The sequence below is a fragment of the Cibotium barometz genome, chromosome 23, assembly GCF_041138505.1.
Source record: "Cibotium barometz isolate CiBa-2024 chromosome 23, ASM4113850v1, whole genome shotgun sequence".
Lineage (NCBI taxonomy): Eukaryota > Viridiplantae > Streptophyta > Polypodiopsida > Cyatheales > Cibotiaceae > Cibotium > Cibotium barometz.
The window spans coordinates 52,619,543-52,691,631 of NC_141068.1; the positions used below are offsets into that span (position 1 = coordinate 52,619,543).

At 42.4% G+C, this 72,089-nt stretch overlaps 1 protein-coding gene across 2 annotated transcripts; it reads left to right on the forward strand.

Annotated features, from left to right (window-relative positions):
* Window positions 1-9,700: 9,700 nt before the first annotated feature.
* On the forward strand, window positions 9,701-50,644 carry LOC147626083 (uncharacterized). 2 transcript variants are annotated; one of them, XM_086817647.1, is made up of 8 exons: window positions 9,703-10,515; window positions 10,601-10,849; window positions 10,937-11,389; window positions 11,598-11,672; window positions 36,690-36,768; window positions 49,774-49,838; window positions 50,226-50,261; window positions 50,334-50,644. In XM_086817647.1, the coding sequence occupies exons 1-8, from the start codon at window positions 9,757-9,759 to the stop codon at window positions 50,448-50,450; spliced, it is 1,833 nt and encodes a 610-aa protein (XP_086673773.1). In that variant the 5' UTR covers window positions 9,703-9,756; the 3' UTR covers window positions 50,451-50,644. The 2 variants fall into 2 exon arrangements, with proteins under 2 accessions (XP_086673774.1, XP_086673773.1); XM_086817648.1 differs by lacking the exon at window positions 50,226-50,261 and having other exon boundaries at window positions 9,701-10,515.
* The last annotated feature ends 21,445 nt before the right edge of the window (window positions 50,645-72,089 follow it).

The window sequence follows — 72,089 nt, forward strand, 5'->3', positions numbered from 1 at the left end:
ATCAAGATAAACATAAAACTCTGATAACATCACAGACCACCTGCGCAAGAACCCATAACACGAGAGATTCACAAAGACACTTCAGAATTATATGTTCTCTCTTGATACAACTTTTCACACACGATGTGCTTCTATAAAAAATACCACAAAGTGGTGCTCCATGGGCAATCGCCACCTCATCCATGAACACAATAAATTTTCCATAACTAGGGTAGTTTCTATTTTCACTAAGAAGCTTACTCACAAAGGTTTAATCACTAAGGTATAGGATCACAAAGATATAAGATTTCTAACATATGTGTGTGTGTGTGTGTGTGTGTATACATATGGTTGCGGAGATGTGTGTGTGTGTGTGTACATTTATGTGTGTATATATATGTGGGTGTGTATAAACATTAATAAGGTCGATCTGTTTGTGTTCAATCAGGATTGGGTGATCATGACGAGACAATCTGAACTTGAACAAACTTGATGTTGATGATTTGAAGGATATATGTGGGTGTGTATATACATTAAAAATGTCGATCTGTTTGTGTTCAATCGGGATTGGGTGATCATGATGAGACAATCGGAACTTGAACAAACTTGATGTTGATGATTTGAAGGATGAATGATTGGAATGTGACAAATGGGACTTCGACGACTTAACCTGCCGCATCCCACATTGGCGACTTGGACTTGATCCTTATGCCTCTATCATGTCCCGCATAGGTGACTTGACTTGACCACTATGCTTGCCTCTCCAACACAAGTAACTCGAGAGGAAAATACCTTGTGAACATGTGTGTGCATGTTGAGCGTAGGATTTACACTGGAAACATTTTGGCATTTTATGCTTGCCACTTTGGCAAAAGCAACTCAAGAGGAAAAGACGTTGTGAACATGTGTGAACGTGCTATGCTTGGGATTTACACGGGCACATTTTGGCGTTTTATAACCTAACTCTTGACTCTAATGCCCCATGGTCTTTTCTTTTTGCAATGCCTTGCTCAGTATTTCCCTTGAGTTTCTTTATTCATTGATTTGGAAAGAGGGTGACATTATTCTCCTTTTACAAACACTATTTTTCTTCCCATGTCAGGATTAAAGACTTTAAGGTCTTTGTCCCTTTTTGTGGTTTTGATTGACACTTATGTTAGACTTATAGGAACTTTCTTCATGCTGGAGGTTAAGGGGAGGCCTTGAATTTGCCTTTGGAGTTGTTTCCACTTTTCCATGGTCAATTGTTTCTCGACTTTGTCCTTGCCCTTATTGGTTCTTTTGGTAACCATACCTGGTTTGACTCGGTTAGCTTATGGCTTTGAGCACAATGATGATTTTTGATGTCTTTTGGCTCTCGTGCTTTCGATGGGCCCCCCTTCTTGTTGAATTTTTAACACACTAGACTTGTTGAATTTTTAACACCTGTAGTACCACCACATGACACATCAAAATTCCTAACATCCTACATGACCAAGGTCTCATAATAGACCCATTTCTTATTGAGGACTCTCCTAGTCAACTAAGTGCCTGTGATTGTTGCTCCAATATTTAGGGAACGCATCTAATTCTTTACTTTAGCCTATATAATATCCTTCACATGCATATATTAGCTACTTATCTCATCAAAGTCAACATCCCTATTGTAACCCAATTTTTGGTAGTTAACTAGGTGAATGACTTTGGTGTGTCCATCAAAAAATATTTTTATACTAGAGTTGCGGACAAAGTGTCTAAGTTTCAAGAGAGACACATTTTTGGTACTTTGTAATAATGTATAGCTAAGGATACTAGCCCCCACTGAATGGTGGTTATTAAGGTAGACAACTTAGATGGGTTTCTTTAACACATTTTTAACGAAGTCACATTTATTACGTAATTAGTATCAAGAAATCTATATATTTTTCTCAGTTTGTAATTTTGCCCGCCAAGCAATTTTTTAGCACTTCATGCAAATTCATTAATTTTTTTACTGTAATGCACTCATAATGATGTAAATGAAGGATGACCAAGCTAATTGTAATCTCATCATAAAAGGGACATACATTAGTTAGCCTAGGACACACATATGTGTAATTTAGACTAAACTCATCCCAGTCTAGCTGCCCAATATAAAATATAACTTCTCTAATGAGAATGGACACTTTCCTTGTATGAGATTAAGAGCACGAGCCTCTCTACTCTACCTTACCTCTTGAGTGTGTGTGTGCGCGTTGAGAGTGTGAAAGCTTGCAGGTTATTGTCTCATACCTCCATAGCTTCTTGTGAGGGGTTTATTCCTAGAGAGCTACAACAATAAACAACGCAAGTTTAACCTTGGAGAGCTACAACAATAAACCATGCGGGTGACAAAATGGTGAAATCTGTAGCACAAGCTAGCTACTTCAACAATTGGTTGAAGAGTCTCCCTTGGGAAAATCTAAGTGGGTAGGCACTCTCATATCCATGACAAACAAGTAAGTACTCTCACTAGTTTTAGTTGATAGGTTTCTCTGTGTGTATAATGGTTCAGTTTATCCCTTAGTCCTATAAGTTTGGCTTAACATTGGCACCATTGTCAAGGAATACAATGACCTCCTTAGCATGTGTGGTAGCTTATATACTTTCTAACTCCTTTTTTCTACCATTTCTTGCTCTCTACACTTTTTGTGTGAGGAAAAGAGAAGGTGTGGATAAGGTGAAAGAAAAGGGATTTTTAGTCATGCATTTGATTGGTTTTTTACTAGTATTTCAATTAATTTTGATTTCGAGTGTTGTTTGTGTGCTGTATTAAACTTGTATGGATAGATTAGAGGTTGAATTAAATTTTTAGTGAGTGTTGCTTGTGTTTTCTTTTTAATTTAATAAATTTTGAGTGACAGTGTTGCTTGTGTGTGTTGGATTAAACTTGTACGGATTAGAGGTTGGATTAAGCATTTGGTTAACATTTAGCTCATAAGAATGTATTTTAGTTCATTTTTTGCTCTTTGTTAAAAACTTGTACAATAAAGTTTAGATTAATTAGTTATTAACCAATTAATTAATTAAAAATTAAATATGAGTTATAGTTTAATTAATATTAATTAGTTATACCATTTAATTCCTTCACACATCCGTTCATCTTGGCACTCTCTGGCTGTCCACAACCATATTGATCTCTTCCCAGAATGTGGATTCTTCACTACTATCCAAAATTATTGTGCATTCTTCTATCCTCTGAGCTACTCCAAAACCAGCAGTGAAAAAATTACTTCTCAGACTGTATTCCTATATCTACGGAGTCAGACCATTCACAACCTCTTTAGCCTAGGAAGGAACCTGCTGATTGTTTTGAATCGCCCTCTATTTCTGACACTCTTCTCATTATAAATATTTGTTCTTTCTCAGGTTTCATCCATGGAATATTTATCACAACCTCCCATAATCCAAGAACAAATCGACTCTCTTCGCACTTTCTTATATAAAGAACGAGAACTTTGAGAGAAATTTTAGAAAGATTTAAAATGATTGAGCAAAAGAAATAAGAATCAAATAAGAACCCCTGAATGATATCATGATGCTCCGCGATTTGATAAAAATGGATGTCATGATTGAAAACTTTGGTGTTGCCTCGATAGGTATTATGACGAAACACTCTTCGTGATCTCACGTCCATATTTTTGACCATTCATCATCTAGTTTATTATTAAAGATTCATAGCAACTGTGGAATAAATTGGCCTTTCATTCTGATAAACAAGCTAGTCAGGTACACTTTGACATAAGTCGTATAAGTTTTGAGAGTGGATAAGGGTTATGGGGAGATGTTTAAGTCATAGTGCTTCAGTCAAAAGATTTTTGATAATTAAAAACTTCCAGAATTTTAGGATCAAGTATCAAACATGAGTTTGCTCTCAATAAGAAGCTTAATAGAAAGCTCCTTTAATTTTGCTCTCTTAAAAAAATAGAATAGAACTGAGAGTTATATACAATCCATGGGATGTGATTTTGTTACTAATTAGTCAACTAATCTAATTCTAAACATGGTCTCCTACTGATGGGTAATTATTTTACTAAAAGTTATTCAAAAATTCTCTAAATTTGTAGAAATTTTTATGAACCCTAAAATATCTATTTAAGAAATCAATGAAAATTTAGATTTTTTAAGGATTTTGGGTATTTTTGGGCTATTTTCGGTTGTTTTATGCCCAAAATAGGCCAACAATTAAGTTTTAGGTCTTGAAAATTTATTTAAAAACCACCAAAAATTCTAAAAATTGTGTGATGGGGCTAGCTAAACCCCGGAAATACAAAAAAATATTTCAACAATCAATTTGCCAAGAAAAGCCTTAAAAATGAAGTTTCAAAGCATTTTTTTATAGCTTTTTTAGCTTAGTAAGCTTAACCTTTTAAACTTTTTAGCATTAGTTTCATGAAATTGGCACAAACCAACTTGTAACGTAGGTAAAAAAGTTGCCATGAACCGTTGGTGAGTGAAGAGCTTGATCTTAATGATTTTGATAAAATCTAGGTAGTTTCAAAGCCTTCAATGTGTACTAATCACATTCCTATGCTACGATGATTGAGAAGAGAATTAAGCATGAGAAAGATGGTTTTGAGATTTTGGGTGGTTTTGAGTAGATAACTTTTGGTTTTCCACCCACTTTGGACCTTTAAACGATCTCCAAGGGGTAAAATTACCTCTACTTCTCAAACCTTTGATTTTTCCTTAATTCATAAATTTATGTGAACGCTTTTACTCTTTTTTTCTTTTTCCAAGAGTCCACAACCCTTGAGAAAGATGTTGTACTCTTTACGGATGGGTTTGCAAGCTTTGCAAGTTTTTAAACATCCTAAATAAATTAAACCAACTAGAGTCAAGAGTTTTAGGCTTACCTTGTTCTTTTGTTTTGAACTTCAAAAATAATTTGAATTCAAGCTTTCAAGAATGTGTCCTCTTGCACTTAGCCGATACTCTAATACCACTGAAATAGGATCTTATCTCCAAGTAACTATGTGAGCTTGCAATTCAAATAAACGGCAATTCAAATAAACAAGAATTGCACACCTTAAAATCAACACACCATGACATAGAAGAAGAAAATAATCAAAATAGTCAACAACACAAGAACAAGAGCATGGGTGCCATCTCCCCCCCCCCCCAACGTGTGGCTCCTTCTTCCACGTGCGGTATTTATGTCATATTTATATTTTTAGCACTTGGAGCTAATAATGCCACCTTTTTTACTTTTGGGCTTTTTCTTTACATATAAATAGCATTGTCTCCCAAGTTTCTAAGGTTTACACATGATAAAACCTTTGTCCAATAATCAATCAAATGGGCCTATACATAAGCAACTACTTGTGCATACATGCTCCTAAAATAACCTTGTGCTCATATGCACATAAACTCTAGCCACATGATAGACTACAAATGATCAATTAAATGCTAATGCAATAATATCATAATTAGCACATACATCACCACTCAGTGCACCATCTGTACGACACCTCAATTGGTACCCTCGCGCACAATGAGACTCCTCGATCGATGCCCTCACATATCTTACTACCTATGCTCATAGATATAATCCATTGTATTTAATAGTAAATTAAAATCACATTAAAATCAATCCCAACATTGTCATGAGAAATAGGCAACCATAATATCCAATCACACATACCCACTGGCACAGCACACACGAGCATCCCCGATATAAAATAAAAAATATAATTTCCAATAACATAAGAGTGATTCTCATAACAATAATGGCTTGATCTAGATTATATTAATTGCTAGGGCCTTCAAGGTAGTCCCCTTTTACTCCAGATGATGCAGCTTATCTAGCACTTATGAGGACGTCTTATCTTTTCAAAAACGATGAAGGAAGGCATCTCATAAGTCCTCAAAAGTGAAAAAATGATTAGGGCTATATTGAGCGTGCCAATTGGTTGCTTGGCCATTAAAGGTACCACTGAAGGCATTCTGCTTTGTGACATTGGAGACAGTGCACAACATGCCATTAGCGCACTAGTTATTCTCAAAGTTGGTGACATGGATATCCGGATCCTCCTTCTTTTCAATGAACTTTGGATACTCCCAATGGGCCATAAGAGTAAGTTGTTAGGGTAATGTCATAGTGCCGAGGCCAAGAGGAACCCAAGGTCTGACATTCGTACCAAGACTAACAAAAAGAAGGCCGGAAATCAACAAATTTTATTCTTGAATAACCTCATCTAGGGTCCCTGATTGACTGTCACAAATCCTCCTCAGTGAAGGTCTCCTCCCACATGTCCTATGCATCCCCATCTGGGTGAACGTCAGCTTCCCTTGGATGATCTTCGTTAGCTAGCTCACTGAGTTAGGCACGCTCCAAACAAGCTTTGTAGCATTGCGTGCAGCTAGTTATGTGCTCCACTGCCTCTACTGGTCATAACTTTATCCATTCCAAAGGGTTTCCATATCAAGATCGTGCTTGGTACATAAATAAAAATTTACAGGCATTCCACTCAACAACAGAAGAAACGAACGAAAATCCTCAAACCACATGGGACAGGGAATGGTACCGACATGAAACTGTTGATAATAACTTGACCCATTAGAAAAATGGATAGTATTGAAATTGATATGGTTGATAATACCCCAATGAATAGCTAAGTGAATGGTGGATAAGTTAGCCAGATAAGAATGCATATATGATGAAGTGTAGGCATGAATAGACAGAACCCACAAATGTAAACTAGAGGGGTATCAATAGGCCACATTGTGGTGAATTAATTCAACGTTTTTGATCTCCAAAAGACCTTTGACAATTGCGTGCTTGGCTAGAAGAGGTAATCCCCCAACCAATGACAAGTCTATGATAACATAACATGAGAGAATCACAAGAGAATTAAACACAATAGGATCGCCCAAAGTATATATACAAAGCGACACGTACTATTTCAGTATGCTAGTTGATATATCTAAATACAAAAATAATGAGTAAGGTAACTTAAGTTTTAATACTGTATGGGCAATACTATAGAGTAATACATTTGTAAGCTTGGAATATGGGCTTTTTTGGGATGCTTTGACCTTTTGACCATGGTTTTTGGAGAAGTCGAGCATGCAGTTGTTGTGTTCAATAAGGCTTCTGGTACCCACACTTGTCGTATTTTACCCGTGGGGATCTTTTGTGAAGTGAAGGTAACATAGATTAGAGTGTCCTTTTAGTAGTTCTTTGGTTCCTCCTTAGGTTTCACCTTCTAGGGTTTAGCATTTGGCTTATTGGTCTTAGCTTCAGATAAGCTTGGGAAAGGGTTGTTTTTTATGAGGCTTGGAACTTACAAATAATTAAACTTGCCAGCTTGATAGGACTTGTTTATAATAGAGTGAGTAATTTTTGGATCTTTGAGGATACTTTCTTGTTTTTTCCTTTGAGGAGATTTTCCTGGTTTTTCTTCTACGAGAAGAACATTCATGGTCTATTGCTCAAATTTGATGGTCACAGTCCTCCAGTCAATGCTACATCATGTTTGGCAATCCATCCTCTTCCAAGGATGATTTCTTCTTGCATAGTTCCTATAGTTATGACAAAGGAACTACCTTCTACAGGATACGATTTTTTTTTGGAAATCAAGCTTCACAAATCCTTCACATTGTACAGTTCTAAAACGGTTTGCACTAATGCCTTTGTAGGCTCAAGAACTAGTTTTGCCAAAATGAGATCCAAGTGTCATAGAATATCAAGTTTTTACTTGCTCCTATATCTAATAAAGCAAGTTTGGCTATACTCTTTTCTTTTGTTTCGAAGTCCAAGCAAAGCCTTGAGGACTTCACTTCTTCTTCTCCCTTATCATTGTTTATTATGGCCATGTAGACATGCAACATTAGAAGGAAAACGGACTACAAAAAGGGCCATATAGGGATTAGCTTAAGTTACTAAATTTTTAAGGGTTTAGAATGCTAAAATTGGCTTCATTTTGGGAGACAAGGCTAATGAATTAGTATACCCTACTTTTGGGTCCCATTTAAGGCTAGTAAATACTTTAGATCTCTCCTTATTTTTATTGTAGAGTCCACTTACCTTTTTTAAAAAGTTACTACTATTTCTAGAGTCCACTTGCACTTTTAAGATTTATATGTGTGAGATCCCTTGGGCCACTTGCCTTTTTGTAATTACTTTTCTCTCTAACATATATGGTCCCACAACTCTCTCCCCCCCAAATTTGAAAAACGAGTGTATAAGGCCCTAAAATTTGGATTTTTTTAAATTTTTATTTTTCAAGATAAATATTTAATCTTTAGAGACTTTACACCACACCCACATTTGTACTCAAGCTTCTCCACCTCTACCATTACATCCTCCATTTGTACTTAAGCTTCTCCACCTTTACCCATTACATCCTCTATTACCTAACCAAATATAGGATTTAGAAACAATTCTCAATTGGTAATTGGAGGCTCTGATGATTGTTTCAAAAAACCAATCATAATTTCTAAAAGCAATCCTTAATTTGTCGCCTAGATGCTTCAAGAATTGTAATTAAAGTTTTAAGAAACAATTCTCAAAGTAATCCGTAATTAGTCTCATGAGAGGTTTTTACCTCTTACACACAACATAATGTAGGAGTGACTAGCCCAACACTAGTTTGGTAAACATGACAAATTTGAGTGCTGATGTGTTGTATTTCTTCATGTTGATTTTGTTTGAACTTTCATCAATGATATGTCGAAATATGGTTTTGTGGAGTGTTGATTCGCAATGTAATTTTCATCATTGGAATTGAAAATTTGTTGTATTATATAAAGGAAGAGTTTCACGAAGCTGCGATGTGGCAATAATTTGAAGTCGGGAAACAATTTGGAGATTAGAGGAGGGGTAGGCTCCTACTACTCTAGGCAATAAGGATTCGGATGAGGTAGCCCCGGAAGTCGGCAAACAAATTATAAGTGGGAACCGACTAGTTCTAATATGATCCAAAATGTTGTTTTTATCATTAATTAATTATTTCGAGCTTGTGAACCATAGGAGGAATTTTTTTTTCTAAGGTGCGTTAAGGCGCACGCTAGTACAGTCTTGGAAAGTTTTTTCGAAGGCATGCTGGCCATGTGGACTGCAACTATCTTTCCATCTGGCTTTCTAATCTAATCATGATCTACTCGAAGTCATGCAGTTGATTCCCTGCAAGAGGGCTCATAGCCAAGCAAGTGGCGACTGCGGACAAGTGTGTGCGTAGGCGAGGGGTCTCTGAGCGATTCACAGACCTTCTTGTGAACAGGGTTGGATTTCACGAGGAGGGGGCTCTTGTTGTTAGCCCAAGCTCTTGGGGGAGGGTGGTGTAGGGTGTAGACGATGCCCTTGGCAGCCAGAGCCACATGAACACGGATCACTTAGGGGTTGGAGATACAAGGAGACGGAGGGGGTGGCAGTGGAGGAGATGGTGAGGAGGAGGACGACCAAGCACATGGCGAGAGAAGGAGGAGGAGACGGAGGTGGTGGCTGTTGAACAGATGGCGAGGATGTGCCGTTGCAATAAAGGCAGGACTAAGGTTCGCCTTTATTGTATTAAATATTGCCACGTGGCACTATTTAATGCAATACAAACGTTTTATCTCAATACAAACGTTTTATTATACATTTTATCTCAATACAAACGTTTTATTATACAAACGTTTGATCTCAATACAAACGTTTTATTATACATTTTGTTAAAATCGCAGATTCTCTCTAATTTTACTACTAATTCCCGGCTATGCAGCGAGCGGTCAAAGTTCAGCTAGTAATAACGTCTTATACAAGAAACACGCCTTTACCTTGGAGCGCCAGGCTACGCCATGGCTAGCGAGAACGTCGCTTCCCCTTCTTCGATCAACGCGGCCCTTCAAACGGCGGCGGCTACTCTCTCCGCCGCATCAACGCAGTCAGTGCCCGCCGCATCTCCAACCGCAGGAGCGATTACCACGGTGCAGGTTCCAGGAACAGCTGGGCCGGGGCAGCAGCAACATGCGGTGAACCTAAGCCAAGGACAGGCGTTTGCCCAAAATCAGCAGACTTTGAATCAGATGAGCTTTCAACAGCAGCAGCAGCAGCAGAAGCAGAGCGCAGGAGCACGGTCCCATCACGCCCCGTACGTACAGAATCCGTCTCAGCAGCAGGCTGCGTCGCCTGCGATGGTGGTCCAGTCGCCTCCTCCTCCGACGGTGTCCATTCCCCGCACTTCGTCTGCGTCGCGAATCATGCAGCTCTCACAGAGCACGGGCCTCAGGGCAGCCCCCGGTTTGGGTTCCCAATTCGGGTCAATGCCTGGCACGGCTTCGCTTCAGCAGCAGCAGCAGATGATGTTGGCGGCTCAGAGGGCGTCTCAGGGTCAAGCCGTGGGGACTCCCCAGCAGAGACCGACTCAAAGTGGCCAGACAGCTTATATGCAAAGTGGGCAGCTAACTTCACCCGGTCTCATGGGGGGGTCATCGGCTATTCGTCCAAACTACCCACCCCAATACATGCAGCAGCAACAGATCTCTAGACAGGCAATGGGTGGGCAAGTGACAGGTCATCCTTCTATGAGCTCTCAACAGTTATCGGCCATTCAACAGGCAAGTGTCTACTAAGAACCAATCCCCTTTGTTTCTGATTATTTCTCACTTCGTTTTCACTTACCTTGGACTTTCATCTGAGAAGACGCAAGCACGGCAAAAGCAGGCACAAGTTCCAGCATCCCAGTTTCCAGCAGCCGCAACAGCTGGGCCACAGGTACACCTTGGAGGGGTTGGTTCTATCTCATCAGCTGTGGGGAGCCAGCTGATGAGGCCATCAGGCTCGGCCGCCCAGCAGCAGCCACGACTACAGCAGATGCAGAGTAGGCAACCCCAGCAGCAGCAACAATCCCAGCAATCCCAGCAGCTGTCCCAACAGCAGCCTTCTCCGCAGGTTCATAATGTTCACATCTCTTTTCTATGCAGGGTATGCGTTTCAACTTTAACAAGTTGCTTAATTGGTAGGTCATGCTTTTAACAGAAGTTGCAAGCGCAACAACTTCAGAAGCTGCCATCTGTAAGTTCACTTGGCTCGGGTTTACAGCCATCTGCTCAGTCATCTGGTGGTGCAGGCAACCTGCAAAACCAGCCACATCAGCCCTGGATGCAGAAGCAAATGCACCAAGTGTCAGCAGCTCAAGCAGCTTACCAGGTAAGTCAGCAACAAGGCGCTGTGCAGAAACAAGCACAACCACAGTACTCTCAGCAGTTGCAGGGACATCCACAACAGGCCCAGCTGTCTCAAATAAACCAACAACAGCAGCTTGGGAGGGTTCAGCCTTCCTCTATTCAGCGGCCTCCCACCCCAACTGGCATTCAACCAGGCACACCTGCAACAGGAACACCAACAGCTTCAGGGGGTGCAACGAATCAGCCTTCAGAATCTGGGAATCACATTTTGGGGAAAAGGAGCATTCGGGACCTTGTTGCACAGGTATGAAAACTTTGCTGTATTTCTAAACGCTGCGTCATCATTCATAGGCATGCCTTCTAAAGTACATTCTAGGCATATATGCAATTTGACAGGTTAATGGGGGAAAGAGTGCATCTTTTTCGACATCTCCAAGCATTGATTTTGAATTATTTTTGTCAATAATGAATTTGTGACACTTTTTTGAGAGAGTGTTATTTTGGTGTCACAGGTAGATCCTAGTGAGCGACTTGATCCTGAGGTGGAGGATATGCTGTTGGAGATTGCAGACGATTTTATAGAATCGGTGAGCAAAAGTAGCTTATCAACATTCTCTCTAGGCGAATTCTGTATTTGCTTTTTTCTTTGAGAAAATGCAAAATCTGGTGATATCCAAAGCTTTCACAGGCCTAAATTAGATGAGGGTTTCCTTTGCAGACTTTTTGGGAAGCTTAGATGGTTGATGGGAAGCTAATTTCTGAGCTGCTGCTATTATGCTAGACACATTTTTAAGGGGTGAAAAGGAAATGCTGGAGGGGACACTTGTACAAACAAATACATGCATGCACAGTGTACAAACAAATACATGCATGCACAGTGCAAACTTCCAAGGGTGGGGGGTGGGATCTGGTTCCATGCCTGACCAGTTGGCCTTAACCTGTCAGAATCTTTCAAGCCAAACTAGTGCTACACTGGCCAGCTGTGTGCTGTGCTCCTATTTTGCTTGTTCAGCTCAAGACACCCCATGCGCATCATTGTGTGTCTTCTCTGCTGCTGTTTGACCATCTGATTTTCTGTTTAACACTTTACTTGCACTCAGGCACTCTTTCCTTGCTTTCATTCTTCTCTCCTTTTTTTTTTGGGAACTTGAGGTATGTCGACCCTCTTTATTTTTGCCCACACACTTGTGAGCAGATCCTCCCCCCTGAGCAGATCTCCCCCCCACCCCCTTGCGTAGCACAATGCAACCGGCAAGGATCGAACCCAGCACCTCCCTTGGGACTCCGAAGCCTTAACCAACTGGGCTACATGCTTTGAACTCTCCTCCTTCTAGCCTCTCCCTTGTGTTATTCAGCTATGCCCTCTGCTTCTGCTCAGTCTACACCTACGGTCAATGCCTCTCCTTGTGTTGTCTCTTCTCCCTTTCAATCCTCTTCTTATGTTCAGCCTCTTTGCCTCGTGAGTGCATGCTGCCAGTTCTTTGCTTTTTGGCTCCCAGCCTGCTCATTTTTTTTAGGTCAGTGTCTCTTGACATTGCTTGACCCCTCATAGGCCTACAACTACCCTATTAACATGTCTATTGATGGGATTCCCCTAGGGACGGGTGCATAATTTGGGATTCTAGAGGGCTTGACCAATGCTTGAGGTGGCCAATGTGAAGTAAAATGGCCTAAGGGGATGTTGAAAGCCATTAATTGAATAATTAAGGTGATAAGGTGCAAGGGACTTATACCTTAGAGAAGGAATTGGCCACATGACAAACGGCCATACTATGGTTGGGTAGTGTGCCAAGAGTGCGAAAGCGAATGATGATCAACAAACAAGACACAATAGAGAAGACCACAGACCTAAATTATTGATTATCGCGTCCACATATCTCAACTAAGATTTGCCCGAGTAGAATCGTGAGTGACTAGTGATGCATTTGTAAAGGGTTACCAACTGCTCTCCATGTAAAAATGCACATGAGAACTGCCATCTTCTTTGATACAGAGGGTTGCTTCCAGGGGGTTGCTTCCTGGAAGATGTGCCTCAAGACAATACCTTTGAATGACTTCTACTATGACCCTTGAGTGCTCTTATATAGTGGCTAAAGGCTGTTCAGCTGCTAGGGTTGGTTAGTTGGCCAATGGGGCCGAGTGCGCCAACTTTGCACGAGTAGTTACAATGTATCTAAAAGTTGTCCATATTGCCTGTCCTGCTGTCCAATATCCGATTGCCCAAGATCCTTCTTCATGAGTCCATACGCGGCCCCTGATCTTGCCCAAAAGCTAGTTGATTCTGAGATTAATGTCCATGTGACACTCCCATATGTGATGCACATGACAAATGTTACATACACTCATTTTCGTGCTATATTTTTGGCATCGAAAGTGGGTAAAGAATGTAAATTCTTTTTATAGAGTATTTACACTGATATAAGGCTACAAATATCTACATACATACAATCAAGATGATGTGCTTATACATGTTGGATTGCATGGGTATGCACAATCAATATCTTGAACAAGGTTACCTTCAAAGTACCATGAATGGAATGCCTGAGCAAGATTCTACGTCAATAGAAACAAGGTTTAAACACCTTCAGTCCCCACAGCAGATTTCAGCATCCATATTCATCATCGTTTTCCCCATCCTCCCGGGTGACGGTAAACATAGCATATTCAGTCATTGCCCTTGCATGTTCATAGCCTAGAACAGTCCCAATTCAGCCCCTTTCTCAGCCACAGTTTGCAGCCTTCCTACAGCCCCTTGGAAGAGTGCTTGGCTTTGAGATTGGACATCATTGGTCCTTCTACAGAGGTGTACAGTCAGCCCAACTCTTGGTCTTCCGAAGGTCTTGCGTTTGCCTTCAGTGGGTAATTTGGGACCCAACAAGGTGTACAAATCTCTCTCTCTCTCTCTCTCTCATCTCTTAAAGTGTGAAGTGATAAAGTGGATTGCTAAAGACTCACGAAACTCAGGATATAGAAGGCAGTGTGAGACTTTGTGTGACAGGATTCTACATCTATGCATAATCTCGTTGGATGTTACAAAGATGCTTCTTGCCTTCAGGGTTTACTCGTAATTAGCTTATTTGCTAATTCGATAGTGTTAGGGTTTAGTTGGCTGCATATTTGTGTTGAGAAGATGCATAATGTTTCACATGTGAACCTGATTTTCTATGATTTCTTTCTCTTTAGCCTTATAAAGCAAATTGTTAGTTGATAACCTGGGAGTAGCTTAAGCAGGCAATTGGGTGAGTCATTGGGAAATATGTCGTGAAATGCACACATTCTTTGTTGCTCCTCAGGTGCATTATTACATGAAAAAGAAAAACATTCACATGTAGATGTTTTTAAAGAACTTTCACATTTGAAAGGATCGTGAAAACAACACAACAAATCAAATTCCAGATCAGATAGAGTTTCATATATTTCCTTGGAGACGAAGCCAGAGTATCATGCACATTTAAAAACTGGTGATGGTGGTGTATCATCTCAGATTACAAAAAACTCGCCTGTAATCTAACATCAAAGTCTTGCTCTTTTCAAAAAAATCAGGACATCCCTTAAATCATGTTTATTCCATCTAGGTTCATGGCATGCAAATCGAAGGCCTCTCGGTAGTCCTAAATCTGGACTTCAGCTACCTTGGTACCATCCAGCCCCACACTTTTGCATCTACTTCCGTGGCAAGTCTGACCCCATATCTATGGTCACTTGCCACTATGGGTGTTACATTCTGAAGCGTGAGGGTAGTTGACAGGTCTAATGTAACATGCGCAAGCTTTGGGGGGAGATCGGTAACTTCAATGCTCAGAAAAACAGCACACTTGTCGCGACGAAATTAATGCACAAAATTGAATATAGATGTGCAGAAAAATAGAGAGAGAGAGAGAGAGGGAGAAGAGGACACAATATTGGGTCCCGAATACCCTCTGTAGGGCCCCCACCACGAATGGTGTATTTGCTTTTATTAGAATGATGTAAAATACTGAAATAAAAGACTGACTGAACTTTCTTGGTTGAGATGGATCTCTGTCCCTGACCTTCAATCCTTCACCCCTTCTGCGTTAGCTTGTTCTAGGCTGTCCTGGCCCTTGCTTCAGGTTCAACACTTGGTAAATGATGAGATGATTGAAATGATCTGTGGGTTGGGGTATTTATACCCATCTGGACAACGGTCAGCTGGCTCAAAAGCAGTCGGCTGTCTCAATATTGCTCCACGACTGAATAAATACAGCAAAAAGACTAAATAATGCTGCGCATGACTGAATATTGAACTGGGCACTTAGGCGCATGTTAAATTGGAGGCTGGGCACTGTGGGCATGATATCCTGGAGGCTGGGCAGCCTACACTTGCCCTACAGCCCCTTTAGGGCTGGATAACCAGTTAGCTACCCTTGCAAAGGCCCTAGGGCTGTCCTACAGCCCTCCTATGACCCTCCCATGACTGGTGGGTACAGGTAGGGCCGTCCTGGCCCTAATGGGGGTGGTCTTACACTTTCCCCATGCCCACAAGAGTCCTTGGGGTAGCCCTATGGGCTGGCCCCCTTTCCTATATGCAACCCTAATTGTCTACACAGTGTTATGGCATCCAATATCATACCAGATACAAGTGACATCATTCTAGAGGGAGACTCACAACGTGGATTGGCACTGTTTCATGTGTAGGACAATGCACACCTGACCTCGGACGACCAGGATGGAACCCTGGCTGACTCGTCCCCGGACTGGGCTCACATGGGACCAGTTTTCCATCCCAAGTCCTGCACCTTCTGTACAGATATGTCTACGTGGCATCCAAGTGCGGGAGGCACGTGACATCCCCTTCTGCTTAACTTGACGGAAGTTGCATAGCCTCCAAATAATTCGTCGATAATGTCGGATAGTCGTTGAAAAACTCTTTGTCAAGCCATACCGCTTCGTGGGTCCCTTGGTCTTGAAACTTCGTGAGGAGCTGTCTTTGCCTTCGGCCTGAGCCATGCTTGAAACGGTGCAAAAGGATCTGTTCTGGAACCATATCTTCTGCTTCATGAGTAATATCTGGTTTCGCCTTGTCTTTAACTTTTGAAGGGATCGGACTTGCATATGGCTCTAACCAACTGACGTGGAACACATCGTGCATAGTCCAACTCGGAGGTAGCTTGAACTTCATTGAAACCTTGTTAATCTTTCTCTGGATGGGAAAAGATCCAAAGCTCCTGAAAGACAACTTTGGGCATCGCTTATCCATCGGCTTCAACCTTTGCTTCATAATCCAAAGATAAACCCAATCCCCTTCCGAAAACTTCATATCCCTTCGGTCTTTATTAGCGTGTTGAGTGTAGGCCTCTTGCGCTTTAGCCAACCTGCCTTTGACTGACTCTAAAATCTCCTGGTAAGACTCCGTTACTCTGTTCGCTTTAGGTACTGAAGACAAGGTCTTGGTCAAAAATGACTGGAATGGTCTTCCAAACGCTGCCTCATATCCATGGAGTCCTAATAGCTGAAGAAAAAGAATCATTCAAAACAGCTTGAACTAAAGGCAAAAATGATTCCCACTCACCTTGCTGATCGCGGACATAACACTTCAGCACATCAAAGGCCAATTGGTTGTAGATCTCTGTCTGGCCATTTGTCTGTGGGTGAAATGCACTGGAAAAATTCAATTTAGTACCAAAGTTATCAAACAATGCCCTCCAAAAATGACTGGTAAACTTGGCATCTCGGTTTGACACTATGGTCCTAGGAGTCCTGCCAATCGGGTACTAATGCCGAATGAACAACTGGGCAACATCCTCGGCGGTCACTGCGCCTGATGCCCAGCCAGCCATGAAATGATGTGCAGCTTTTATGTGATTTATTTAGCATTTAATGCTGATTTTGCAGTCGTGGGCAAAAACTGTGCTGGCCGAGTGCTGTTGGAAGGGAGTATAAATAGCCAAGGCCCATAATCATTGTGTTATCTCATATTTCACCAAGAGCCAAGGCAAACAAGGGCCAGACAAGCCAGGAGTTGCTAAAGCAAAGGGGTGAAGGACTGTAGGTCAAGGGCAGCAAGAAAGATCAAGATTTTTGTATTTTCTTTTCAAATTTACATCATTCTAATAAAGCAAATACACCATCCGTGGTGGGGGCCCTACAGAGGGTATTTGGGACCCAATACTGTGTCCTCTCTTCTCTCCCCCTCTCTCTCTATTTTCTGCACATCTTCATTCAGTTTTGTGCGTTAATTCCGTCATGAAAAGAGTGTTGGTTTCTGAGCATTGAAGTTACCGATCTTCTCCGAAGCTTCCGCATGTTACATTGGTATCAGAGCATCAGGCTCAGCAAAGCTAAACATTGATTCAGTCCCATATGATGGTGTACATCCAAGGTACAGGAAAGTACATGGATACGAAGCTCAAGGCAAGGAACACAAGATCGGGAAGAGATCCCAAGAGGTTTGTTGGTGGTGTTCTACAAAGCCAGAGGGGATGGCAGTCTTGTGAGCCAAATAGGTTCTCGGGCAACGGTCCCAAGGGAGGATTATCCTCCAAGGGGTGATGTGAGAGTGCTAGACTCATTTCTTAGGAATGAAGACCAAGACAGTGTGCAGAGTCAGGGCAGAAATGGATTGGGAACTAGATGGAACATATGCATAGATCTTATTCAGAGTCAGAGTGGTTTTGGAGACCGGGCCGGGTTTTCAATGAAAAGGATTGCCAAAGTTGGATGGATGACAGAGACTCTGGGAATAGAGTGGGATGATGACAATCATGCAAGGAACAAGTTGGAAGCCCGTCATCAAGTTTAGCAGAGGGGGATGTCATGTGCAAGCATTACCATGAACATTTCCAGAGCTAATCGAGAAGGGGGCAGCCAAAAAGATCATAAGAGCTAGGACTTGGAGCATGGGGAGCGGTTTGGCAAGGTGGACTAGGAGAAGAGCAGGAAAAGGATGTTGTCAGCCCCTTGAAGGGGTCTGTGGGCTGAACCAAGAGAGTCCGCTGTACCAAGGCAAGGCGGCTGGAAAAATGCAGCATTGATGGATTTTAATGACCAGTCAGTTGGCGACTGCTGGTCGGCCAGCACTCCAAGGAGTCCCAAAGGCTATAAAAGGGGCGCATATGCTCATAGGTAGAGTCATTCATTCCTTTTAAGGAATGGGTCCAAGTTGGGGACAGATTTTGGTGATGTTCACCTTTTGTATGAAGGCAGCCTAGGGCTATAGAAGGAGGTACCTTTTTGTACTATATGAAATATACTGATTTTTCAGCCATTCTCCTAGTAGTAGAGCTCCATCCCCTGCACACCCAGATTCAGCTTTTTTTTTTGTTCAGTACTTTTTCATTTTGTTGGGATGACAGAGGATACCCCATACAGGTACTCCGATTTGTCTCATAGGCCAAGTTCGGTCTTTTGGAAGACGTTAATAAAATCTTTCTTTCTTTCTTTCTTTCTCTCCCTCTCTCTCTACTCTCCCTTTATGTTTGCGTTTTGTATCGCATGTTTCCAGTAGTGTTTAGGACTGAAAGAAGACTCCCAGAGCTTCCCGTGTTGCACATTGGCCCTGCATGGAATAAGCATAACAAATTTGCTAAATCTATCAACAATAGTTAAGCACTGAGTATTCCGCTTACTTGGGCTGGGCTGGGAAGGCAGATTTGTGACAAAGTCCATCGAAATATCTTGGAAAGGTCCCTCAGGAATTGGCAAGGGCTGTAATAACCCTATCTTCTTTCCACGAGGAGCTTTCACCTTTTGACAAATATCACAGCGTTGTACATATGAAAACACATCTCGCCTCATCTTTGGTCAATAATATTGCCGTTCCAATTTCTCCAAAGTTGAATTCATGCCCCTATGACCACCAGTAATGGCGTCATGAGCGTCATGGAGAAGAGCTGCCTTGAACAACTTCATGACACATAGTCGGCCTTTGTAGAAAAGCCAACCATCGCGTATCAAAAAGTGCCATGGTCCTGTGGCATCCAATGCCTGTTCCCACTATGTACCGAATTCCTCGGAATCTGCGTACGTGTGCTTCATGTCGTCTAGTCTTGTACCAACAAGGTTGAGGCTAGTGGTGTGAATCGAAGTCACTTGTCCCTTTCTGCTCAAAGCATCGGCCACTGGATTGGCCTTTCTTGGAAGGTACTCAATCATACCACCGAATTGCTGGAATATCTGGCTCCAACGGTGTTGTCGGGGTAAAGGGCAGGTATATACTGAAGCAAAACAGTCCCAAGCAAGAGACACTAGAAGTCTCATAAGTGAGGGAGCAAATGTACAAGACTGAATGAGAAATGAGAGCAAGTGTGGACGCCCGATGACTGGCCGAGAGCCTATAAAAGGGTGGCCAAGGTTAGTTATTGTATTATAGAGAGTCTCGCGAGTTTGTGAGAGCTCTATGGTCTTGGAGCCTGGATCTAGTGCAGACGTGCACTTGCTTTGTGCAGCCGAGGAGGCCGGCAGCAGTCTCGAGGCCCGCGAGGGCAGCTTCGTGGCGGTATGGGACGTGGCGAGGGGGAGATTGGTCGGTACGTCAACCTAGTTAGCTCAGCTCGTGGCTCGGTGGGGACAGCCAAGACTGTGGGCTTGCCCACGGCTGTCATGGTTGGGAGGTGAGTCAGGCCTGCACCCCCTTGCTTGTTTGTTTGTTCGTTTGTTTGCAGGATTCGAGTTTCGAACCAAGATCGATCACGAGGGGATCCGTGGGGAATTGACACGAGAGGTCTCCCTCAGCTATGTCACGTGGAAAGGTAGCTCGATGGCGGTGGAGCATGTCTTGGATCTGGAGCTGATGAGGTGATCGTGGCTGACGGGGGGGTCGAGGGCGTCGGGCACGCTGGAGTGCAGAGGCTCGGTCCGAGGTAACTCCTCTCGGGCGAGGTAGGTCCAGAGCAGCAGGTGGAGGGTCCACAAGATCCATTACGTCGGTGTCCTCCACCTCCTGGGTCTGGAAGAAACTGGTGATGGTTGGCTGCCGAGGGAGGGGGCGGGGTGGCTGGGGCCTGTGTCTCAAGAAGGTGTCCCTGTGTCTGCGGAGCTCAAGCAGGAAGAGGCCTAACACTGGTCTTGGAAGTCAATGATCCTGGAGAGTGGACCGAATCCCTCACGAAATATACAGTGAAACCTCCCGCGGATCTCATAGTATACTTGGCAGCAGCATACAAAACTGAATATAGATGTGTAGAAAAATAGAGAGAGAGAGAGAGGGAGAAGAGGACACAGTATTGGGTCCCGAATACCCTTTGTAGGGCCCCCACCACGAATGGTGTATTTGCTTTTATTAGAATGATGTAAAATACTGAAATAAAAGACTGTGACTCAACCTTCTTGGTTGAGATGGATCTCTGCCCTTGACCTTCAATCCTTCACCCCTTCTGCGTTAGCTTGTTCTAGGCTGTCCTGGCCCTTGCTTCAGCTTCAGCACTTGGTAAATGATGAGATGATTGAAATGATCTGTGGGCTGGGGTATTAATACCTATCTGGACAGCGGTCGGCTGGCTCAAAAGCCGTCGGCTGTCTCAATATTGCTCCACGACTGAATAAATACAGCAAAAAGACTAAATAATGCTGCGCATGACTGAATATTGGACTAGGCACGTAGGCGTATGGTAAACTGGAGGCTGGGCACTGTGCGCATGATATCCTGGAGGCTGGGCAGCCTGTATGGGCTGCCCCACACTTGCCCTACAGCCCCTTTAGGGTTGGATAACCTGTCGGCTACCCTTGCAAAGGCCCTAGGGCTGTCCTACAGCCCTCCTATGGCCCTCCCATGACTGGTGGGTACAGCCAGGGCCTTCTTGGCCCTTATGGGGGTGGTCTTACACTTTCCCCATGCCCACAAGAGTCCGTGTGGTAGCCCTATGGGCTGGCCCCCTTTCCTATATGCAAACCCTAACTGTCTACATAGTGTTCTGGCATCCAGTATCATACCAGATACACAGAACCACTGACATCATTCTAGAGGGAGACTCCAAGCGCGGATTGGCATTGTTTCATGTGCAGGACAATGCACACTTGACCTCGGACGATTGAGATGGAACCTTGGCTGACTCGTCCCGAACTCGGCTCACATGGGACCAATTTTCCATCCCAGGTCCTGCACCTTCTCTACAGATATGTCTACGTGGCATCCAAGTGTGGGATGCATGTGACATCTAACTTGGGTTAGGTTAATCTTGCCACTGGGATAGGGTGTCTAAGGGGGAGGTCTAGATGTGAAAAAAAGAGACATTAGGCTAATGATAGCTCTTGGTTTATAAGAGGGCTATATAAGTCAGTTATTTGGCTCAATTCAAGGGGATTGATCATTCTAGTCTTGGACACGTGGGCCGTGGCCTAGCAAAAATTACTGTGTGTGACGACACTTTCTTGTGGTATGGGACGTTAAGGCTTACTATGGGTGTGAGATTTGTCTCTAGTCACGTCCAGATTTGAGCTTGGTGTTGAGCATGTTAAGCTCTATGGTTGGGTGGTGAGCTAGATGCTAGATTCATTGTGTTCCTTTGAAGCCAACCGTAGGTGGTTTTTAGGACATGGTCCTTACATTGGTATCGGAGCTAAACTTGGTGGTAGAGAGCATCTAAGGCAACTTCTGAGGCATGGTAGGTAGCGTGGAAATGCTCTTTCTATCTTGTTGAAGGATCACCCCCATAAACTTCCCCAAGAACTGAATCAAGCAAGAGTGTCGATTAAGGTGGAAGGGAGGAGATCATGACCTTCAGGGTGGTTTGCTCGTTTTTTTCAAAAGATCAAGCTATTGAGCTGTTTTTTTGTGGCTTAACTAGGAGCTCCGGGGCTGAAAGTAGAGCCCGGATCCGATGGGCTGCTGGCTTTGAGTGACGGTGTTGGTGGAGTTTGGGAACCATGTGCTACGTGCACACCTTAATCCGTGTTGGTGTTGGATCAGGCAAAGTTAAGGTGGATGGAAGATAAGTCTCCTAAAGACCCAATGGGTCTATGAGACCGAAGTGATACAATGCTATACATGGTACGTCTCATCATGGAAAAGAGAAAACAAGTACAAATAACATAACTCTTTGAAAGTAGAGGCTGATACAATGATCGTCACGGGGAAGTACATGGGGTATAAGCACTAGTACAAGAGACTCTCATCATGGAGTACATAAGAATGTGAAGCATGGGGGGCACATCCTCCTCCAGTAGAGGGTACACCTCTCTCGAGTATGTCAAGCATGGGGTTACTGAGTATGGCCGAGAGGTCCTGTTTTGTCAGCACGGTGCGAAGGTGGTTGAGCATATCTTGGATGTGGAGTTGATGGGAGGATCGTGGTTGGTGTCCTGTGGGCTGGGGAGGCTGGGTACGTCAAAGCGTGCAACCACTTCTGACGTGACTCCCCGGGGATGGGGCGGAGATGAGGTATCCTGTGGTGGACCACCCGTGGGGTCCACTATGCCGATATCTTCTCCGTGGGCCCGAAAGAAACTGGTGATGGTCGACACTCTCTTAGTTTGTATTTGTGAAGCTCCAGTAGGAAGAGTCCTAGGCAATGCTGGTCTAGGGAGTCCATGATCCTGGATAATGGGCCAAAACCCTCGTGAAAGAGGTAGTAGTACCTCCAACGGATCTCATAGTATGTAGGCAGGGATAGCTATAGTGCTCTACATACTATGAGATCCTTTGCCTCACATTGACACGAGCCTTCGTCATCGATCGTGCTTTAACTTCGACATCGTCGTTGCTTCTGCACCAGTCTTCGACTTAGAGTCTCCTCACATCAGAGGGTCTCTTGTACATGTTTTCACTCACCATCATATATACACTCACTCACCCATTTCATGCTATGTTGTTTTGCTTTGATCACTCGTACATCTGGTCCTTTCGTCCTTTTTCCCTCACATGGTATCAGAGCTATCGTGAGCAAAGGGATTGAAGACCTCAAGAGCACACAACATGGATCGTCTACCCGCACTCCCGGAGGACCAATTTTTCTCACCAGACATTGATTCTCCTACCTCTGATCTGGAGCACATAGGGAATGGGACTTCTTATTCAAAGGAGAGCCCCGTTCAAGATCTTACTTTGGGAGACGATCAATCCATGCACATCCACTCACCTTCACTACCTTTGCCATCACGATCTCCCTCTTTGACTTTATCAAACTTTGCTTCCAAAGGGGGATACATTCCTTTTGCCAGTGTGTTAGTGTGGGACCCTAGTGTCCATCTTCTTCTCTCATGGTCCCCTTTTTTGGCCTGAGGGGGTGTGTGAAAATGGCATTTTGTCCAGCCCTAAAAAGGAGAATTTACTGGATTTATTTAGATTTTATTCTTGTTTTTTTGGTCTTGCTGTTGGCCGACTGCCCCTTGCACTGGGCTGACCAACAACCCACATACTATATATAGATTCGCTTGACCGTTTAGCACTTGTACCACTTCATAGACCACAGCAGGTACCACATCTGATGCTGTTGCTGTTGCCGGGGCCTGCACTACATCTGTTTCATCATCATCGGCTCTCTGCTCACCATCTCACATCATCGGCTCTCTGCTCACCATCTCACATCATCGGGACGGCAGCCCTCTGTGCTTATCTTCACCATCGACACCACTTGGGATGGCAGCTCCTCTCTCTCACTTAGATTGTAACATGCAAAAGCTCTGGGAGTCTTCTTTCAGCCCTAAACACCACTGAGAACATGTTGATGCAAAAATGCAGACAGAAGGGAGAGTAGAGAGAGAGAGAGATATGGCTGGAAAATCAGTATATTTCATATGGTACAAAAGGTACTTTTCTACAGCCCTAGGCTGCCTTCATACAAAAGGTGAACATCACCAAAATATACTCCTGTACTAGGGACCCATTCCATAAAGGAATAAATGAATCCTACAATGAGCATGTGCCCCTTTTATAGGCCCTTTGGACATCTTGGAGTGCTGGCCGACCAACAGTCGGGGCCGACCAGCAGTCTGCCAGCCGACTGGTCACATAAATCCATAAAGCTACGCCGCTTGGTCTTCTTGCTATATCTTGATGCGCTTTCAGCCGCCTTGCTATCTGGTACAATTGACACCTTCTGTAAGCAGCCGATAGCAAATCCCATGCCTTCCATGCCCTTGCTCCAAGTCCACACTGCCAAACAACACTCTGTGCTCCATATCCTAGCTCTACTGCTCTTTTTCTGGCTGCCCCCTTCTGGACTAGCTCCAGAGAATGTCCATGGCATTTCATGCACATGACATCCCCCTTTGCTAAACTTGATGACGGGATTCCAACTTGTTCTTGGATGACTGTCATCATCCCATTCTTTTCCCGAAGTCCCTCTGTCATCCATCCAACTCTGGCAATCCTTTTCACTGAAAACCTGGCCCGATCTCCAAAACCACTGTGACTATGAATAATATCTATGCATTTGTTCCATGTAGTCCTCCCCAATCCATTCTTGCCCTGACTCTGAACACTGTCTTGGTCTTCATTCCTGAGAAATGAGTCTGGCACTCTCACATCACCCCTTGGAGGATAATCCTCCCTTGGGACCATTGCCCGAGAACCTATCTGGCTCATAGGACTGCCATCCCCGCTTTGTGGAACACCACCAACAAACCTCTTGGGAGCTCTTCCCGTTCTTGTGTTCCTTGCCTTGGGCTTCGTACCCGTGTACTTTCCTGTACCTTGGACCTGTACACCATCATATGGGACTGAATCAATGTTTAGCTTTGCTGAGCCTGATGCTGTGATACCAATGTAACACGCGGAAGCTCTGGGAGTCTTCTTTCAGCCCTTAACACCACTGAGAACATGCTGAAGCAAAAATGCAGACAGAAGGGAGAGTAGAGAGAGAGAGATATGGCTGGAAAATCAGGATATTTCATATGGTACAAAAGGTACTTTTCTACAGCCCTAGGCTGCCTTCATACAAAAGGTGAACATCACCAAAATCTACTCCTATACTAGGGACCCATTCCATAAAGGAATGAATGAATGCTACAATGAGCACGTGCCCCTTTTATAGCCCCTTTGGACATCTTGGAGTGTGGCCGACCAGCAGTCGGCCAGCCGGCTGGTCACATAAATCCATAAAGCTACGCCGCGTGGTCTTCTTGCTATATCTTGATGTGTGGGAGAAGGAAGAATTAGGGTTAGGTTAATTCATGTGTGGGAGACATACACAGAGAAACAACAAGGGAGAGAGAGAGAGAGTTGTGGGGATAAGTCAACTCATGAAGATATGAGTGTGTGACTCCCCTATCACACATGTATATTGCACTAGTACACATAGTGCACTTAGTACATTAAAAGTACTAAGTGTACTATGTACTATAACTTATGGGCTTGTACACACTATAAGGGTGGGCATTATGCCTTTACCCCAACAACCTCCCACTTAAAGGCAAAGTGCCCTTAAGTAAAGGAAAAGAAAAATCAGCATGTACATGATAATATACAAGGCCAAATCAAGGCTGAAACTGGCCTCATCCAAGTGTCTGCAATGAGCAAACCGCTCCGGAGGCAAACTCTTCGTCAACAGATCAGCCGGGTTGTCATCCGTATGAATCTTAACAAGCTGAATTTGCTTGTTCTCTATCACCTCTCTGATGAAGTGATACTTCACATCCACATGCTTCGTCTTTGCATGAAAGACAGGGTTCTTTGCCAACTGGATGGCACTCTGACTGTCACAATGCAACAATGGAATATCCCCTGTATAACCCAAATCAACCACTAACCGAGATAGCCATAATGCCTCCTTGCAAGCCTCTGTGGCTGCAATATACTCGGCCTCTGTAGTAGATAAGGCTGTGCACTTCTGCATCCTGGATATCCATGACACAGCACCTCCTGTGAATGTAAAGACATAACCGGTAGTAGACTTCCGGTTATCTGGATGACCGGCATAATCCGAATCCGTGTAACCATGCACTAATGCATCCTGTTTGCCAAAACAAATGCACATATCCTGTGTGCCCTTCAGGTATCTCATGACACCTTTCACTGCTTCCCAATGCTTCTTGCCAGGGTTGGCCATGTATCTAGAAACCACTCCCACTGCAAATGCAATGTCCGGCCTAGTAGCAACCATGGCATACATGAGACTGCCACAAGCTGAAGCATACGGAATCTTGGCCATATTAGCCCTGTCTCTATCTGACTGTGGGCTGTCCATAGCACTGAGTTTCACATATGGAGGCAAAGGAGTACTAGTCTTCTTCCCCCCGTCCATATTGAACCTCTGCAAGACTTTGCCAATGTATTCCTTCTGAGACAAATACAACACATGCTGATTTCTGTCCCGAAGTATCCGCATACCCAAGATGTGATTTGCATCACCCAAATCCTTCATATCAAAGGTTTGATGCAGCCTCTGCTTCAAGGTATCCATCTCCTTACGAGATTTCCCGGCAATCAACATATCATCAACATACAAGATGAGAATCAATAGACTGCCATCCAAAGCTTTCTTGGTGTACAAGCAGTGATCTATGTCACTTCTCCTGAATTTCTGAGATTTCATGAATGTATCAAATTTATGATACCATTCTCTTGGTGCTTGTTTGAGCCCATAAAGACTCTTTTTCAGCTTGCATACAAGCTTCTCCTTTCCACTCACTGCATAACCCTCTGGCTGCTGCATATATATCTCCTCATGGAGATCACCGTGAAGAAAAGCAGTCTTCACATCCATCTGAATCAAGTCCAGATCATCATGTGCAACCAAAGCTAACACAGCTCTAAGTGTGGTCATTTTGACCACTGGAGAGAAGATCTCATCAAAGTCCACACCATATTCCTGCTTGAAGCCCTTAGCCACTAACCTGGCTTTGTATCTTGGCTTTGCATCTGGTGCAACTTTGAGCCTGTAAACCCATTGCATGGCAAAACCTTCTTGCCTGCAGGCAAATGCACCAACTTCCAAGTTCCATTTTTATGCAGAGCATCCATCTCTGACTTCATGGCACGCTCCCAAAGAGCCTTGTCTGCCCTCTGTAAAGCCTCCTTATAACATGAGGGCTCCCCACAGTCAGTAAGCATCAAGTAGTCAACCCCTGGAACAAACCTGTCAGGGGCTCTGGAGGGTCTAGTGGACCTCTGTACCCAATGACCATCATTTGCAGGTTGCTGTCCAGCCTGCATATCACCCATTGGTGGCTCCTGTTCCATGCCATAAGGTTGAAAAATCATGCCCGGTATCTCCTCTAACTGTGGTATATCCATAGGGATATCTTCTGCCATCTCTGGCTGTCCATTTGGACCATTTTCAGCACCATTTAAGGGCTGGTTTTCCTGCTGTGATGGCTGATTTACAGCCCTTTGTTGTTGTCCATGATGTCCATCATCATCAAAGATGACTCTGCTAGGCTCCTGTTGCCTTGCAGGCTCCTTATACATGCATGTTTCATCAAAAATGACATCATTGCTGCGTATAATCTTTCTATTCACGGGATCCCAAAGTCTATACCCCATTTCACCTCACCATATCCTAGGAATATGCATTTGTGAGACTTAGGATCAAGTTTGGTGCGCATTTCCCTGCGTATGTGCACGTACGCAACGCAACCAAACACTCTCAAGTGCTTGTATGACGGAGGCTTCCCTGTCCATACTTCCTCTGGCACTTTCCCACCAAGCCTCGTGTTAGGTGACCTATTTATAAGGTGAACGGCTGTCATAACAGCTTCAGCCCAAAAACCATGAGGTAATGCAGCATGTGACAACATAGAACGGACCTTCTCCTGTATGGTCCTGTTCATCCTCTCTGCTGTCCCGTTTTGTGGAGGATCATAAGGAGTAGAGAGCTCCCTCTTGATGCCTTTAGCATCACAAAAGTCCTGAAACTGTTTGGACATATACTCTCCACCATTGTCGGAACGCAGCTTTCAGTGTTTTGCCAGTTTGATTCTCAACAAGAGCAACAAACTTCTCAAACACTGAGAATGTATCACTCTTCAAACGAAGAGGATAAACCCACACCTTGCGTGTGGCATCATCTATAAAAGACACACAATATTTTGCCCCTCCCAAAGAAAGCTGAGGCATCTCACATACATCTGTATGCACAAGCTCTAAGTGAGCATCTTTCTGTCCAAGAGCTTTCTTGTGGGGGCACTGTAGTTGCCTACCATATATACAATGCTCACAAAACTGAAAACTTGAAAACTTTAGAGAAGGCAAGTAACCCAAACGAGATAATTTCTCCATTCCCTTGACACTCATGTGTCCCAACCGGCTATGCCACATAGAAATTTCCGGCAGTTCGGTATGCGAATTGCTAGTGGCTGTCCTGAATGTGTCCCAACTCTTTGGCAAAGTGCATAACAGAAAAGTGGCTTTGAACTCATCGTCCATTGCCAACTTTTGATTAATGACCTGGCTGACAATACCATTAAACTCATTTAGATGGGCTGTCATAGACGCCCCTTCCTTCATCTGAAGACCTATGAGTTTCTTCAACCAATACACTTTGCTTGAGGCACTTTGTTGGGCATACAAGTCCTGCAATCTCTGCCACATTCCCCAAGCTGTCTGCTCTTCACGAATGCTGAAAAGTAATGAGTCTGACACAGACAACATGATAGTAGATCTTGCCAGCTCATCCATATCTTCCCACTCTTCAGCAGTAAGAGAAGCGGGCATTACACCCCTTTCTTTGATAGGCTTGTGCTGCTTCTTCCGGAGCAACACATTGTAGCACTGGGTTTGCCAAATATCATAGTTATGTGAGCCTTCAAGCTTCTTGATGTGAAGCAATGAAGAGCTCTCACCTGTGGTTGCCATAGCAATATGCAACTTGTCAATGCCTGACTCCCTGCAAAATGTGCAAACACTGCACCAAAAAGCACGCAAAGTGCTCACAGTTGTTCTCCCAAGCTTTATCTCCCACTGCGGAAGCAAGAATGCAACTTTTCTCCCACTTTATGTGATGAAATCACCAAAATCTGGTTGCTGCAGATTTTGGACAGCACCTTAAATGTGCTTTGTTGCCCTTCCAAAGTACTGTACAACAGTATCAAGTGCTTACAAATGATGTACCAAACCTGTACCGGCAAGTTCAGCAGCTGAAATTGAACCTTTTGGTCACTCAAAACAGTGTACAGCCATGCCAAAACTTGCACAAAGCTGTGCCAAATCTGTACCAGCAGGTACAATAGCAATAAATGCTCTCCTGGCTGTCCAAATGAGTGAAAATCAAACTTTTACAGTCCTGTACACTGCATACAACAGTCCCGAACAGAAATTGGGCAAAAGCCCCTTGACTGCAAGCTGATTTTTGAGGATTCAAGGCATAAATGTCTTGCATGCTGCTTTGCCAAGCTCAATAAGCATACGAACTTGAAAAGCCCCTTGATTTAAGATCAATTTTTGATCATACATGGTACATTGACGCACATGAAGGCATCCAGAGTGTTCACGATGCTTCCCCCTGGCCACATATACATCCAATACATGAAACCCCCTTGATTTACAGGCACATTGAGTGCTTGACAGGCATCAACACATTGCCCAAAGCATCAATTGCGAGTGCCTGCATGCAAATCAACCAAATCGGCACAAAAGCCCCTTGATTTGCACTGCAATTTGCTGCAATTTTGCCCAAATGTGCGATTTCTCACATCAGAGGGTTGCTGCTGCTGTTGTAGGCGCCTGGCTGCTCAGCGCTGACACGCTGCCCTTCGCCTAAGTGGCCAGCGCTTCTACACGCTTCCACACGTTCACACAGCCTTACGCTCACACAGACAGCCCAGCGTTCAACACTCACACACAGAGAGAAAAAATCAGCGCTTGCACCTTCTTCTCCTCTACAGCAAATTCGACACCACCATTGTTGGAAGTTCAGGCTCTGATACCAGTTGTGTGGGAGAAGGAAGAATTAGGGTTAGGTTAATTCATGTGTGGGAGACATACACAGAGAAACAACAAGGGAGAGAGAGAGAGAGTTGTGGGGATAAGTCAACTCATGAAGATATGAGTGTGTGACTCCCCTATCACACATGTATATTGCACTAGTACACATAGTGCACTTAGTACATTAAAAGTACTAAGTGTACTATGTACTATAACTTATGGGCTTGTACACACTATAAGGGTGGGCATTATGCCTTTACCCCAACACTTGATGCGCTTTCAGCCGCCTTGCTATCTGGTACAACCAACGCCTTCTGTAAGCAGCCGACAGCAGCTCCCATGCCTTCCATGCCCTTGCTCCAAGTCCACACTGCCAAACAGCACTTTGTGCTCCATGTCCTAGCTCTACTGTTCTTTTTCTGGCTGCCCCCTTCTGGACTAGCTCCAGAGAATGTCCATGGCATTTCATGCACATGACACAGGTATTGCAGTGTAACATGCGGAAGCTTCGTGGTTGAATTAGTAACTTCAATGCTCAGAATTCAGCAATCTTTCACGACGAATATAACGCACAAAACTGAAGTAGATGTGCAGAAGAGAGAGAGAGAGAGAGAGAGAGAGAGAGAGGAGGACACAGTATTGGGTCCCAAATACCCTTTGTAGGGCCCCCACCACGAATGGTGTATTTGCTTTATTAGAATGATGAAAATCTGAAAATAAAGTCTGAAATCTTGTCCTGCAATGTTCACCTTGGTAGGAGCACTCCCTTGGTTGTCTTGGCTGTTGGAACACGTCCACCCGTTGTGAAATATTAGATGAATCATATGTTTTCTTTGGATTGAGTATTTATACCGCCTCAGCCCTCTAGTGGGCAGCCTCTTCTGGAGTCGACCAGCAGAAATTCCTCACGACTTGAATAAAATAGCATTAAATGCTAGTTACTCCAGCCGTTTTTGCACCCATGCAATGCTGGCCACCAAGCTGGACTGCTGGACTGCTGGACTGCTGGACAGTCCATGTGCTGGCTGTGTGGGCTGCCCCACACCTGGCCGACAGGCTGTCCAGGGCCTGGGGCCCTGTCGGCTGCATGTCCAGAGGCCCTAGGGCTGGCCAACAGCCCTTCCAGCCCAAGCCAAGGTTGGGGGGCACAGCTTGGGGCCCTCCTGGCCCCTTGGGGTTGGTTCTATACCTTCCCCATGCCCAATGCAAGAGCTCTAAGATCTGATCTGGGGTATAGCCCTATGGGCTGGCCCCTTCTCTACATGCAAACCTACATGCCTACACAGATGTCATGCACGTGGTTGCAGACCAGATACTATGATCACCTGACATCATTCCAGAGGGAGACTCACAGCACGGACTGGCACTGCTTCATGTGCAGGACAATGCACACCTGACCTCGGACGCATAGTCTCGGATTGGGCTCACATGGGACCAGTTTCCACTTCAGGTCCTGCACCTTCTTGTTCAGATATGTCCATGTGGCATCCAAGTGCGGGATGCACGTAACATCCCCTTCTGCTTAACTTGATGGAAGCTGCATAGCCTCCAAGTAGTCTGTCAATAAAGCCGGATAGTCGTCTCGAAGAACTCTTTGTCAAGCCATACTGCTTCCTGGGTGCCTCGGTCTTGAAACTTCGTGAGAAACTGTCTTTATCTTCTGTTGGAGCCATCTTGAAGCGGTGCAAAAGGATCTGTTTTGGAACCATCACTTCAGGTTTGTCAACTATATCTAGTTCCGCTTCGTCTTTCACTTCTGAAGGGATTGGACCTGCATACGGTTTTAGCCAATTGACATGGAACACATCATGCATAGTCCAGCTCAGAGGTAGCTTCAACTTCATTGAAACCTCGTTAATCTTTTTTTGGATGGGAAAAGATCCGAAGCTTTTGAATGATAGCATTGAGCATCGCTTGCCAACTTGTTTCAATCTTTGCTTCATGATCTGAAGATGAACCCAATCTCCTTCCGAGAACTTCATATCCCTTCGGTCTTTGTTAGCCAATAGCTGACGAAAAGGAATCATTCAAAATAGCTTGAACTAAAGGCAAATACGATTCCCACTTACCTTGCTGATCGTGGACATAACACTTCATCACATCAAAGGCCAATTGGTTGTAGATTTCTGTTTGGCCATTAGTCTGTGGGTGAAATGCACTGGAAAAATTCAATGTAGTTCCAAAGTTATCAAACAATGTCCTCGAAAAATGACTGGTAAACTTAGCATCTCGGTCTGACACTGTCACAATCCTGTGTATTTGTACAAGCGTATCCGAACATGTGGGCATGGTGGTCAATATGCAAGACACAAGTGTGCAGGACATTTATTGAATGTTTACACTTGGGGCAAGGGTGACATTAGGAATTAATAAGGTCCTTTTCACAAACCCATGGGGACAAAGGGTTGGAGGGGACAAAGGAGGTGTTACAAGGTCTGCAGGTCTCTCTCTCTCTCTCTCTCTCTCTCTCTCTCTCTCTCTGTGTGAGCAGGTGGGGCTGCAGGAAGTACATAATCGAGTCTGTCTTTTCCAAGGTGGTTCCAAACGTTATGTACTGTACGGATCCGTACGTACTGTGCGTTGTTTGGTACGGAAAAAATTTTTAAGGTACGTAAAAATACGTACCATTGGTAAAAATACATAAAATCTCAGAAATTTCAGCCACCTACATAAAATTTCAGTCCATGTCCACATTGACATATAAAACTTTCGAAATAGAGACACAACAAGGTCAAAAACCTACTAATTCAAAAGTGAGAAATTAGAATCACAAGTCAATGCATGATTGCTCTGACAAATTCAATGCACAATGCCATACAATTTCAATCAAGATTCAGCAATCATGCAATGCATAATATTTAGTGGGCAGCTCAGCTGAGAGAGAGAGAGAGAGAGAGAGAGAGAGAGAGAGAGAGAGAGAGAGACTTGAAGGAGAGAGAGGCTGAGAGCTCTATGCACGGTCCACAGAGGGTGGGCTAAGGCTCTGAGAGAGAGAGAGAGAGAGAGAGAGAGAAAGAAAGAAAGAAAGAAAGATTTTATTAACGTCTTCCAAAAGACCGAACTCGGCCTATGAGACAAATCGGAGGACTTGTATGGGGTATCCTCTGTCATCCCAACAAAATGAAAAAGTACTGAATAAAAAAGCTGAATCTGGGTGTGCAGGGGATGGAGCTCTAGGAGAGAGAGAGAGAGAGAGAGAGAGAGAGAGTTATGTTGCTGCCTTGGGGGGGCGTGAGCACAGAAGATGAGCAAGGGTGGCGAGGCGCCGGGAAAGAGGCGAAGCGAAAGGAAGGCGGCGGCGACAGTAGCGAAGAGAGAGAGAGTGCGACTGTAGAGGCCCTTACCGGAAGGTGTGCGTCGTACGGAGTCCAGACGCTATCGCAGGCGAAACCCAAAAAAAAAAAAAACGTTTATCGCAGGCGAACGTTTATCGCAGGCAAGCAAAGCAAAGCAAAAAAAAAACAAAAAACAAAAAACGGCGTACGGATCGATCCGTACGTACGGATCCCCGTACGGTACGGATTGGATCCGTACGTACGTTTTGATCCAACCTTGGTCTTTTCATTGGCTCGAGGTTGTCTTGGAGGTGCTCCTCTGGCCCTTTGTGAGAGAAAGGGTTTGGCAGGTCTGAGGGTGGAAACAGGGCAAGCTTTTGGGAAGAGTCTATGGGCTGATGTATGGCTATGCTTTTGGCTATGTGCAAGGGCCAATTGGCTGCATATTTAGGGCCTCGTGGTTGTACTTTATGACAGATTAGAGGTGCATAACAGTGTGGTGTTTTGAGCACAGGGCTGTGTGAAACCTCTTAAGCCGAGAGGACCAGAGGACTGGCAGTTTGGACATGTATATGTATAAGCCATGTATGGCCATGATGTATTCAGTTGAACTCTTCTTTGAATGTGAATTAAGAAATACCGAAAGGGGCGCCAAGCTTTGGGGCCAAGAGGTGTCGTTGTTACTGTGTAGGAGCGCACTAGCTCCCTTTTGTCTATTTACTTTGCTGATTTATAGATGTGTTTGGGTGACCATTAGTCTACTGCACTTTGGTTTCTACTAAAGGCCGGTTTCAAGGTTCCGTTGGCGAGACCATCACCAACTTTCCCAAAGGGGGTGAGCTCATGGTTGTCTCGAGGAGAGTCGTCACTGAAAATTTCAGCAAGATGTCTGATCAAGAGGGTGACTATGACTATGATGAAGAGGAAGAGCAGGAGACCACTCTTGAGAGGACCGAATCTTAGGATGTACTTGCAGGAGAATAGGCTGTAGCAAATGCACATTATGAGGATGTAACGCAGCCAGAAGATATGCCAAGTAAAGAGGAAGAGGATGCCCAATTTAAATCCCGATTGGTAGGTGCAGTGGTTGTGCTCATGCAGCTCACACAAAGTGAGAAGTTTGCTGAATTTATGGGGGCCCCTTCTGAGCCTAAGAAGAAGAAGAAGAAGAAGAAGGTGCATTCTAGAAACCCACCTCAGGGCAATAGTAGTGCTATCCCACAGGATCCTGTTTATGGACAGTTTTCCAACATGCAGAACACTTATGGTGCTAACCCACAGAATTCCTTTTTCGGGCAGCCACCTGTTCCACAACAATCTTTGCATCCAGGCTATTTTGGCGGTGCTTCCATGCTCCAATCCAGCATTGGGGCTTATTCTGGAGGAGGCAGTAGACGTTAATACAGCTTTCTTTCTTTCTTTCTTTCTCTCTCTGTGGGGGAAGGCAGCGCAATGTTCCACCGCCATCGAGCTACCTTTCCACGTGACATAGCTGAGGGAGACCTCTCGGCCATACTCATTAGCCCCATGCTTGATATTTTGGAGAGTGGTATACCATCTACTCGGAGCTAATGTTGCTCTCATGTTTCTATGTTCTTAGTATTCCATGATGAGTTTCCATGGACAGTTTTGTAACACCCCAATGAGATAGCTATGTTTCTATTTTCTTTCTGTTTTATTTTCCATTCCATGATGAGATATGCCATGGACATTATTGTATCACTTTGGTCTCATAGGCCCATTGGGTCTTTAGTAGACGCTTAATATATCTTTCTTTTCTTTCTCTTTGAGCAGGTGGGGTTGTAGGAAGTGCATATCCGAGTATGTCTTTTCACTAGCTCGAGGCTTTCTCGGAGGTGCTCCTCTGGCCCTTTGTGAGAGGATCAAGTGTTAAAGTGTTAAACTAAATTCCAAATGGTGCGCAAAAATAAGTGCTCACACCCATCAAGCTGCATCACAAGATTAGACCGGATGACCTGGTTAATATCGTGGTGTTTGACTTAGAGGGAAGGGGCATCTAGGTTGTACTGAAAGGGTGGTAAGCGGTCCATGTGGAGCCCCTGTTTTTGTGAGGAACCATTGGGTGACTGGGGCATACCAGGGTTGGTCATGCCTCTGATTTGCTATTTGTGGGATGACTTGAGAGCAAGTCTCGGTAGCTTGTGATTGGCCATGACATGGAGGCGATGGATGTATGCCACCGTCTCTCTCATGGAGGACAAGGACTGTATAACCTCTCATCAATTTGGCTTGGGCTTCTGGGCGACTGGTGATGGAAAAGGTGATTCCCAAATAGAGATAGGATGTGACAATGTCCATAGAATCTTTGTTAGTGGGGATGTCGTAGTATCTAGTCCATACTATGCATGATGGAGTCGATGATTTATTGTCTTGTGGATGACTACCATGAGGTTATAAATTGCACTTTCTTATAAGGTGAATTTGGGCATGTTCCTGGATTCATCTAGGTATATCTTTATGTTGTATTAGTGGACATGCAAATTTCGTATTGTGAAGTTTTTGTCCAAGTTGCAGCCAGTTGATATTGTGTTAATTCTTTCTATCTTTAGTGGTGCATATGCCCTATCCACTACCTTTTTGTTGTTGTAATTCTTTCTATTTGTTACGATCCTTAGTGCTAGGCTTCATTATGGCCGAGTCTGCCCTGTATCTTCGAGAAACACAGTGCACAGACCTTTGTATGAATATATGCTCTTATGTGTGTGTACGCACGTGGGGTGTGTGTGTGGGAGCATATATTGATATCAAGTTCTACACCCACTATTGGGCTTTGATGACATTAGTGGGGATGTTGTACTATCTAGTCCATACTATGCATGATGGAGTTGATGGTTAATTGTCTTCTGGATGACTACCATGAGATTATAAGTTGCACTTTCTTATAAGGTGAATTTGGGCATGTTTTCGGATTCATCTAGGTATATATGTAGAATCTCCGTTGTATGTGGAGTGATGCCAGGGCCGCTGGAGTACTGTGTGTGTGTGTGTGAGAGAGAGAGAGAAAGAAAGAAGTATTAATGTCTACTAGAGGCCGAACTCGACCTATGAAACAAATCAATGTACAACTGTCAATGTCTTTTGGATGTCCAGAAAAAAAAGGACAAAATGAACATGAAATAAAGTATGAAAGTATTGAGCTAGTGGGGGGGTGTGATGGATGGAGCACTACTGCTAGAGGCTCAGTATGCAACCTATATGCGTAGGGTATACAAGAATGCAATGCAGATATGTCTAGCTCCAACCAGTAGCATAATGGGGGTGTAATATGTGATACATAGGCGATGGCGAGGCAAAAATACCTTGGAGCATGATCTCCAGGTGTGAGTGTAAGTGAGCTAGCCGCTCTTGGATATGGTGCTGATGTCGAGCCCGTATCTCTGTGATCTCCCTTTGATGTAGTTTGGGAGTCTGGTAGCTTGGTGCTCTCGGTCTCCGTTTGGCTCGGAGAGAGAGAGAGAGAGAGAGAGAGAGAGAGAGAGAGAGAGAGAGAGAGAGAGAGAGAGAGAGAGAGAAGAAGAGAAGAAGTAGACAAAAAAGCTTTTTTGAACCAGGTAACCACATTTGCTTGCAAGCTTGCAAAGCATCGAAAGTCGAACATATTGGAAGCAAAAGATGTTCTTCTCCACTTGAGTATTCTTTTCTTTCTTTCCTTTATCTTTTTTTCCTTTGTGTTATGCATAGGCTTTTCATCCTCTTTTTAATATACATGAATTTTCATACAATGTCATTTGTTCATTTTTAGGGTATCCTACTCGGTCAACATTGTTTATGTAATTTGTTTTGTGTTCATGGACTTGAACTACGCTATCTCATTTACCCCTTTTACATTCAAGGTCATTTGGAGTGAGGATTTGGGCTTTAGCTGACCTTAGGGGTTGATAAATTTTTGGGCCAGAGGCTAGGGCTCGCAAGGCTAATATATAGATAGCGTTGGGTCATGTTCAAAGCAAACCAATGGCTATAAAGGGAAAAAGTGTAAGAATAGGGTTGAGTGCTAATAATAACTAGCAAGGATAATATCTAGATAGCATTGGGGGCATGTTCAAAGCAGACCGACGGCTATAAAGGGCAAAAAGTGTAAGAATTGGGTTGAGTGCTAATAATACCCAATGCAAGGCTTAGTGCTGAAGGAGCGCTATTCACGGTGGTGGCCTCTACAAAGAGGGTGATCTTGAGGACAAGAGTAGCTCAGCAAGATGACGACATCCTCAGGGTGTGTCTTGGTGGTGACAAGACGTAGGATCTTTCACAGCACGAATCTTAAAAACAATATTAGAGAGAAGAATATTGTATTATTGAAGTGATACAATAAAGGGCAAAGCCCCCCCACTCGCGTGCTCTTGTGAAGGGAGCTTTGATGGCTGATCTGGAATTGTCAAGATAGAGGCTATATGCTTCTAGAAGCTAGGAAGTAAACTCACAATGACAATTGATGAATTGTGTGGAGAAGGGGCTGGCCGTGTATATATATAGGCCTGTATACACGAGGTGGCCATGACATGACTGCGTAGGTCTGCAATCATAGTTGGTGCCACTGTCCATAGAGTAGACTTGACCATAGTTGGTGCCACCTCCCACGGCCATCCGGGCTCATCTTTGGCCCCGCAATGTTAGGACATGGTGTCTAAGAGTAAAGTCTACCCACTCCATGTGTGGATCGTCATGAGATAACGGTCCAAAACACCTGCATACCTTCTTTCCAATGATTCTTCCGCAGCTTGTCGAAGAACTTGCACAAAACACTGACAACAAAATTGGTGTCTGGTCTAGTATTACACAAGAAGATAAGACAACAAACTAGTTTCCATTTTAAGATCTCATCCCCAAGGTTTGAGGTGTCTTCGATGGACTGCCTCTCAATAACCACTTGTGAAGGCAAGGGCTCTCCCACTGAGATGGAGGCTCCACCCTAGTTCGCGAGGGGCCCAACAGCAGTGGACCAGTAGGCGTGGATCCTGCTCAAAAGAATATTCTCAAAATGATGGGTGTGGCCAGTGGTGGTGAGGTGGTGTTCCTGGATCATAAGGATCGATGGTGCCCCTCACAAGGGATCAATGGACCTATGTTGTGACTGTAGCCTTGAACAAATGCAAAGGACGCCTCCTAACCCATGAACATTACATGAGACAATCGTCATGGCTGAAATGCGTGACACACACAGTCTCTCCATGGCGTGGCTGATCTTTGGGGCGGGTTTTGATGAGGAATAATGGCAGTCGGTGCGAGGGTGGAGATGCTTCAGGTAAGCTCGGATTCGAGTTGAGAGGTGCTTCCACTCCTCCCCAGCATGCTGCCTGGCTGCCTCTAGCACAAACTGCTCTTGGTGAAGGTGTCTGTAAATTTCCCGCTCAGCTATGAAGCTGAGGTGGAAATAGATAAAGAGATGAAGCCTCAACTGCCCTAGATGAATGCTGATGAGGAGCTGCATCCTGGACATCGCCCATGAAGTACTGATGTCGTCGGTGACCCAGAATCGCTGACCAACTGTGGTGGTATATGGCCTGGTCCTGGAGTGTGCTGGTCACGGACTTGTCATCCCATACCGTCCCCAGAGCCATGCTCAGGGGGAAAGGAGAAGACCACCGCTCTGTCCTCAAAGAAGTGTCCTGCCTCCACTGGAAGAAGTTCTGAAAGGATCTTTAGTGGGGGAGATGCTGCTGGGCCCTCCATGAGGAAGCTCGAGATTCCCTTTATGCCGAGGGAGGGGGCGGGAGGCGTGGGGTGCGGGCGCATCGAGTGGCCTTGGGGTGGGTCCATGGGGATCTCTGTGACCGCTCCCTACAGGAGGCCTACAGTTCGGAAGACAATATACACATATTTAGAACACTTAATTTAACTGTTATTAAACAATGGAAACACAGCAAAACAAATACTGGAAATACTGAAAATACAAATGACACCAGCACTGGGGCCGGAAAGGGCCCCCCCCCCCCTCAATACTTTTTGTATTTCTTGGAGTATTTATATTTGTACAAGTGTCACGGGCCTGACAGGCCAGATTTCTCCACAAGGGAGTGAAAACAACCAAATAGAACTGGTTCAAGTCGATGAAGAGGTGTTGGGCAGAGTAGCCCCAAATCACTGGCTCATTCCCACCTTCACTGGGTGGACACCTGCCTTTCACTGGTCTTCCAGGACCGTGCACCAACAGGCACGCCCGTACTAACGCATGCCAAGGGTGCACCGCAGAGGGAACGTGGCCTGGTTCTCCCCAATGAGCTTGGCTCCCAAATTCCCTGGTGAGTCTAACCTTCATTGGCTCTCAGAAGCTCTGAGAGCGCGGTTAAGAACACCACACAGGGAAATATACTAACCACACCAGGAAGAATTTCTTGAACATGGTCAGCATATACATGCCATGCTCCTGCACCACGCAACTTAAAGCATTTTTTGAATTTAAATTAGCAAATTTCAGATTTATACAAATGAGAAAAAGAATATGAGAGCACCTGGTACGGTGAGTACAATCCAGGTATAATCGGTACAATTTGTAGCGGTATAATCAAGCACATTAGGTACTTCACACGTGTGCAGGTACAACCTGTTGGGTAGGAGGGAAGCTAGCTTGCACGCACGCACGCGCACACACACACACACACACACACACACACACACACACACACACACACAACCTCAAGAAACGTGAGAGTACTTGAAAAGATGTACTCAATAATGATATGAAATGAAAGTACAAGTGAGTACTAAAAGGCCTAGGGCAAAATGCCCAACACACATAAGTGTGTTCAATGGGGAAAAAGCCTGTGTCCAGTCACAGGGAAAAAGTGCCCGTGAGTAAGCTAGGTTCACACCTGAACTGGCCGGGAGTGGACATGACCAACACACATAAGTGTGTTCGCACGGGGAAAAAACCTGTGTCCAGTCACAGGGAAAAAGTTCCCGTGAGTAAGATGGGTTCACACTTGAACTAGCCGGGAGTGGACATGACCAACAAACCCCCCTCAAGTGAATGGTGTGAACGGGTAGTAGCAGGGTGATAAAGCTGTGAATGCTGCCCTGCACTATGCTCCATAGTAAGAGTGAACTGTAGTGCCAATGAAAAAAGCAAGCACTATATGACGGGAAAAAGGAGAATCCCCAATGTCATAGTGCTAATGCTAGAGCACAGTAGTACATAAATGCATCACCAGAAATGCATGGCAAAGATCATGTGGACATCAACTGCATCAAATCAAGAGGCATCGCATAATACCCCCCTGAAGGCAAGTACCAAATGCCAAGCTGAACTCCATGTAATCGACGTCAATGCTCTGTAACTGCACCAATGATAAGCATAAGAAGAGGTAGCAGATATACGCATGTGTAAAGGCAACAGGATCCAGAAGTCATGCCTGTGAGACATGCAATGTAAGCTGCAAAAGTGAAACTCATCAACGGAGGATTCGATGAGGAAAAATCAGCAATGGGAAAAGCTGAAAATGGGGAGAAAAAGTGGGGGCTCGAGGCGGGCATCAGCCAATGCTATGAGAGGATAGGTAAACTCTCAACGATGCCATGATCAGTGGCATGTATGGCAAATGTAAAGATGCATAATCCCACAATGAATAATATACATGTGACATGTCAAAACCATGAGAGCAAGCCAACACTGACCAAGTGTGTGAAAGGCACTCCCAGTAAACATCACATGTGAGAAAGTGACAATGTCAACACTGTAGAAACAATCCCGCTGCAAGGGAAAACAGCATAAAAGGCATCTCCAGTAGACATCACATAAGAGAAAGCGTCTAGCATAGACCAGCATAAGGAGATGTGTGTGGACACAACTCAGTGTGTGTCTTGTGTATTGTGGATTATGGCTTTATGCATTGTGTGAGATGGGAGACGACGGCCAGGCGTCGTACGGTGGCGCAGGCGACGGTAGAGGCGGCGACGCATGGATCTGAGAGGCGATGAAGGCAGATCTGAAGGCGGCGACCCCAGATCTAGCAGGCGTTGGAGGCGGCGGCTCAGAGGCGACAGATCTGACGGGCGGATTTGAAGGTCGACGACGCATAGCGGCGGTGGCGGCAGCGTGTCTGAGGGCGACGGCGGCGGGTAGTGCGCAGGTACAGTCGGCGTAGCGAACTGGGAGGCACGAAAGGGCGGCGCTGAGCAGCGTGGTACGAAGCAGGGCGTGAGCAGCTAGGCAGTACAGGTCGGGAACAGCAAGGGTTTTTTTTGTAATAATAATAATAAGAGAGAGAGTGTGTGGTGTCTAAAGTGTGCAATAGGCTGCAGCAAGGGGCAAATCCTAACCCTAATGTTTGGCAGCAACAAGGTGTAACCCTAACCCTAACCAGACTCTGATACCAATGTTGGGTAGGAGGGAAGCTAGCCTGCACACACACACACACACACACACACACACACACACAACCTCAAGCACAAAGAAACGTGAGAGTGCTGGAAAAGTTGTACTCAATAATGATGTGAAATGAAAGTACAAGTGAGTACTAAAAGGCCCAGGGCAAAGTGCCCAACACACATAAGTGTGTTCACACGAGGAAAAAACCTATGTCCAGTCACAGGAAAAAGTGCCCGTGAGTAAGCTGGATTCACACCTGAACTAGCCGGGAGTGGACATGACCAACACAACCAACCATGTACTATGCAGGTACCTGTACATGCAGTAGGTACAACAAGTACACAAGGGCAGCCAGCAGGTGTAGCAGGTACACAAGGGCAGCCAGTAGGTACAGCAAGTATACCAGGGGTAGCCAGCAGGTACACATGGGCAGCTTCAGCGGGTACAACAGCTAGGTACAATCAGGTACAGCAGCCAGGTACAGGCGTGGTACAGCAGGTACTACAAGGCTGGTACTACACGTATAGGTGCAGCAGCCAACAGGTGGGTATAGCCAGCAGCAAGGAGGCGTGGGCAGCTTCAGGCGGGTACAGGCGATGGAGAAAGAGAGCAGGTGATGGAGAGAAAAGGCCATCAACTTCACACGTGGGCAGTTTCCAATAATGTTCCATGCGAAAAGGCTTATCAAAGGTTATAATACCTTAATACATAATTAACACTTACGGGCACCCACACTAGAAAGTAAATGTCCAGCCCAACTTTAAATGTGTGTGAACACATTAGCTTATAAAAAATTAAGGTTTACTCTAGTTTATGGATTTTACCTTTTAAAAAGGGGAAAATGAAAATACTTACCACCTATTCACACACCACACCACCAAGTCAGCAAACAGCATTCCACGGTACACTGGGGGTGCCCCCGTCCAGTGTACTGGCACGGCATAATAGGCAAACACATGCAAATGTCAGCACCTCCACCTGGCGTCCTGCGAGAGTGAATGTTAGCTGACTCCTGCCCTGTCTCGATGTATGAAAGACCATAACCTTGGTTTTCCCAAGGTTCACAGTAAGACCCCTCTGTGTGCAGAAATCATGGAGTGCATGTAGATGCTGCTGTAGACCTCCTGGAGACTCAGACACTAATACAATATCATCAGCATAAAGCATAATATGTACTGAGGTACCTGCTAAATCAACTCCATCTCCGCCTCCCTGTGTAATGAAGTCAGCCACCTCATCAATGTATAACCCAAGTAGCATGGGGAAAAGTGGGCATCCTTGCTTCACACCAATGGTGCTAGCAATAGTCTCGGACATACCTCCTGGACATTTGACTCGCCCAAAAACCTGCTCATATAATGCATAGATGCCCCATGTCATATCTGCTGGTATGCCAAGAGGTTGCAGGCGCTGAAAGAGCCTCTCTCGTGGTACTATGTCAAATGCCTTGGCGGAAATCCACAAAGCAGCAATAGAGCTTTCTCTTCCTCACTTTGGCCTGATCACTCATACATCTCAAAGTGAATACATGGTCAGTGGTAGAGAAAGCTCTCCTGAAGCTTGCCTGCCCTGATGAGCGTAAACCTGCTCGCTCAGCATATAAGCTAAGCTCTTGCTCCAACACTGCACCATAGAGTTTGGCCAACATGTGGCCAACCATAACCGTCCTGTAGTTGCTCGGATCGAGCATATCCCTTGTTTTGTGAATCGGCATAATGGTGTGCATCGTCCACTCCACAGGCAAACCCTCTGCTAGTGCTATGTTAAACAGGTGTGTAAGAAAAGGAGCCAAAGAATCTACTGCATATATGAAATGCTCACCCTGCAGGCCCATATGGTCGGCGGCCCGTCCATGCTGTAGGCGGCGGATAGCTTCCTTTACCATCGAGTGGGTAAAGAAGCTAGTTGTGGTAGGTCGAGACTCCTGTGGTGGCTGAGGTATAGGTGGCTGCTGTGGGTATGGTATAGGCCCTTTGCATTTGTGTGCCATGTCTGTGGGTCTGCAATAGGCGTCGGTGTGCGGGGCTCTCTGAAGTGCCGCCATGAGATAGGGCTATCTCTACTCATGAAGAAATGAAAGATCTCTAGCTCTTGTATCTCTGCGAAGGCCCGCCTTTTGCGGCGAGTAAGTCTCCTCATCTCTCTCCTCGACTCCTGCTCTGTGATGGCTCCCAAGGCTCTCTGTATGCGGAGCCGTGAGTATAGGGCTTTGCACTCGTCATCATACCATCTGTTCTGGGGCATAGTCCCAGATCTCGCAGGCTCTCCTGAGTGGACACGATGTAGGAAGCTCTGTAATGCTGCCGTGTGTAGGAGTGATGCCAGCTGGGCTGTAATGGTATCCATAGGTGCCAGGGGATCCATGAGTAGGAGCCCATCCTCTACTCTGCCAGTGTATATGTCTGCCATGTCATGTGTGAAGTAGATGGTAGTGTGTGGCGTTGGTATGTGGGGGGTTGGTGATACTGGTGATCCGGTGAGTGAAAATGCCAAGTATGTATGATCTGCCCCAATAAGACGAGGTGGAATGGAGAATGAGGTGACAAGCTGTGATGCCTCCAAAGACCCCATAATGTAGTCTACCACCGTGCCTCCGGTCCGTGTATGACCCCCATGTGGGAAGCATGTCAGCCCTCTTGATCCCGGCCACTGTAGCATCCCGTTATAAATAACGAGACGATGCTTGGCTCCCAACTCTAGTAAGTGGTCTCCATAATGTCCTCTGTCTGGTCCAGTGTCCTCTGATGCTCGACTAGCCCCTATCTCCTCTAGATCCACAGGGTGGAGGATCTCCATGTCATCATAGTCATACACCTCACACTGTCTGCTCTGTGTGTGGGCATTGAAGTCGCCCGTAAGAAATACTTCCCCTAGTGTAGAATAATGCATAATCTCCTTTGACAGACAAGTGTATGGCGAGGCTCCTGTCTCCTCCTGCTGTGGCATGTCCTTTGTAATGACATAGGAGGATCCTGATGGAGGAAAGTAACGTAGGGCTATGTATATAACCCTGTCTTGTGAGAGCTGGAAGCTGATCCACATGTATCTGGCCTCTGGATCCTGTCCTACCACTCTCAGTCTCCCCTGTAGCTCCCGTCTGAATAGAACTGCTACTCCCCCCCGTCCCTCTCGAGGAACCCTGGCATGTGGTCCTCCTGTATGCTGACTCCCACTGGAATCCCTCTACTCGAGGTAGCCCTCTCTCTGGGCTCTGATGTGTCTGTCAGAAGTATGATGTCTCTCCCCACCATAACATGCTCCAGTCGTCCAGGTTGCACCCATAGTGAACCATTACAGTTCCATACTGCCATGTGTATCTTTGTCAGTGGCCTGGTCTGTGTCCCATAGGCCCCAAACCGCTAATCCATGGGCCGGCAATCAATGATGACCCGACCATCTCGATAGAAGGTCTTCTTGCCTTCTCTCCTCCCGTGTAAGACTCGTGGCATGCAAGCTCTCCTATGCTCAAGCTGCATCCTTGTGAGATCATCATCCAAGAAAATCGGAGCTCCCTCTAATCCTCGTAGTATGACCCTCTTCCTCATGAAGGTGACCCTCTCCGTCTCTCCTGCAATCTGTAGGATGAGGGCTCGCTTGCGTGTTGAGTCTTTCCCGGCTCTCCATGCTTTGGTGAAGGGGAGAGGGTCCTCTTCCTTGTAGCCGAGCTTCATGCATAGAAGCTGTCCATCTTTCTCGGGAGTGGAGTCGGGTGTCTCTGCTATACCTGTGACTCGAATGTTGAGGCGGCGGGCATGCCTCATCTTCTCCTCCTCAATGGTGGTGTGAATGATTTGGTGTTCTTCTCTTTGAGTCTCCTCCCTCACTTCTTTACGGATGTTCTTCTTCACCACCTCAACCCATCCTGACTGCTTGGCTTCGAGTTTTCCCTCATGTCCTTTGTGATCTCCTGGGAGATCTCTTCTTTGATGGCCGTGAGAGTGTTGTCATTGATCTCCCCTTCTTCCTCTCAGTATTCTTGATGGCTACCAGTTCCACTTTCAATGCACTCACCTCCTCCTTGAGTGCCGTGTTCTCTTGTTCAAGGTCCGTGACCTATGCTTCGAGAGCCATGATGTGCCGGTGTAGTTTGTTCTCCACCCCATTGAGGTTGGAATCGGATGTCTTCTTGTTCTCCTTGATTAGTGCCTTCATTGCCGTCTCGAGGGCCTCGAGTTTCTCTTGGAGATTCCTCCAGATTACTCTGCAATCCTTCCCACAGGCAAGGAGGAGAGAGAGAGAGAGGGTTATGTTGCTGCCTTGGGGGCCTGAGCAAGTGTGTGTGGGGAAAGGGCGGCATAGAGAAAGGGCGGCACAGAGCCTAGCGGAGAGGGAGGTGGGCCAGCATAGCGGCGGCGAACAGTGAAGCGAATCAGCGAGGCGGAATCACAGGGCCTACCGAAGGGAGGAGGGAGGGAGGGAGGGAGCGAGAAGCTGGCTGTTGCTGCTGTGTACATCCAGTGCAAGGAAATCACAGCGTTGAAATCAACTATCGATTCATGAGATATCCATAAATTCCAGAAATCAACTGCATCCCATAGAACAAGGAGCCAAAAACATACTCCATCTGAGTAAAGGGAGCCATAGAAATGTATATAGAGCCCAAGAATCACCGAGCCAACGATAACCATATAGATGCGCCAAGCCATTGTATATGTATAAATCCAGGAGCAAAGATATGCCAAAAATATAGTCCATAGTCCTTAGTCATATCCGTATGAAAAACCATTTAAACCAAGCATTTCAAACGTTAATATTGTTTACCTGAAACACTTCCAAGGCAAACAACACAATTCTCCTTACATGGGCATACAAGGGTTATGTGTCCAAAAACACTTAGAATAAAGTGCAAAAAAAGCATCAACTTTGCAAAACTCAAAGTATACTTAGCTTTTCTTACCAGGTTCATCATGAATCTAAAAGAAAATATCTCATTAGCATACACATAGGATATCTTGAGATATAGCTCCATATAACTTGCCTGTAAGCTTGATTTATAATCCACAATATCCATATGGAGAAAGTACTAAACACGGGCACATAAAACCAACTCCATACGTCGAGGATAAAATCTGTGAATCCATAAATCCTTAGACCAAGCTGTCTATTGCTCATATTCTTGATGCATGACTACTTCCATGAGCTCAATAGCAAAACTGTTGGTCAGTGTAGTCTCCACTTTTGATCTTTTCTCTTTCTCATTGTTGGAAGGAAGCCTCTTGCTTCCAGAACACATAAGCTTTGATACCAATGAAACCAATCCGGGAAACTCGAGCAATGGACAGACACTTTAGTACCAGATACAAACTTTGAAACATAGCAGAAGAACCACAAACAATATCAAAACACAGCACTGAGTTGGAACGGCCGCTCCCCCTAGGAATTTCTTTATTTAGGGTAGAAGTCGATACAACAAAAGCACATAAAGATGCTATGCAATGTAGCATTGTATGGACAAGCCCTGTTCATGAGACTACCAAAATAGACGTGCTCCAGGCAAGTACATGAGGTACCAGACCCATTGGAACACCAATCCCCCAGTCATTTCCAGACATGTACACACAGGCACTAGTCCCAACGAAAAGCCAAGTCCACAGTATCACATGAGTGGCATCAATCCCTGGCATATGCAATTGCCATGCTTTCTCAGTATCTAAACAATTGTTCGTGACTGAAAAGCATCCAAATACGTATGAAGTAAATGTGGGCAATCTCTAAAGAACTCTTCATCACCCATTTAGCATCAATGGGAAGATAGTTCTTAAACTTGACAAGGTAACGACTGACGAGCTTGCGTTCCTTGTGATACACAATCTGCTATGGCTGCAAAAGCTCATCAAGCTCATCCACTTCTGGTGGATCCTCAATGATCGGCTCACTGGGCTCCGGTCCTACATATTTACGAAGGAGACTCACATGAAAAGCATTGTGTATGTGCCAATGACTAGGCAATGCCAACCTGAAAGCCACTACATGCATCTTCTTGATCACTCGAAAAGGCCCATAGTACCTCGTTGCAAGCTTAGGGTATGCACCCTCTTTTTAGCAATACCCAATCATTCTCTTTGACATTGAATTGCCTTCTATGCTTGTCGGCAGCCTTTTTTATGCTTGTCTTGTGACCTTGCAATGGCTGGTCGCACCTGAGCAAAAGCAATATCCAAGTCTCTTACATACTCAGCTGCTGCAAATATCTCATCCTTTGTGCGAAGGATGGGTGGCAAAACCACCTTACCATAAACAATCTCAAACGGGAACTTTCCCGTAGATGCATGCACCTTGTTGTTGTATGTAAATTCCACAAGCGGTAAGTACTCCTCCCAAGAAGACTTTTGATCCGCCACATAACATTTCAAGAGATCCAACACGGCTGAATTCGCAGCCTCACTTTGCCCATCCGTTTGAGGGTGATAAGTTGATGAGAAATCCAATTTGGTGCCCATATTATCAAGTAAGACCTGCCAAAAGAGACTTGTAGTCCTCGGATCCCCCACAATGGACTTCGGCATTCCATGATGCTTGAACACTTGTGCAAGAAATATTTTAACCATATGCTCAGCTTTGATGGTCTTCGTGACTGGCAAGAAGTGAGCTTGCTTGCTAAACCAGTTCACAATTGTCCAAATAGCATCACTACCCTGTTGGGTCCGTGGCAAGTCCATAATGAAATCCATTGTAATACTTTCCCATGGCTACGTGGGAATAGGCAATGGCTGAAGCAAACCTAGTGCCTTTTGCTTATCAAATTTCACCTTTTGACAAGTGATACATGCATGTATATGTGCCTCTGTGTCCTTCTGTATACCTCGCCAAAAGAAATACCCATCAAAAACCTTTTGCCTCATGTCAGACACCACACATCTTTCATGAGATAACCCCCTTTGATCACATATGAGGCATGTGTATGACTAGCCATTAAATCAGCCCAAATAGTGGCAAAATCAGCATCTGTATGATACAAATTATGCATGGCAGACAAGTCCCCATGAGAGGTAGCCGAGATAGCTGCTATATACGGCTTTTGTGACAATGCTCTGCCACTACTGGGGTGTGTAAGATCTGAAAATGAAACATAGAGAGGAAATTAGTCATCCTCATATGCTTCTCCAACAATTTAGTTTGGGTAAGAAAATACCTCAAACTCTGGTGATTTTTTACAGTGAAATCAGACCCAAGAAGGTAATGTTTCCATATGGTCAACACATGAATAACAGCCAAGAGCTCTTTCTTATAAATGCCAAGAGAGAGCTCTGCATCATGCAATCTACGGCTCTCATAAGCCACGGCATGTCCTCTTGATTTAGGACAGTTCCTATGCAATTTCTAGATGCATCACATTCCACACTAAATGGCTTTTGCAAATCCGAAATGATCAACACTAAACCATGTGTAGTTGCATCTTTCAATTTGAGGAATGCATCCCTCCCTGCATCAGTCCATTTGAATGTAGCCTTCTTCTCTGTCAAGCCATGCAAAGTTGAAGCAATCCATGCAAAGTGCCGAATGAACCTGCGGTAGTAAGAGCATAATCCAAGAAAACTACGGATCTCATGCACTGATCTCAATTCGGGCCAATTCTGAATTGCATCAATCTTTGTAGGATCCATCAACATAATGTATCTCTGACAAGAAGAACTCACTCTTCTTTGCATTTATGAAGGGTTTATGCTAGCCTTCCGACACAAAAAAGCACTCTTGTGCGTGAAGCTGCAGCCGATAGACAGGGAGTCCATGTGCTGTTCAGCCTGGGCTGCCAGTCCGTGGGACGGAATCTTTTGAAGTCCACATTCTCTATTGGAAATGCATATGTACTCATCTGGATAGCCTCATGATAAGCCATTGACAAAGGACGAGACTGGCTCTAACATCAAAGCTCCATCCCTTCATGGATAAAAAATGTTCACTTGAGCAGGCCTCGACCTCTTGGACTTTGTGATGCTGTCTGCTGAGAGCAACCGCAACCGCAACCGCAACCGCAACCATGAAATACTGAGGTTACACCTCTGTAATGGAGAGATCGATTGAATACAATTGTGCGATGGACCATTGGAGCTATCTAGATGACAAATCCTTCTGTGAGTGGGAGCAGGTATGTGAGGGATGGATGTCCCAAATTCAGCAACTATGAGGTAATGCCGCTATTTGTGAAGGGTGTGACCGGGTCACAGGCGTGTCTTTTGGATTCAAATGAAATTCTTGCATGTCTGCTGAGTTTCCTTGCTTTTTAGTTGGAATTTTATCACTTGAATAGATGTTTATTGATTTTTGTTAGTTGTGTGTTTTGACTAAAATTTCCTTATTCATTCAATTTTGTTTTCATATGCCGTGGTCAGATAGGAACTGGGATCTAAGCATTCCTGGATTTGGTGGAGAGGAGTACCGTGCTTATAAAAAGACGGTATGAATCACCCCATGCTCTTATGCTCTTTTACTGCTCTGGTGCTATTAGGGCTACGGGCAATATATTTTTTGATTGCAAGCCAGGTGGCCTTAATTGTCTTGAATTCTTGATATAGCCCAATTGAGCCATGTGAATCTGTCTTATGATAGCTTCGTTTTAGGTGTAAGGTTTCACATATCTTTCTGACGTCTGAAGAATCTGTGTTATGATAGCTTCTGTTCCGCAAGGTTTTCATTTCCATAGATTGTTGTGTTCCAGTTAACACGTTTTAGGTGTAAGGTTTGACATCTTTCTGACGTCTGAAGACCATCCTTTGTTGTTCTTGTGCTTTTGGTTATTTTCCATGGGGTGGATGGGTGTGCGGGTCGGTGGTTTGTCATGCAGTCTATTAATGAAACTCATAAGCAGCGCCTTGCTTTGGTGAGTAATTTCTGTCCCGACATTGGATAGGACCGTCTCTCCAGTTTTCTGATGCAAATGACATGTCTTCAGATCAAGAAGTCAATTGCAACCCAGCAAGGAGGACAAGATCCAGTGGCTGCTAAGGCTTCTGGTGGTGGACAACTTGTAAACGCTACTGCAGGATCTCAAGCACCCACCACTTCTTAAGGGGTGTTCAAGCACATACACGTGTGGTGTACAGAGATGCTTGTACACAAATTAAAGTGTAGCACAGATGCAGACTAAAGTGAGAACATCTTAAGAGTAGAATGGCGAATCTATGCTTCTTTTCTTTGCAAATGTGGTGATACCCAGTGTGTAAATGTTTTGAGGTTTGTCAAAGTGAGCATCTCTTTCAAAAAGTTGATTGCATTTGAGAATGTTTTTTAAAATCCATGGTTTTTTAAAGAGGGCTGCAACTAGTATGTATGCCACGTCAGGGGTGATATTCTCTTCTTGATGTGAAGTCCCATGACATTCCTTTTGTGCAACACTTGAGATTCTTGAGCATGCAACCAACTTGATTTATTCCAATTTTAATGGCACGAAGCAGATGCTCTCTGAGCTCTTAGTGGTGTATGCGTTCGTCTGCTGTACCACTAGCTTTCACCCATGGATGGGAGTTAGGGAAGGTGGCCTTGATGAACATGTGGGGTTTATTAAAATGGTTACGTCATCCTTAGCATGGATGGGTGAGGTCTTTATTTTTCCTACTAAGCTTCAAGTTTTCTCCCGACATTAATTTGTGATTGCGTCGATTTCTCTTGATACTAAAAGAACAAGAAAAAGATTGTCGTTAGGCATGCCTTAAATTTATTTAAAGTATATTGCTTTATCTTAAAAAAAAAAGATTGTGTTTCTAAGAGAGAGAGAGAGAGAGAGAGAGAGAGAGAGAGAGAGAGAGAGAGAGCTCCTACTGAAGATCCAATGGGCCTATGAGACCAAAGTGACAAAAATGTCCGTGGCATATCTCGTCATGGAACGAAAAACAAAATAAAATAAAACAAATCAACTGAGGAGTTTTATGTACTGCAAAATCCACTTAAGAGGTCTGTTGTAAGACTAAAGGTAAAAGTCTAGCGAATGTAAGCAATCTTTGAAAGTCACTCTAAAACTAGAGAATAGGATTAGGCAAGGGAAATCTAGGTAAGGGGGGTTTAGAAGAGCGCCATTGTGAGTATAGAATGAATGTAAACTAAATTTATTCATTTTTTGTCTAGCAAAAATAACAACATTATCAAGATTCCTTTTAAAGCATGCCAAAATTGTAAGGGCTTCAAAAGAGCATAAGATTGTTATTATTTTTAGAAGTTATAGGCTTCCAATTGACTTCTGATGTTTGGGGATTGGAACATTGTGGCATGGGTTCCTCTTTCTCTCTCTCCTCCTCCCTCTCCCTCTCCCTCTCCCTCTTGTTGCTTGTTTTGTCTATTTTTGTTGTGTGTGTTTGTTTTTGTTGCTCAATTTTGGTGTGTGCTCTTGTTCTAGTGTGATGTAGAAGTGTTTGGACTCGTAGGCGTTAGGTGTTAAGTGGCAGAAGGGTGCACAAGTAGGAGCAACATTTAGGTGAAAATAAGAACAAAAGTGGTTAGATATTGTGTTGTAGTGAAAAAACATCTCTAATTGGAGCGCTATTGATGTGTAAGTGAACACTCCTTTTGTGCAACAATTGAGATTCTTGAGCATGCAACCAACTTGATTTATTCCAATTTTAATGGCACGAAGGAGATGCTCTCTGAGCTCTCAGTGGTGTATGCTTTCGTCTGTTGTACGACTAGCTTTCACCCATGGATGGGAGTTAGGGAAGGTGGCCTTGATGAACATGTGGGGTTTATTAAAATGGTTACGTCATCCTTAGCATGGATGGGTGAGGTCTTTATTTTTCCTACTAAGCTTCAAGTTTTCTCCCGACATTAATTTGTGATTGCGTCGATTTCTCTTGATACTAAAAGAACAAGAGAAAGATTGTCGTTAGGCATGCCTTAAATTTATTTAAAGTATATTGCTTTATCTTAAAAAAAAAAGATTGTGTTTCTAAGAGAGAGAGAGAGAGAGAGAGAGCTCCTACTGAAGATCCAATGGGCCTATGAGACCAAAGTGACAAAAATGTCTGTGGCATATCTCGTCATGGAACGAAAAATAAAATAAAATAAAACAAATCAATTGAGGAGTTTTATGTACTGCAAAATCCAATTAAGAGGTTTGTTGTAAGACTAAAGGTGAAAATCTAGCGAATGTAAGCAGTCTTTGAAAGTCACTTTGAAACTAGAGAATAGGATTAGGCAGGGGAAATCTAGGTAAGGGTTTTGAAGAGCGCCATTGTGAGTATAGAATGAATGTAAACTAAATTTATTCATTTTTTGTCTAGCAAAAATAACAACATTATCAAGATTCCTTTTAAAGGCATGCCAAAATTGCAAGGGCTTCAAAAGAGCATAAGATTGTTATTATTTTTAGAAGTTATAGGCTTCCAATTGACTTCTGATGTTTGGGGATTGGAACATTTTGGCATGGGTTCCTCTTTCTCTCTCTCCTCCTCCCTCTTCCTCTCCCTCTCCCTCTTGTTGCTTGTTTTGTCTATTTTTGTTGTGCGTGTTTGTTTTTGTTGCTCAGTTTTGGTGTGTGCTCTTGTTCTAGTGTGATGTAGAAGTGTCTGGACTCGTAGGCGTTAGGTGTTAAGTGGCAGAAGGGTGCACAAGTAGGAGCACCATTTAGGTGAAAATAAGAACAAAAGTGGTTAGATATTGTGTTGTAGCGAAAAAACATCTCTAATTGGAGCACTACTGATTGCATCGATTTCTCTTGATACTAAAAGAACAAGGAAAGATTGTCGTTAGGCATGCCTTAAATTTATTTAAAGTATATTGCTTTATCTTAAAAAAAAAGATTGCGTTTCTAAGAGAGAGAGAGAGAGAGAGAGAGAGAGAGAGAGAGAGAGAGAGAGAGAGAGAGAGAGAGAGAGAGAGAGAGAGAGATCCTATTGAAGATCCATTGGGCCTATGAGACCAAAGTGACAAAAATGTCCGTGGCATATCTCGTCATGGAACAAAAAATAAAATAAAATAAAACAAATCAACTGAGGAGTTTTATGTACGACAAAATCCACTTAAGAGGTCTGTTGTAAGACTAAAGGTGACAATCTAGCGAATGTAAGCAATCTTTGAAAGTCACTCTAAAACTAGAGAATAGGATTAGGTAGGGGAAATCAAGGTAAGGGGGATTTAGAAGAGCGCCATTGTGAGTATAGAATGAATGTAAACTAAATTTATTCATTTTTTGTCTAGCAAAAATAACAACATTATCAAGATTCCTTTTAAAGGCATGCCAAAATTGTAAGGGCTTCAAAAGAGCATAAGATTGTTATTATTTTTAGAAGTTATAGGCTTCCACTTGACTTCTGATGTTTGGGGATTGGAACATTTTGGCATGGGTTCCTCTTTCTCTCTCTCCTCCTCCCTCTTCCTCTCCCTCTCCCTCTTGCTGCTTGTTTTGTCTATTTTTGTTGTGCGTGTTTGTTTTTGTTGCTCAATTTTGGTGTGTGCTCTTGTTCTAGTGTGATGTAGAAGTGTCTGGACTCATAGGCGTTAGGTGTTAAGTGGCAGAAGGGTGCACAAGTAGGAGCACCATTTAGGTGAAAATAAGAACAAAAGTTGTTAGATATTGTGTTGTAGCGAAAAAACATCTCTAATTGGAGCGCTACTGATGTGTAAGTGAACACTCCTAAAAAATGTACGAAACTTGAGTTTAATTCTAGTGATATGTGCCAATATTTTTGTTGCTTGCTCTCTTTTAAATATTATTGATGTCTAATGTATGCTTAATTAACTTAATTCCATGATTAATGCGCTTTCTTATAAGGTGAGCCTGGACTTGTTCCTAGATTCATCTAGGTATATATTTTTGTCATATTAACGGACATGCAAATTTCACATTGTGAAGTTTTTGTGCAAGTTACGGTTAGTTAATATTGTGTTAATTCTATCTTTAGTGGTGCGTATGTCCTATCAAATACCTTTTTGTTGTAATAATTCCTTTCTATTTGTTATATTCCCTTAGTGCTATGATTGAGTTTGCACTGCATCTCCGGAGTAGGATAGAAACTTAATACGCAGACCTTCGTATGAATGTATGCTCTTGTGTGTGTGTGTGTGTGTGTGTGTGTGTGTGTTTAGGATTTGTGTGTGTGGGAGCATATATTGATACCAAGTTCTACACCCACTATTGGGCATTGATGGTGCTAGTGGGGATGTCGTAGTATTAATCCATACTATGCATAATGGAGTTGATGGTTGTCTTGTGGATGGACTACCATGAGGTTATAATTGGCACTTTCTTATAAGGTGAATATTTTTTGGTAATATTTTACCTGTATTTGACATAATTTGACGAAAAATTTAAAAATTTGATATACTACGGGGATGCAATGGTGTTGTTGCCGAGATGTTCCTCAAGCCTAGGGAGTTGGGGAAGAGCTTTGAATTGAGAATTAGGGGTATTAGAATGCATTTTTATGACTACTAAGGTTTAGAGATGTGAAAAGGTGAAAATTTAGTAAAAAATATGATCCTAATGGATTTCACATGAAGGGGGAGTTGGTTAAAATCATGGAAATCAAGAAGAGGGAAATTCTTGATCATTGTGGGGATGAGGAGGGTGTTTTTGCATCAATACTTGGCTATTCCATGCTTCTATCTCTCATATCTATGTATTCCCTTCTCTATTTATACTATTCCTCATGCCCAATTGCTTAATTATGTTAATTAACTGAGTGATTAGAAGGGATTGTGAGAGATTAAGAGTTTTGCTGAAGGATTAAGCTTGGAGAAGGTGGAAACATTAGAGGTAACAAGCATTTGCTCTCATTAAATTCTTCCATTTTTGACAGATTATGTGTACCTTAGGAGTGTAGTTCAAATTGACCATTTTCAAGGATTCCTTGGAGAACTCATATTTTTTGATGTGTAAAGAATTTGGGAAAGAGTTGAACTAAGACCCTAGCTTATTTAAGTATTTCTTTGACTGTGTAAAGAGATTTTGGTCAGATTTTACGTTTATGTTATAGTTATAGTTCAAAATTGCCATATTTCCTAGCTGAGTGGAGGATAAATAGTGAGAGTTATAGAGTGAATTAAAGGAAATTTGTTGAATCTAAATTGAATGTTTTACTATTTTATAAGTTCCTACAAGTTTTGAGTGTTATATGAGTTGAGTTGACCATAGTTGCTTTGTAAATTTGCCTGATTTTGAGCATAGTAAAGGACTAGTTAGAGTACTCTTGAGCATATAAGTGCGATACGATGAGAGGGACTTGTTGGTTATGCTCTCTAAAGAGTATGTGCAGACCTTAGATGCTAAAAATAACCAAGGAGTGGTATTAGAACCCTTTAGGATATAGCACAAGTCAGGCCACGAGTGGACTATTTAAGAGACTACAAGAACTAGTTGGCCAGAGCCTTGTTCCACCTTAACTCTTATCTGGTGAGACTTTAAATACCTCTTACATAGTGTAATAGCATAATACTTGGCCAGCTAGAAACATGATTTATGGATATATTGAGGGAAGACTATTCGTGGGTCATTTTTGGTGCGTCTACATTGGCCAGAGCCTTGTTCCACCTTAACTCTTATCTGGTGAGACTTTAAATACCTCTTACATAGCGTAATAGCATAATACTTGGCTAGCTAGAAACCTGATTTATGGATATATTGAGGGAAGACTATTCGTGGGTCATTTTTGGTGCGTTTGCTGGGAGATCTAGTAATGCTACACTAAGGGTAGAATAGATGACCGATATAGATTTGTTACGACTCGATGAGATGTTTCCCAAGGACGTTAAGAGGAACATCTTAGAAGAGCTCCTCAACAAGACGTATATAGTCTATTGTAAAAGTAAAAAGGAGTCGGCTTTACAAGAAAGCCTACAAAACGAGAGTGGGGAAGGGATTAGCCAAGAAAAGGAAGATAAAGAGCCCAATCGGACCTTGTGCATTGCTGTTTTTGAGTTAGAATATGTGAATTAATATTACCCTAGTTATCTAGCAATACAACTAGCGACTTATTGGGAATTAGTGGATAAGTTAGAATTTAAGACAATCAATTTTTCTAGTTGTTCAAGCTATTGGAGAGGACCTAGGCCCTCAACATTAATTCCTAACTACATGCACTTTGAGGACTTTAAGTTATACCTTCTCTTGTGTAATATGTCCAAACACTAAAAAGGAACAAGAAGATCTAAAGCGTGTGTGGGAGGAGCAACCTTACTTAGAATAAAGGAAGTTGTTTGAGTACTTAGGAGGGTTAAATGCTTGGACATATTACTAAAAGGGTGGTAGGAAGACTAGCATACTATAGATGCTTTATAAAGAATTTATTTATTGTAGCACGACCTTTGCAAAACAACTGCTATTAAGTGAAGTCTCCATGTCACTACCAACTATAGAAGAAGTGATTACCTATTTAGAGGAAGAGGTAGAGTGGATTTAGGAAAGGAGTGAGTGAGAATTAGAATGGATGAGGGGGGAAAGTAGAAGAGAGAAATTAAGGAGAGACAGAGACAAAAGATGTAGCCAACAATTAATGGAGAGACTGGAGAGAATAAATGATTTAATCTAGGAAGGATTATGAGGGAACACAAATATTAGTATAAACTTAGATCAAGGACGTGTAATACAGGTAGTACTCCCTCGACTATAAGCAAAAACGATCCCTTATTTTACAATTTAATAGTTTCAAGTCCAACGAGTGACGATATAGGATATCATCCTAGTATTAGTCCAATCAAAGAGGAAGGTAAGAGCAATGCTAAAAAGAGTGAAAGTAGTGTCCATACTCCTATTCCAAGTGTGTGAAAGAATCTTGGAAATTTTTGGGATAGCCCTGAATTTGGAATGAGAAAACTCTTTAAATTATCTAAAAGGAAGGCCTGAAACTTCCTTGACGCGGAAGATTTTGGTCTTAATCTTCTATTTTCAATGGCTTTACTTGCACAAAGAATGGCAATACATCTCACATACTTTACTGACTATAGTGGATTATGGGACGAGGATCCTGATGCTCATACGCAATGATTTGAAGTCACATGTGTGGTTAATGATATCGTGGATGATGATAAAAAATTGCATATCTTCCCAGCTACATAAAAAAGATGAAGCTGCTAGTTGGTATGGGAATCTTGACCCAGCTTTAAGAGCAACGTATCAAGACCTAACACAGGCCTTCCTCCTTACAAAATTTAGAAGACAAGGTTTTCAAGATCGATTAGCACAACAATTAGACTATTTATTCCAAGGCATTAATGAGAGTATTGACCACTATATTGAGAGGATGGAGACAATTGTAAGGAAGATGGGACCTGATGCCCGGAATGATGAGACAAAAAAGTGTTGATTCATAGATGGACTTAGAAATACAGATGCCCAAACTCATGTGCGTCGTCTTGTGACATTAGAAGATGCTAAATAAGAAGCCAGTTATTGGGAAGAAGTTAAATTAAGTCGACAAAGATGATGATAATTATTACAAGACCCTAAGGTCTCATAATCATCTTATGTGGCACCGGTGTGGCCAGTGGAGCCATCCCAATATTATGGGATGTCTCAAATGCCAGGAAATAGTATGCAAGAGCAAACTATGATGAGTCCTAACCCATCAACGTATGTCCCATATAATCCTTATGTGTCAGCACCTTCTTATATGGCTCAAATGGGCACGCCTCAAGTACCTTTAAGTGAGACTAAAGTCACTAAGATAGTGGCAAATTCATTAGGAAAGTTTTCTAAGTGCGCTATGCCCACAAGAGAAAGAGGTATATGCTGTAGCACCGCAGGGTGCATCAAATACTAAGAACCCACCTAGATCAAGTATTTGGTGTGGGAATGTCATGGGTATGGTCATTTGGCAACGGAGTGTCCAACAACGTCTTGGATTGTTCTAGACCAACCATGAACCCTATTTTGTAACTATTGTTTGCAAAATAATCACACTGAGGACCAATGCTATATAAAGTGTAATCAATGACAAGCTTAGGGATTGCGAACTAACTATAACTTTATGGATATATCAAATTCGTCTCATGAGAGGTAGGCTTGCCACCACACGACCGTTTATGCAAAGAGGATTTCCTGCACAAGGGAAACCTCTGTCATCCACAGGACCTCATTTCCTAACAATAGTGGGAATATGCGAAGAGGATCTCCTTTTAAAAGAAACTTTGGGAATCTTGAGAATAGTGGAATAGGTGGCAATTGTTATAGGCCACAAGGTTCGATAATATGCTATCGTTGTTAGCAAGAAGGGCATATTGCTGCTTATTTCCCGAATGAAATGAAGCATCAGGATTGCATCCCTATATGTAGGACTTGTAGTGGGGAAGGGCATTATGAACAAGATTGTCCACAGAAAACCGAGTCTTCCGTTGAAGGTAAGGGTAAACAGGTGGTTAGTGAAAGGCCTAGTTCTCCAGCGAATCTTATTGAAATAGAAAGTGAGAGTTTTTATCGAAACATTAAATCAAAATTTTTCCCTCGCAAAATGACCTTTGCAAGAGATCCAATGATTAGCATAGTGATTCGTTTGCAATTGAACCAAGAGGAGGTAGGAAGGGATTCATCTCATTTAGCTCAGAAAGTGACACCTGAGTCAAGAGAATAAGTGTGGGGGGGGAGAACTGTTGAAATATACAAGTGAATAGGGTGTGTGCGGGAACAAGCCCTTGGTTAGAGGCTGTAGTAAAATAGAATCTGTAAATGTGAGAGAGAACCTGTGAAAAGGTGAGAAGAATCTACTGGGAGAGAATAAAGGGTAGCATGAGAAGATTTAGGAAGTGTGGAGATATTCTGGGAGAGGTGGGGAGAATCAAGCAAAAGAAAGATTTCACTTCTCAACTCCTCTCAAGCTTGAGAATTTTCAAATTACTTGTTTTCAATGCAAATCAAGCTTTCTATAAGAATTCTAATGATTAAACACAAAAAAGTTAGTTTTTTTTGCTTAATTAGGATGCTTTTTATGTATATATCTCTCTCCCCAAAAGAATAGTCATTCCTATGACTAATTCTTGGTGGCAAATGAATGCTTCTCATTGATAAATTCTTAATTCAAAATCAATCTCTAAGCTTGTTAAGCTAGAGGTTAAGAAAATAGCTTTTTTATGCTTTTATGCTAATAACATTATGATAAACTTATGATTTAATTCCATAAATTGGATTTAAGTCTAAGGATAGTATTCTATCATAATTGTATTACAAAGTCTTATTCTTTCTAGAAATATTAAAAATTATCACAGTAATAGCAGCGAAGCTATACTATGGCAAAATTTTTAGAAATTAATACATAAATCATTTTTATGCATACTGTGAAAAGAGGAATTCCTACCATATTCTAGGATTGGACATCCTATGCTAAAAGAATGATTTTCATAAAATTCATGGGAAACTAATTTTTAGTATTTATGCATAATAATTAATTAAAGAAAAGAGAAAATTTTGGTATTTTTTATTTTTATACAAAAAGAGGAATTCCCATGATAATGGAGATCCATGTAATTAAATGGAAAAAGAGAAATTTTGGTATATTACATTAATGAATATTTTTATTTAAAGATAAATTTTAGATAAATTTATTTTATGTATGAGAAAATTTAAATGATAAAAGAGGAATTCCCATGACATTTGGAATTCAATCATTTCAATGGTAAAAGTGGAATTCTTGGCATATTTGAATTAATGGATATTTTTAATTAAATTTCAAGAGAAAATTTAGATAAATTTATTTTATGATAAAAGAGGAATTCCCATGACATTTGGAATTTAATCATTTAAATGCAAAAAGAGGAATTCCCATGATATTTGAGATCCAAGAAATTAAATGAAAAAAGAGAAATTTTAAGCATAATTAAAATTATGAGTATTTATCAAAAGTGAAATTTTAAGCATTATTGGAAAATATGGATAGAATTGATTTTTGTAAATCCCATGAATCTTTTACTCAAAAGAAGAATATTGAATATATTTTACTTGAGAAATTTGAGAAAGAATATGAAAATATCCATCGAGAAAAAGTACCTTTAACTAGGCCAAGCAATTGGCACAAATTTAGAAAAAGTCCCATCAGTATCGAAAGTAGAAAATGTAGTAATCCCCACCATTTGTGCATTCTAAAAGAAATTCTTTTTATTTGAAAAGTGTTATTCCTATTTTATGCATAAAAGGATTTTCTTTTATATAAAAGTGTTATTCTCATTGGATTTAAATTCTATGCATGGAAAGATGCATAATAGAAATTTTTATCATAAAAGTGTTATTTTCATTATATTTAATTTCTATGCATGGAAAGATGCACAATAGAAATTTTTATTATAAAAGTGTTATTTTCATTATATTTAATTTCTATGCATGGAAAGATGCACAATAGAAATTTTTATTATAAAAGTGTTATTTTCATTATATTTAATTTCTATGCATGGAAAGATGCACAATAGAAATTTTTATGATAAAAGTGTTATTTTCATTATATTTAATTTCTATGCATGGAAAGATGCACAATAGAAATTTTTATTATAAAAGTGTTATTTTCATTATATTTAATTTCTATGCATGGAAAGATGCATAGTATAATTTTTTATTATAAAAGTGTTATTTTCATTATCTTTAAATTCTATGCATGGAAAGATGCATAAAAGATTTAATTTTTATTTCAAAAGTATTATTCTCATTAAAATTGATTTATGCCTAGAAAGATGCATAAAAGATTTTTTTAAATTCAAAAGTGTTATTCTCATTGGATTTAATTTCTATGCATGAAAAGATGCATAAAAGATTTAATTTTTATTTCAAAAGTGTTATTCTCATTAAAATTGATTTATGCCTAGAAAGATGCATAAAAGATTTATTTTTCTTTTCAAAAGTGTTATTTTCTTTAAATTTGAATTATGCATAAATAGATGCATAAAGAATCTTTATATCAAAAATTAGAATTCTCTTAAATTCTATGTTTAAATTCTATGATTAGAAGTGATAAGAATGTGAGGTGAATGGATGGATGGATGTGATGTGAATAGAGTGATGAGATGTGAGGTAAATATATGTGATGAGATGTGATGTGAATCAGATAGATGTGAATGGATGGATGGATGTGATGTGAATAGAGGTGATGAGATGTGATGTGAAACAGATAGATGTGAATGGATGGATGGATGTGATGTGAATAGAGGTGATGAGATGTGAGGTGAATAGATATGATGAGATGTGATGTGAATCAAATAGATGTGAATGGATGGATGGATGTGATGTGAATAGAGGTGATGAGATGTGAGGTGAATAGATGTGATGAGATGTGATGTGAATTAGATAGATGTGAACGATTGGATGGATGTGTATGAATGAGATATGATGTGGATAGAAGTGATGTGATATAATGGTGATGAGAATGAATGTGAATGTGATGGATATGAATGAATGTGATGTGATGGGATGTGAATCAAGATAGATGTGAATGAATGAGATGTGAGGTAAAATGAATGAGATGTGATGTGAGTGAATGTGATGTGGTCTGAATGGATGGGATGTGAGTGAATGTGATGTGGTCTGAATGGATGAGATGTGAATGAGATGTGATGAGATGAGATGTGGATATGAGTGAATGAATGTGATGTGATGAGATGTGGATATGGGTAGATGCGAGTGGATATGGGTAGATGCGAGTGGATGAGATCTGATGAGGATAAATTTAGGAAAGATGTGATGAGATGAAAATGATGTGATTAGATGAGAATAGGAAAACTTATGAAATGGTTGTGGAATTAAATAATGTAGATTGATAATGGAACAATATGGAAAGACGAGAGTTCGTTATAGAAACTGTATTTATGACATGTTTTTAAATGACTGCTTTATGTCAAGAATGCTGGGGAAGCATATTGACCGTCTTGTGAATGAGGTCATTGGGGAGACCTAATCTGATAAAGTTGCAACAGAGCTGACGGAGAGTCAATGGAGAATGTCTCGCATAGCAAGGTCGGCTGAGGTCTTGACCAGCCTCGGCTCAATTAAAACGGTGAGCTGGAGCACAAATGAGTTGGCTATGTTGGACTAGAAGGGTTTGGGCATGAGCCTACAAGGAGAGGGAGCTCCTCCACCACTGGCTAGGGGTACAGAAAACTTCTTGAAAATAACTAAAAAATTGATTATTTTTTAATTATCTATTAATCTTAATTAACTAGATAATGGGCTCATAAACTTGATGGATTCTAGGCTTGGCTCTGATACCATGTTAAAATTACAGCAATGTGATGAGCTATGGTGGATCAAATACTAGAATCAATATCATTAACAAAGTGATTAGATGATAATTAAGATATGATTAGTGATGAGTAATTAAGATGTGATTAATGAGTAATTAAGATGTGAATAGTGATGAGTACTTAACTAATAGCTTAATGTAGGCATGGATAATCAAAAACCAGCAAATTCTCATTAGGCCAATGCCTCAATTTATAGAGTTTACATCCAAGCATCTAATCCCACTGATTTCTCCTTGATTCACTCCACTTCTTTTGCTTGATTCTCTCCATCTCTCCCAGAATATCTCCACACTTTCTAAATCTTCTCATGCTACCCTTTATTCTCTCCCAGTAGATTCTTCTTCTTTATGCATCTTTCTATGCATAAAAATCAAATTTAATGAGAATAACACTTTTATAATAAAAAAACTTTCATTATGCATCTTTCTATGCATAAAAATCAAATTTAATGAGAATAACACTTTTATAATAAAAAAACTTCCATTATGCATCTTTCTATGCATTAAAATCAAATTAATGAGAATAACACTTTTATAATAAAAAAATTCCATTATGCATCTTTCTATGCATAAAAATCAAATTTAACGAGAATAACACTTTTATAATAAATAAATTTCCATTATGCATCTTTCTATGCATAAAATCAAATTTAATGAGGCTGACAGCTTCTGCCATAGACACTTGCTTGGCATTCTTGACCAGTGTGTAAGGGTTTGTTCATTCCCCGAATGAACCTGGCCATAAGTTGCTCTTCATCTAGAGGTGGTGAATACTTGAGTAGAAGAGCAAATGCCTGAATGATATTCTTCGATGGTTTTGCTCCCCTGGTTTAGCTCTAAAAATTCATTTATTTTGGTTTCTAAGAACTCGAGGGGACAAAATCTCTTCCTTAAATAGACTTGTCACAATGGTTCCTCCATGCCACCCTGGCTATTTCCACAATTTTCAGCCTGGGTGGCAAGAGCCATTTTGCTCCGCTCATTGTAGCCTGTGACATTAAAATACTCTTTCATAGCTTCCACCCATTTCTCCACAGCCTTACCCAGGTTCTCCCCTTCTCCTTTGTGTTACCATATTATAGTAGTGATGTGTGTGAACACACTTAGGACCGCCGGGGCACTTTTTCCCTCACTAGGAGGTTTTTTCCCCCGTGCATTGTATATACGCCCATTATCTTCTAGGGCTTGTCATCTTTCATTTTTGGCACTCATAATACACTACTGTGTTGTGCTCAAGCTTCCTCATCTTCTTGAAGTTGTGTGTGCATTCCTGCAACCCTAATTCCAACAATTGGTATCAGAGCAGGCTTCCTTCTCCCGGGCAGCATCACCGGCACCTGCCGCTTCATCTCCTCCGATTGCAACGAGGTTTCACGAGCGTCTGCAGGTTAGTATATGCCGTGGGAAAGCCCGTAACAATGATGTCGTTTCAGAATTTTGATCTGAAGTCATTTCGCCCTCCGTTTTTGCATTCCAAGTACTGCGCAGGCAAAATCGTCCTACTGTGCAGATTTTCTGTCAAGATTAAAATCTGCAGGACAGGTGCCCATTCGTCTGTTTTGGGCTGTGCTGCATAGCACAGGTCGATTTTATACAGGTTTACCTCTTACAGACAGCATTTACATCTAGTAGTACAGTCATTGGCCATGGCTGACAACAATGATGTATTCCGCATGTTGGCTGCTGAGGATAAGTTGGATGGCACCAACTATCCATTGTGGGCATATATGATGCGACATGTATTGGTAGCAAAGGGGTTATGGAACATTGTGCAGGGTATTGATGCACGTCCTATTGTGGCTGGGAATGCTGCAAACACATCAGAAACAGGTACTGTAGATGATGGTGCAGGCACAAGTGCTGTAGCAGCTGTTCGAGAACCACCACTTTCAGCAGAGCAGATTCGTTGGGATGGTAGAGATGCGCAGGCTCATGCCTTGATTGCGCTGTCTGTCAAACGTACCATTATCCCACATATTCGCTCCTGCAGGACTTCTAAGGATGCTTGGGATGTACTTGCCACATTGTATCAGGCAAGAAATGAGGCTCGTGTTGCTTACCTCCGAAAACAGTTGGAGAATGAGCATATGAACGAAGGTGATTCTATGGATAGCTTTTTGACAAAGATCAAGGATTTCAAAGAGCAGCTCATTTCTGCAGATGAAATCCTGTCAGACAGTTCACTTGTGCAGACTGTTTTGAATGGTCTACCAGATTCTTATCAGGGTTTTGCTTCCACTCTTCGCTTGATGATGAAAGGCAATCCCAATGCCTTATCATTTGAGGAGTTAGTTTCTGTTTTGCTGCAAGAAGACCAGTCAAGGCAAAACAGGAATATTATGCGTGTCGCAGATCAAGCTTTCGTTGCTAGTCAGAGAAGCGGGAAAGGTAAAGCTGGCTTTTCTTCTAGTAAGCAGAAATCTGCAAATGCTGCGCAACCAAAGAAGGAAGACAAAGATGAGAAGAAGGGTGACAAACAGAAGACATTTTGCAAGTACTGTAAGGGAAATGATCATATCATCAAAGCGTGTCCTAAGCTGGCTGCGAAAGAGGCTAAGAAGAAAGAGGCTGGTATGGCTGTTGCAGATGCCTCTCCTTCTAACAATGAATCTGCTAATGTTGTGCTAGATACAGAATGGGCATTCAATGCGCAGTGCAGTTATGACCCATCTTTGCATGACACATGTATGTCTGCAGTAGATTCAGATGTATGGTACTTTGACAGTGGTGCCACTAAGCATATCACCTTGCAGCGCAGTCTATTCACTTTCCTTGAGTCTGCTCCCACAGGGAATACTGTCACTTGTGCCAATAACTCCTCTTATCCCGTTGAAGGAGTTGGACAGATTGTGTTGAATGTTGCAAATGGCAACACCTTTACACTTTTTGATGCATTGTATGTGCCAGGGATCAAAAAGAATCTGCTGTCAGTCTCCGCATTTGCCAAAACAGGTTTGGTTGTAAAATTTGTGGATGACAGATGTACTGTTCATGATCTCTCTTGTGGTGACAACATTGTAGCATCTGGTTCACTATGTCGAGGGCTGTATAAGCTCAATATGGATGGCAAATGTGTAGAGGATTCAGCATGTGCTATTATGGATACGCAGGCTATTTCAAATGCAAAACTGTGGCATGCACGTTTTGGTCATCTGAATTTTGCAAGTTTGCTGCGCCTGCAGAAATCTGAAATGGTGTCTTCTTTGCCTAAGCTTGAGGCACCTGTCAAGCATGTTTGTGAGGGCTGCATATTGGGTAAAATGCAGCGTGCTTCCTTTCCCAAAGATGGATCAGTGAGAGCTGAACGCAGATTGCAGCTTGTTCACAGTGATGTTTGTGGTCCCATGCAAACTCCATCATTTGGAAACTACCTTTACTTCGTGACTTTCATTGATGATTTTACCAGGCATGCATGGGTATATCCTTTGAAGGCAAAGTCCGAAGTGTTTTTGTGCTTCAAACAGTTTTTGGTTATGGCTGAAAATGTGTCAGAAAGTAAGATGGGCACCCTCCGTTCAGATCGAGGGGGGGAGTATATGTCTTCAGAATTTAATGCATTTCTGGCTGAGCGTGGGATAAAACACCAATGTACAGTACCGTATACACCACAGCAAAATGGTGTGGCTGAGAGAAAAAACAGGTCTCTCATGGAAATGGCAAGATGTATGGTTAAGAGTCAAAGTCTACCACATGGTTTTTGGCTTGAGGCTGTCATGTGTGCCACTTATGTACTAAACAGGTGTCCCACCAAAGCATTACAGGTTGTCACTCCATATGAGGCATGGCATGGCCGCAAGCCATCTGTTGGCCATTTACGTGTTTTTGGTTGCCTGGCATATGCATTAGTGCCTGTGCAACATCGCAGAAAATTGGATGACAAAGCTGTCAAATGTATTTTTGTTGGATATAGTGCTGAGAGCAAAGGCTATCGTTTGTATCATCCACAGACAAAGCGCATTTTGGTTAGCCGTGATGTTGTATTTGTGGAAGATGCAGTTCAGCCCTTGGTTTCATGTACTAAGGAGACAGATATCAGCTCACGTGATGTCTATGATACATTGTTGCCTCTTTTCAGTGGTGCACAGTCAAGTGCAATACCTCATGAGGCAGTTTTTCAGCCTATGCAGGTTTTAAATGATGGTACAGATCAGCCTATATCTGATGCAGATGTGCATGATGCACTTGAGGATGAGAGACAAGAGATTGAGGGCTCTAGGAATATGCCTAGATGGCTGGTGCAGACTTTGCGTGACAGCAAATTGGATGCCCCTTTGTCTAGTCGCACTCGTTCTGGCTCTCATGGTGCCTCTTATGCGTCAGATTGTTATGCATTGGCTGTTTCTAGTATGTGCGATGAAAGTGAGCCTGTTTCATTTGATGAGGCACAAAGTTCAAAAAATTGGATGGCTGCTATGCAAGCAGAATACGATGCTATTATGAAGAATGGTACATGGTCTTTATGTGACTTGCCCCCTGGCAAGAAGGCCATTGGCACTAAGTGGGTATACAAATTGAAGCGTAAGCCTGATGGCACAGTGGATCGCCATAAGGCTAGGCTTGTTGCAAAAGGTTATGCTCAAGAGAAGGGCATTGATTTTGATGAGACTTTTGCTCCCACATGTCGTATGACCACTGTTCGTAGCATCTGTGCATTAGCAGCTCATAATGGTTGGAATGTACATCAGCTGGACATAAAGACTGCGTTCTTAAATGGAGATTTGCATGAGGAGGTGTATGTATCGCAGCCTCGTGGTTTTGTTCAAAGAGGGCAGGAAAACAAAGTGTGCAGGTTAAAAAAGGCTTTATATGGTTTAAAGCAAGCTCCACGAGCTTGGTATGAAAAAATACATGCATATTTGACTGCACATGGGTTTCAGAATAGTCCAACAGAAAGCACTTTGTATGTTAAACGTGTGGATGGTGTACATCTAATCATTGCTCTCTATGTCGATGACATGCTGCTCACAGGACCAAATGAGAGTCATATTGCTGATTTTAAGGCTGATTTGAATGCCTCTTTTGAGATGTCAGATTTGGGGCATTTGCATCATTATTTGGGGATACAATTTAAGCAGTGTGATGGAGGTATTGCTTTGTGTCAGACAAAGTATATTGAAACATTGTTGCGGAGATTTGGCCTTGAAGACTGCAAGCCTATTGCTACTCCAATGGAGACAGGTTTGAAGTTGAGTCTTCATGATGCTGGAGATCACTTTGATGTCACACTCTATCAGACAGCTGTTGGTTGCCTCATTTATGTATGCATTACGAGGCCAGACATTCAGTTTGCAGTCTCACAGGTGAGCAGATTTATGCATAGCCCAGGCATTAAGCATTGGCAGGCAGTGAAGCGTATCTTTCGCTATTTGAGTGGTACTCGGCATCTTGGGTTGTTTTATCCCAAGGGGGGATCATTGCCGCCAGATTTACATGTTTTTTCAGATTCTGACTGGGCTGGTTGTTATGACACACGCGTGTCCACGAGTGGTTTTTGCTTCATGCTTGGAAGCTCATGCATATCATGGTTGAGCAAGAAGCAGCCTACTGTGGCCACTTCTAGTTGTGAAGCTGAGTACAGGGCAGCTTTCACAGCTACGGTTGAGTGTGTGTGGCTCAGACGCCTTATGGCTGATTTGGGTGTTGGGCAGCCATCTGCCACCACCATCTTCACTGACAGTCAGAGCGCATTGGCAGTTGCGCGGAACCCAGTGTTCCATGCTCGTACGAAGCACATTGAGGTGCACTACCATTATGTCAGGGAGAGACTCTCTGCAGGAGAGATCAGTTTGGCTTATGTGCCAACACAGGATAACCTTGCAGACCTTTTCACAAAGGCTCTGCCTCGTGAAAAGTTCGAAGCTTTTCGCAAAGCTTTGGGCTTACTCCCTTTTGTGGATTCGTCCACATAGCTAGACACTTCCCTATACATGAGTGCTAGCTCTTGTTCACCGCATCACTCCAGGGGGGATTTGTTACCATATTATAGTAGTGATGTGTGTGAACACACTTAGGACCGCCGGGGCACTTTTTCCCTCACTTTTTCCCCCGTGCATTGTATATACGCCCATTATCTTCTAGGGCTTGTCATCTTTCATTTTTGGCACTCATAATACACTACTGTGTTGTGCTCAAGCTTCCTCATCTTCTTGAAGTTGTGTGTGCATTCCTGCAACCCTAATTCCAACACTTTGAAGGGCTAGTCTCTTGTCTGGATATCTGCAACAACAAGCGAGGCCCCGAGTGTGGATCCTTGCTCCGTGCGAGAGGCTGACGTTGCTTCCTCCCTACCAGCACCCTCAGAGGGGGCACCGCGGAGTGGGGGCGGGGGTCTCACAGCTGGTATCAGAGCTTTGTTGAAAGCTAATAAGGAGAAATGAATTCTTATCACAAAATTGTAATAAAAACTTAGAAAGAGTATTTACATATTGTATTTTCATTCCTTAAGCTTCATTAATGAAGATTTTTAATCAAAGAATTTGATTTTATAGATGGAAGTTCCACACTTATCTGGTGTTCCCGACCTCACCCAGTCACAAGACATGACTGCGTTTGCCTCTTCAAGCATCTCATCTCTTCTGCTACAACTCGAACGAGCCGAGCCAGACTCGCATGCCATTTTGAGGATCTATATTTCCCTGACCCAGTGGAGAGACGGTAGCACAAGTGGTTTGCAGGAGGCCAGTATGTCCACGCCTCTTTTTGCGACCAGCATGTGATGCTGAGGCGCAGAATCTCTCACCATGATTTTGATGAGGCTGAAAGTGATACATGGTGTTATTTTATATCACTCAACGCCTCGAAATTTCAGACTTTCCTGCCAAATCTACAGACTCCTTAGTCGCTTTATTCCTAAGGAGAAGATAGTAGCTCCCTTGGCAGTAAGGGAACATTTGTATTAGGGCATGTCTATAGCCCAATACCGTTGTCTTATGCATCTCCCGAGCATCTCCCGAGGATATTTTGACTTTTGGAGCCGAGCTGCTCTATGTACATATTGCAACTTTTATATAAATAAAGAAATGTTTTGTGGAGAAAAATTCCCTATTGTATAAGTAATTGTTTATGGACGAACTGATAAAGAAAAATCTGTTACCGGACATATGTCATAGATCTCCAATAAGATCATTTATCTTGTTTAAGAAATTATTTTTTGAACCTCTTAAGTCTTAGGATCTCGTGGACGATATCAAAATAAAAATTTAATAATATATCATTTTTGGAAGAATCATCAGGCGAGGAAACCATGGCCGTCAGCCAGACCATCTCTCTGAAGAAGAAGAGCTTGACCTTGACGTTCGCAAGGCTCTTCAAAGGAAAACCATTTTATTTCAACGGTAGTCTATTCTTTGTATTTAGGAACTGGAATTGGTCACAAAGTTTTTGCTTGATTCAGATCGAGAGATGGACAAAGTAGGTTTACTATGCGTCCCTCTCGTAGTCTAACCAAAATCATTCGGTTTAGTTCTAGCACAAGGATTTTCTCAGATAAACAACTACTGATCTTCTAATCTTAAGGAAATTCCAACTTTGTGAATTTCATTCTTTCTTTTCCATGGTAGATTAAGAAATGGTTTTATTAGAGAATATTGGGTTTTAATGAAAATACTCTTCTTCCATTTAATCTATTTTTGGGTAAATACCAATTTGGTGATTCAACCACATAAAATATGTAAAGATGTTCTTTCTAACATTTAATTTCTCAACCTTAATTCCCTAGGTTGAATTATGTTGAAAATTCCTCTTTTATCATAAAATGAATTTATCTAAGATTCCTCTTCGAATTAAATAAAAATATGCATTATTCCAAATATACCAAGAATTTCTCTTTTATCATTTAAATGATTGAATTCCAAATATGATGAATTCCTCTTTCATCATTTAAATTAATGCATAAAATAATTTTAACTAAAATTTCTCTTAAAAATTAAATAAAAATATCCATTAATCCTAATATGACAAGAATTCCACTTTTTCCATTTAAATGATTGAATTCCAAATATGACGGGAATTCCTCTTTTATCATTTAAATTTTTCTTATGCATAAAAATAAGTTTAACTAAAATTTCTCTTAAAATGGAATCAAATTCTCCATTAATCCAAATATGACAAGAATTTCACTTTTTCCATTTAAATGATTGAATTCCAAATATGATGGGAATTTCTCTTTCATCATTTAAATTTATTCATGCATAAAAATAAATTTAACTAAAATTTCTCTTAAAATTAAATAAAAATATCCATTAATTCCATTATACTAAGAATTTCACTTTTCTCATTTAAATGATTGAATTCCAAATATGATGGAAATTTCTCTTTTATCATTTAAATTTTTCTTATGCATAAAAATAAATTTAACTAAAATTTCTCTTAAAATTTAATAACAATGTCCATTAATCCAAATATGACAAAAGAATTCTACTTTTTCCATTTAAATGATTGAATTCCAAATATGATGGGAATTTATCTTTTATCATTTAAATTTATTCATGCATAAAATAATTTATCTAAGATTCTTCTTTAATTTTAAATAAAATATCCATTATTTTAATATTTCAAATTTTATCTTTCTCCATTGGAATACATGGATCTCCATTATCATGGGAATTCCTCTTTTATCATAAAAATGAAACTACTAAAAATTTCTCTTTTTCTCTTATTAACTATTTATGCATAAACATTAAAAATTAATTTTCCATGGATATGATGAGAATTATTCATTTAATATAGGATGACTAATCCTAGAATATGGTAGGAAGTCCTCTTTTCACATTATGCATAAAAATGATTTATGTGTTAATTTTTAAAATTTTTACCATAGCTCCGCTGTGCTATTACCGATAATTTTCAATAGTTTTGAAAAGCATAAGACTTAGTAATACACTTATGATAGACCAACTATCAATAGATCTAAATCCAATTTATGGATCTAAATCATAATTTTATCATAATTTATGTAACATAAAAGCATTAAAAAGCCATTTCTTTAGCCTCTAGCTTGTTGACTAGCATAGAGTTTGATTTTAGAATTAAGAATTGCTCCATGAGAAGCATCATTTGAATAGAGAATTTGTCATAGGAATGACCATTCTTTGGGGGAGAGAGAGATATACATAAAAAATATTCTAATTAAGCATAAATGTAAAATTTTTATGATTAATCATTAGAATTCTTTGGAGAGCTTCATTTGCATTGAAAAACCATTCATTTGAATACTTCTCAAGCTTGAGAGGGGTTGAGAAGTGAAAAACATTTAGAGGATTAAAGAAAAAACCATAAAGTCACATCTTACCTCTTGTTTTGCTTGCTTCTCTATTCTTAGAAGAAGCCCCCAACTAATCAATTGGTTAGTATGTTGAGAGGAAAGCTCTTAGGAAGGTTGAAGAGAGAGAGAAGCTCCAAATCCTCCAAAATGTAGAGGATTTTTAAGGGAGAATAGAAAATATGATTATTTTAATATAATACTGGCATGGTCTAGTTCAGAGATGAGAATACAAAAGAATGAGGGTCTATTT

Coding starts and splice junctions, on each gene's coding strand:
- LOC147626083 (XM_086817647.1), top strand. CDS start 9,757: ATGGCTAGCGAGAACGTCGCTTCCCCTTCTTCGATCAACGCGGCCCTT. Junction 10,516..10,600: donor AGTTATCGGCCATTCAACAG/GCAAGTGTCTAC, acceptor TCATCTGAGAAG/ACGCAAGCACGGCAAAAGCA. Junction 11,390..11,597: donor TTCGGGACCTTGTTGCACAG/GTATGAAAACTT, acceptor TTGGTGTCACAG/GTAGATCCTAGTGAGCGACT.